This window comes from Schistocerca piceifrons, chromosome 2 (genome assembly GCF_021461385.2).
Source record: "Schistocerca piceifrons isolate TAMUIC-IGC-003096 chromosome 2, iqSchPice1.1, whole genome shotgun sequence".
NCBI classification, from domain to species: Eukaryota; Metazoa; Arthropoda; class Insecta; order Orthoptera; family Acrididae; genus Schistocerca; species Schistocerca piceifrons.
Window position 1 is genome coordinate 427,849,148 of NC_060139.1, and position 72,089 is coordinate 427,921,236.

Here is a 72,089-nt window from a genome sequence, read left to right on the forward strand (position 1 = left end):
CCCTTCATTGAGAGCTGTCGACAGGGGATGTCAAAATGTTTCCATATTTTCAGATTTCCAGAACGCTTTTGATACCGTTGCTCATAAGCGAATTCTGATCAAATTGCGTGCCGATTGACTATCGGCTCAGGTGTGTGACAGAATTTGTGATTTCCATTCTGAAGGGTCACGATGCGTAGTAATTCACTGAAGGTCGTAAAATAAAACAGAAGTAATATCTGGCGTTCCCTAAGGAAGTGTTATAGGCCCTCTGCTGTTCCTGATCTGTATAAGCGACATAGGAAATAATCTGAACCCCTCTTAGATTATTTGCACATGATATTGTCATTTACCGTCTTGCTGTGCCATTATATAATCAAAATCAATCACAAAATATATTGGGCAAGAGGTCTGTATGGTGCGACAATTGGCAAATGTCTCCCAATAAGTCATCCAAATATGTATTGAAAGATCCACCGAATTCAGTTTACAGTATAAATCTCAAAAAAATCGAAAGCTGTATATTCAACTAAAAACTAGCGGATTACAGTTACGAATAACTTAAACTGGAACGAACACATACGAGGACTGTTCCAAAAATTCTGGACTTTTGCACACAAAGTTTTTCTACACTTACCTTTTATTTATTTTGCATGATCTCCTTCGAAATACTATCCTCCACAACTGATACGCTGCTCCCTACACCGTTTCCCCTTCGGGAAGCAGTCTTGGTAAACCTCTTGCTAGATCTCTCGAAGCGCCGTGTGCGAATCTTCTTTTATCTCGTCTATCGTTGTAGATTTTCGTCCTTTCAACGGCGTTTTTGACTTTAGAAATAAAAAGAAAGTGCGCAAGTGCCAGATCTGGAGCATACGGAGGATGTGCTATGGTCACGCATCAACACGGATTAATGTGACGGTGCTATATCGTGATGCAAGTGCCATGAATTTTCTTGACACATCTCAGGCCGTTTCCATCTCAAATTTTCTCGCAGGCGTCACAACAGGTCCAGATAGTACCATCGATTAGCAGTTTGTTCCTGTGTTACTAATTTATGATGAACTAATCCCTCAATGTGAAAGGAAACTATCAGCATGGTTTGATATTTGACCTGACTGGACAAGACTCAGCATAACCAGGAGCACCTCCGAAGATGTCCAACGTAGCTTTGGACGAAACGTCAGGGATAGAAGAGTTCCATGGAGCACAGCCATACAACCCGGAACAATTCTCTGCAGCTGAAACATCCGGTCGTGGAAGCCTTCATTGTATGACTGGCATGTCAAGCTTTTTTTTTTGGCTTGGAGAACCTTTCCCGACCTATTGTGGAGATTGAACCTTGAACTCAACATCATACCCCTAGGCCCATGTGTCATCACCAGTTATGATTGTCTTAAGAAACATCTCGTTCTCATTTGCGCGATCCCGAAGCTCTTCACAGATTGTGAGGCGAAGATATTTCTGGTCTTGACCTATGAAACGGGGGATGAACTTCGTGACAACACGATGCATTCCAAGAAGCTGTGTCAGGATATGATCTAGCTCAAATGTTACATTTTTCAGTATTCTCTCAGGCAGTTAATTTTCGATTGGCACGCACAATTTCGTTGAGTTCCCTACATGAGCGTCGACGGCAGACGTCGAAGGGCGTCCTGAACGACGGACATCTTTAACATCCGTCTGGCCGTTTTTAAATCACGTGAACCATTCATAACACCGTGTGCGGTTTCAGCACTCGTACCCTGGACTTCCTAAATCGTTGGCGTGTCTCTGTAGAGGCTTTCTTGAGTTTCACAACTGAATGAAGCGTATGCACTGTCTCCATTAGGTCTTAACTGTGCGGTGAGAAAATGATACAAGAACAGCACAAACAGTCCTCAAAACTGGCCGACCAATCGCTTTAGGTAGAGGTCAGTGAACTATAAATTGCCTAACATTTTCAGACGATTTAGCAATATTATCTTGCGAAACTTCGCCAGCCCAACAGTAGACTGAACTATTAAAGAAACTGCAGAAAATGTCGATCTCCAGATATCTTTTGAAAAGACAGAGTGCATGACCTACTACTCACAAGTACCGAAAGTAATGGAGACGATTGACGGCAAAATTGAACAAGTTCCACAATTTAAATATCTCGTTGCAACCTTTCAGGAAAGTGAAACGCCAACAAAATCAAACGAAATAGAAAGACAGAAACTGCATTCCGGCCTACCCAAACTACCCACAAAAATAAAAGTATCTCCAAGTTCATAAAAAATCAGAAGTTACAGTAAAGTAGTTAAAAGAGAATGCCCTTATGGATCAGAAACACTAATTTTAAACAGGAAAAAAATATTAAAACACTAAAAAGAAACGATCAAACCTAGTAAAATATATTCTGGGCCTGAATCTTGTCGATGACCTATATCGACTCGGAAGAAATAAGAAAATCAAACAACATATAATACAGATTACAAAACGCAGGTTCAGATTTTATGAACACATTAAACGTAATAACAGAGATAGACTTACAAAACAAAGAGTCTGGCTTCTTGACAATAGGAACTAAGCCAAAATGGATAGAATGAAGTGGATTGACGAGATGAAAAATTAATTTAAAATTGGAAAAAAATACTGAAAAATATGTCCAAAAAAGCGAAATCTTCCGGTCCAAAATTCACAAATGGAAAGTTGGCCAAGAGAGAAAATCAAGAACTCTGAGACAAGTTGATCTGAAGAAAGAAAATCAACCCACTGGAAGAGAATAAAAGAAATATGGAAACAAAGGTAGGAAAATGCCCACTTTGAACTATTTTGCATAATGTTAATGGGGCTGCTCACAGATAATACTGATATTATTGTATCCAAGTTAATGACTAAACTTCCGTTAATTGACGTCTCTAGTTGTTACACTGTCGATTATATATAGAGTGATAGGACAGTTAGTTAGTACAGTAAAGGTCTACAACATACACTGATCATCCAGTACATTATGACCACACCTAATAGCCGGTATCTCCACCTTTGGTACGGATAGGAGCGATGACCCTTTGTGACATGGAAGCAACAGAACCTTAGTAGATCGCTGGAGGGACTGGCACCACATCTGCACATGTAATTTACCTAATTCCCGTAAATTATGAGGAGAGGACAGTGAGCTCTGATTCCACGTTCAGTAAAATCGCACATGTGTTCAATTGGGTTCCGATTTGGCCACCTGAGGGGCCAACACATTAATTGGAGCTCGTCATCGCGTTCCTCGAACCCCTCCATCACAGTGCTGGCCTTGTGACATGGCGCGATATCTTGTAGAAAAATTGCCACTGCCGTCGGAAAACGTAATCGTCATGATGGGATGTATGTGGTCTGCAACCAATGTACGATAGCCCTTGGCCGTCATAGTGCCTTTCACGAGCTCCACAGGACCCATGGTTGCCCACGCGAATGTTCCCCAGAAAATAATGGAGTCGCCGCCAGCTAGTCTCCGTGGCATAAAACAGATGTCAAAGACCTATTCCGCTCGAAGGCTACGGGTTCGCATCCTCCTACGGGCATTATGAAGAAGGTATAGGGTTTCATCAGACTATGAAGCGCTCTGCCACTGCGCCAAAATCCAGTGCCGATGGTCACATGCCCATTTCAATCGTAGTTGTCGATGTCGTAGTGTTAACATAGGCACATTAGTGGGTCGTCGGCTGCAAGACCCATCGTTAGAAGTGTTCGGTGCACTGTGTCTTCAGACACACTTGTACTCTGTCCATCATTAAAGTTTGATGTTAGTTCCACTACAGTTCGCCGCCTGTCCTGTTTTACCAGTCTGTCCAGTTAACGACGTCCGAAATCTGCAGTGAGTGATGGCCGGCAAATCCTATGACAACTGGACGTGGTTTCACCATGGTTTCGCCACGAGTTGAAGACAGTCACCACAGCGCTCCTCGAACAGTCGACAAGTCGTGCAGTTTCAGAAATTCTGGTGCGGAGCCTCGAGACCATCATAATCTGCCCTTGGTCAAACTCAAAGAGGTTAATCGCCTTCCTCATTCTTTAACATGATTTTACTGGCAAGGGATATGAGGGCACGGTCAAGTGGAGTATGTTTCTTGAAAGGTGGTATGATAATGGAATGACACCTCTGATCTGCTAATTTCCGGACAGACAGAGATCTTTTGACATTAAAAATACAGGATGTCGACACTCAAGTTACACATGTTTTTCGGACTTTAACAGTAGTTACATACTAGTCTGGTATCCTCTGACGCCTCAGGTTTTCCAATGTATGTACCACATCTTCTCTAAAGACCTTTGGTTCAGTGTCTGTTAATGCTACGAAAATTGTAGTTCGAGATTTCCGTAATTCGTTAGGAGCAGGTAAACTAGAGGAACTAACATATAAATGAAATTTTAGTAGAGGCCTAAAATCAGGTACAGTAACAGAGGCGAAAAATTGCTGGAACTTCATGATCGAAATGTCACGATGATTACTAATTCTAGATCGACTATATACAAACAACACAGTGATAAACCCGCATGGTGGTAGGGGAGAGTGCTGTACCTGGAGCATAGGCTATACGAGAATAAACAATTCGTTTTCGTCGGTACTTCAGTGTACTGAGTTCTTTTAAAACCACATGAAGTAATGCGCACTAGAGACTGCCATAAGCAATTTGCGCCATATTCTACAGTTGTTGGTGTTGTTGTTGTTCTTCGACAAGAATTTGTGTTTTGAGCAGCAATTGTAAATATTTCGCATTCTAAACATTTAAGTGCTGTACAATATATTAAAGCTATTCGGAATATATTGTCAGTTTTATCCTGAGTGAAATGCAATAAATTTTTAGAACCATGTATGTAACTTGAGGCGAAGAAGCCACAGTTCGTCATTCGCGCACTAGAAACACGAGAATGTCCTTTATCATGGAAGATGCTATACCTGCAAATGCCCCGAGTTTCTTTAAGTTTTTAACAAGTGTACCTGTCATAAAAATTCAAATTTGTGATAGCTTCTAATAGCTTCTGTGTCAAAAGGTATAACATGTAACTGGCTTTGATAATACTTCTGTTTCCTTTTATTTCACTTGGTGGTAAATGGTATGCAATAGAATAATAATGCAGCAAGCAGGCTGTTAAACACAATACTGACAATATTTTCTCGAGTGCACCACATGTAAGCTGTACCAGAATATTTCTTTTGTTATTTATTATTTATTTCCTTATTATTTATTTATTTATTTGTATATTATTTATTTATGTATATATTATTTATTTATAATTTATTAATTTATTATTTATTTAACCGACAGGAAGATTATGCTGTGATATGCAAATGATTAGGTTTTCAGAACATTCAGAACATTCGCCGGTGGCGACATCTACAACGTGCTGACATGAGGAAAGTTTCCAACCGATTTCTCATACACAAGCAGTAGTTGACCGCCGTTGCCTGGTGTAACGTTGTTGTGATGCCTCGTGTAAGGAGGAGAAATGCGTACCATCACGTTTCCGACTTTCATAAATGCCAGATTGTAGCCTATCGCGATTGCGGTTTATCGTATTGCGACATTGCTGCTCGCATTGGTCGAGATCCAATGACTGTAAGCAGAATATGGAATCGGTGGGTTCAGTAGGTTATTACGGAACGCCGTGCTGGATCCCAACGGCCTCGTATCACTAGCAGTCGAGATGACAGGCTTCTTATCCGAATGGCTGTAACGGATCTTGTTGCCAAGTCTCGATCCCTGTGTCAACAGATAGGGACGTTTGCAAGAGAAGAACCATTTGCACGAACAGTTCGACGATTTTTGCAGCACCATGGACTATCAGCTCGGAGACCATGGCTACTGTTACCCTTGACGCTGCTTCACAGACAGGAGCGCCTGCGACGGTGTGCTCGACGACGAACGTGGGTGCACGAATGGCAAAACGTCATTTTTTTGATGAATCCACGTTCTGTTTACAGCATCATGATGGTCGCTTCCCTGTTTGGCGACATCGCGATGAACGCACATTTGAAGCGTGTATTCGTCATCACCATACTGGCGTATCACCCGGCATGATGGTATGGGATGCCATTGGTTACACGTCTCGGTCATCTCTTGTTCGCATTGACGGCACTTTGAACAGTGGACGTTACATTTCAGTTGTGTTACGACCCATGGCTCTACCCTTCATTTCATCCCTGTGAAACCCTAAATTTCAGCAGGATAATGCACGACCGCATGTTGGAGGTCCTGTACGGGGCTTTCTGGAAACAGAAAATGTTGGACTGCTGCCCTGGCCAGCACATTCTCCAGATCTCTCACCAATTGAAAACGTCTGGTCAATGGTGTCCGAGCAACTGGCTCGTCACAATACGCCAGTCACAACTGTTGATGAACTGTGGTATCGTGCTGAAGCTGCTTGGGCAGCTGTATCTGTACACGCCATGCAAGCTCTGTTTGACTCAATGCCTAGGAGTATCAAGGCCAGAGGTAGTTGTTCTGTGTACTGATTCCTCAGGATCTATTGACCCAAATTGCGTGAAAACGTAATCACACGACAGTTCTAGTATAATATATTTGTCCAATGAATACCTCTTTATCATCTGCATTTCTGGGAGACGTGTGTAAACAACCTCCAAAATGGTGTCTCCCGGGCAAGGGGCTGCGTCAGTAGCACGGCAGAAAGTTTACAGAAACGGCGATCGTACTGGACGGAGAGTCCCTCACGGTCAACAGCGGCAAGTGCATCCTCAGAGAAGAAACCGTCTGAGCGCTAAGACAATTAATATCGGACCATCAGTCCATATTATGCAGTTAAACATAGAGGGCATCGCCGCAGTAAATGTGAGCACCTAGGTAGAATGGCTAAGGAACACCAAGTTGATCTAATTGTACTGCAAGAAACACATTTAGCTGAGGAAGCAGATATCTTAAGCAAGGCCAAAATTCAAGGATATACAGTGATGGAAAAAGTATTCTCAGAAACGTATGGGTCAATTATATACGTACGTAATGGATTCAATAATTATGAAATGGTAAAGAAGTCCAACACCTGCAATATTGAAACGAAAACAGTACAACTTCCCAAACTAGACTTGGTGTCAGTATATAAACCACCAAACACAACGTGGCCAAATCCTCCACTGCAAGTTGAAGATAAACCAAGAATCTTCCTTGGGGACTTCAATAGTCGCCACACCAACTGGGGCTACAGTACTAATGACGAGAATGGTGAAGCTTTACAGCAGTGGATCGAAGAACAAAATTTATACCTCAGCTATGACGCTAAAGACCAATAAACCTTCCACTCAGCACGCTGGCAGACAGATACTAATCCTGAGTATTGTGACCACCAACAATGAGGGAATTCCTATGGTCCACACGAGAAAGCTACTGCCCGGTTTTCCAAATACCCAACATCGTCCAACCTTAGTAAATGTGAGCATAGAACTCCTACTGATGGAATCAGTCAAGAAGCCAAGATGGAACTTTACAAAAGCAAATTGGACAACATATAAAAGAGAAATTGATACCAACATACGGTTTAGTCCAGCAAAGAGAGATAATTATGAAAGATTTGCTGGCCTTATAACAGCGACAGCGAAGAGAAACATACCAATGGGATATAGAAAGCAGTACATACCATGCTGGAACTATGAAACTGAAGAACTGTACAGACAATACCAGGAAACAAGTAACCCACAACTAGGAAGCTAATTGCTAGAGTCGCTGAATGAGCAAAGGAAGAAAAGATGGGAAGAAACCACTGCAAATATGAACTTCACGCATTCTAGCCGGAAAAGTTGGTCATTGTTAAGACGTCTGGGGTCAGCTACGCATACACCATCCCAGAAACCACCAATATCACCAAACCAGATTGCCTCACATATAAAGGAGAGAGCTGCAAATGTAATGTTGTGTCAAGAGAATAGAACATCCGTTAAGGTGTCACTCAAAGAAGTAAAGAGCACCCTACAAGAAAACAGACAGTTTTCAAAACCTTTTGCTATCAGGGAGGTAAACAAAGGTATAAAAACCCTCAAACTATGGAAAGCAGCTGGAGCTGATAATATATTTCCTGAAGTTATAAAAAAATCTGGGACCAATAGCAAGAACCTGGCTTAAAGACTACATCAATGACATACTAAAAACTGGAGATATCCCGAAGGAATTTAGAATGTCTCTTACTCTGGCCATCTTTAAACCAGGGAAATCTGTTGAAAACCCTGCAAACTACCGCCCAATAGCATTATTTAGCATTTGCTATAAGTTGCTGGAGAGACTGATCTACAATAGCAATTACCCAACGATAGACAAACACCTGCCTCACGAACAAGCCGGATTCAGAACTAATCGAAGTTTCTGCAAACAAGTATTAGAACCGGGATTCCAAAAAGGATTGAGAACATCAGCAGTCTTTGTCGACCTCAGTGCAGCTTATGATACGGTATGGATAGATGATTTTATCTTGAAATTTGCCAACATGAGTCCATGCTTGAAATTGACAAACGTGTTGGAAAAAATGCTGGAAGTCCGATATTTCAAAGTAAACCTGGGGTCACAAAGCAGCAAGTCAAAAATAAAAAATGACTCCCCCAAGAACCTGTATTGGCTCCACTGCTTTTTAATGCTTACGTCAGTAACATGATAGACACTGAGTCAAGTAAGTTTTGCTACGCCGATGACATGGCTAGAAGATGGTGAAAGAATGGGGCGCCAATGATAACCCAATGTGTGGCTGTGAAACTGATGAGCAAACATTGCAACATGTAGTGCAAGATTGCCCACTGCGAAGATTCTGTGGTGACTGGAGAGACTTCGTGGAGGCCAGCCCTGCTGCCACTAAATGGCTGTCACATTTGGACATAACTTTTTGACGCATTCTAGCTGTGATTATATTTCAACTTTGCTTAGATTTAATAATGATGTGTTTATTCTGTTTATATTATTATGTATGTGTGTATATGTCATGTTATGTAAATTTACGATGTCAATACCGCACTAGCACTGGTAAAGCCATACGATAAATAAATAAATAAATCTGAATTTCTTCTTGCTGTAGCAATTTTAATGGCCAGTAGTGTAAATAAAGGTAGGGGTGACCGGTACTTGGCTAGGTAAACGCCCGGGCAACTCATACACAGTTGGCTACTTTCTCTTGGACTTCTGGGAAAGGGGTGGAGTTGTGAATATAAAGTTCCTGATCATTAAACTTAGTGCCCATGATAAGTATGAATTCCAAACCTCTCTGTAACGTGTCATGGAGAGAGCCATGTCGCGTTGTTAATGGTGATGTGTTCATCGAACAGGGAAGTTAAGCTCGGCGTCCCCGTAGGTCTTATTCAAGGGCTGCTATGTGCTATCACTATGTGCTATGTGCTGTCACTAAGTGCCATCACTGGGTTTCACCTTCTTCCTTCTCATCATAAAATGCGAACATGTGTCAGATACATTTAACAGAAAGATCTTACACATCCTAGGGATATGTCACACAAGCAAGCCATATGACTTTACTTTTGCTACAGAAAACAAACGGTCCAATCAAAATTGTTACTGAAGGGAAAGCATTGGAAGAAGTTCCCTGTTTGAGGTATCTAGGATACGGTATCAATTAAGGGTCGATGACGACATTTTACAAATAATTTCAGCACACATGCGGAACCGTAAATAAAACATTAAAGCACAAGAGCAGGAAAAACACAAATTTATAGTTTCACGAAACTGTTGTTGTGCCTGTCCTACCATATGACAGTGTATCTTCCACTGACACAAAAAAAAGTAGCATACAATCACCTTACTTAGGATGATGATTAGAAATATGTATCCTGGACTATAGAAAATTGGGAGAAACAGAGACAACATCGTAAGTATTAAGGAAGTAGACAGTATTCCAGCCATTGTAAAGAAGCCTCAGGAAAAAGAGACAGCCGGCCGCGGTGGTCTCGTGGTTCTAGGCGCGCAGTCCGGAACTGTTGGACTGCTACGGTCGCAGGTTCGAATCCTGCCTCGGGCATGGATGTGTTTGCTGTCCTTAGGTTAGTTAGGTTTAAGTAGTTCTAAGTTCTAGGGAACTGATAACCACAGCAGTTGAGTCCCATAGTGCTCAGAGCCATTTTTGAAAAAGAGACTTTGGAAGCCGGAGCAGCCAGGTTGCTTAAATACTGAAGTGACGACGACGAAGAAGAATAAGGGCAAATGCTAAATAATAACGCTTACTGTTTTGCAACTTAGTAGGTTTGGCAAGTGAGACAGTTGTGGGAACAGTGTTCCGGTACCATTTCCCCTACTCCACCCCGAGAAAAGTTTCAAGAGCTGTCGGGCTCATATGAAGGGCTTATGGAACATAAACCAAATCCATTTTTCTCTTACGTCATAATATGGTGAAACACCAAAGAAATGAAATAATTCGAAGGATTATGACTGTCAAAAGTCGAGTACCGAGCGAGGAATTCCATCATAGTGCAACAAATTTCACTACGGACGTATAATACGCTAAAGATAATTGAACAATACGAATCTCTCACGTAGTGCTGGGGGCCAGAGATCGAACAGGCAGCTTCTCTCCTTATCTTAAATTTAATCCGAAAATGTGTCTCGTGTGCAGCGATAAATACAGATGAATATGCTAATATGCCGTATGTTGGTCACGCCAAAGTTAGTGGAAAGCTTCAGAGTCACCAATCGTTTATCCCCACTTTCGTAGGAAACAAGAAAGTTACTCTTCACGTGAAACTGAATTCACAGAGTAAAATAATATTTTCTGTCCTGTATCGAAAATAATACAGGATGTTACAAAAAGGCATGGCCAAACTTTCAGGAAACATTCCTCACACACAACGAAAGAAAATATGTTATGTGGACATGTGTCCGAAACGCTTACTTTCCATGTTAGAGCTCCTTTTATTCCTTCTCTTCAAATCACATTAATCATGGAATGGAAATGCACAGCAACAGAACGTACCAGCGTGACTTCTAACACTTTGTAACAGGATATTTTCAAAATGTCCTCTGTTAGCGAGTATACCCTCCGTCGCATGGAATCCCTGATGCGCTGATGCAGCCCTGGAGAATGGCGTATTGCATCACAGCCGTCCACAATACGAGCACTAAGAGTCTCTACATTTGGTACCGGGGTTGCGTAGACAAAATCTTTCAAATGCCCCCATAAATGAAAGTCAAGAGGGTTGAGGTCAGGAGAGCGTGGAGGCCATGGAATTGATCCGCCTCTACCAATCCATCGGTCACCGATCTGTTGTTGAGAAGCGTACGAACACTTCGACTGAAATGTGCAGGAGCTCCATCGTGCATGAACCATATGTTGTGTCGTACTTGTAAAGGCACATGTTCTAGCACCACAGGTAGAGTATCCCGTATGAAATCATGATAACATGCTCCATTGAGCGTAGGTGGAAGAACATGGGGCCCAATCAAGACATCACCAACAATGCCTGCCCAAACGTTCACAGAAAATCTGTGTTGATGACGTGATTGCACAATTGCGTGCGGATTCTCGTCAGCGAACACATGATGATTGTGAAAATTTACAATTTGATCACGTTGGAATGAAGCCTCATCCGTAAAGAGAACATTTGCACTGAAATGAGGATTGACACATTGTTGGATGAACCATTCGCAGAAGTGTACCCGTGGAGGCCAATCAGCTGCTCATAGTGCCTGCACACGCTGTACGTGGTACGGAAACAACTGGTTCTCCCGTAGCACTCTCCATACAGCGACGTGGTCAACGTTACCTTGTACAGCAGCAACTTCTCTGAAGCTGACATTAGGGTTATCGTCAACTGCACGAAGAATTGCCTCGTCCATTGCAGGTGTCCTCGTCGTTCTAGGTCTTCCCCAGTCGCGAGTCATTGGCTGGAATGTTCCGTGCTCCCTAAGACGCCGATCAATTGCTTCGAACGTCTTCCTGTCGGGACATCTTCGTTCTGGAAATCTGTTTCGATACAAACGTACCGCGCCACGGCTATTGCCCCGTGCTAATTCATACATCAAATCGGCATCTGCCAACCCCGCATTTGTAAACATTGCACTGACTTAAAAACCACGTTCGTGATGAACACTAACCTGTTGATGCTACGTACTGATGTGCTTGATGCTAGTACTGTAAAGCAATGAGTCGCATGTCAACACAAGCACCGAAGTCAACATTACCTTCCTTCAATTGGGCCAACTGGCGGTGAAGTACAGTACACACTGACGAAACTAAAATGATCTGTAACATGGAAATTAAGCGTTTCCGGACACTTGTCCACATTATATCTTTTCTTTATTTGTGTGTGAGGAATGTTTCCTGAAAGTTTGGCCGTACCCTGTATAAGCTGAGATGCCATTCCGGCATTTAGTCAGTTGATGTCGGTACTATTTCTCGTAATTCCCACTGGTGAGCAAAACTAGAAATATTTTTAGTAGAATCTGATATTATACTGTAAGACAAAACAAACGGCGCACCACGAAGTAATTATTCAAATTGGTCATAAGCTGGTATTCCAACTGGTATCGATTGAAATTGCAGTACTGTAAATCTTGCTGGCTGATGGATGAATATGTGACTCTGCAGCGCCGTTTCATCGCACAGTTGGAGAGGATAGTAAACTTGGGACATGTACGTACCAGGACTTTATGTCGTTGCGGATTTAATTCCGTGTACTCATACAGTAACTATGCCTCGCAGACAGGCAAGTGAACAATACACGTCGATACATCATTTGAGAGAGGAAACGTAGAAGGGCTCAAGGAGGCCGGTAGGAGTAACCAGCGAATCGCTTGATATATGAATGGGAGCTATACCACTGTACGACGATGTTGGCAGGATTGAGTGAATCATGGCCGAACGCAGTGTCAAGAAGGAAGCAGTAGAGAACAAAGTTTTTTGCGACGGAACTAATGTGTAAAACATTCTCGGCAATCTTGCCGCGTCATTTCTGGATAACATCTCGAGCATCTGTCACTGCTGCTGTGGTAGCCTCTTTATAGCCCGTGGACGGCTTCTGATTGGTCGGCTTATGATTGGTCGGCGATTACGTACTGCTGTCTCAGACGGTGTCACTGTGTGCGCCGGTGCCGCCACCGCTCCCGTTGGAAAGTAAACCTTGGGAGGAACGTCTCTGCTGCTTCTCTGCATCAAGTGCTCGTTTCCACGCACAGCTCAGATGGCATCTGCTATCGCGATTAAAGTTCTTTTGGTTCATTCCTATTTCAACAATCTCCTTAATAACAGAATCCCGGTACGTGGAGGCATGGGACACAATTTTTGTTTCATAGAACAATATTTTATGTTTGTTCGGGAGGCTGTGCTCCGCAATTGCCGATTTCTCCAGTTTTCTATTTTTAATATGGCGTTGGTGTTCTGCACAGCGGTCGGAAACGGTACGAATCGTCTGACCTATGTAATTGCTTCCACACTCACTGGGTATATTATAAACTCCAGGGACCCTGAGGCTGAGATTGACCTTAACAGGGTGCATCATCTCCTTAATTTTCTTAGGAGGACGAAAAATCGACCTCGTCTACGCAGGACTCTTCCTATTTTGCTGTGAATCGCACCACAAAAAGGAAGAACCGCAATCGATGTTTCATTCTGTGAGTGTGCAACATTTTCACGTTTCCCTTTTTTGGAGAACGGTGCCTTTATATCGCGTGCACCATAGCCATTCTTTCGGAACACGTACTTCGGATGGTTAATCTCGGACCTTAAGTGGTCCTCGTCAGAAACAGTTTTCGCTCTGTATACCAACGTGTTGAAAATGGCTCTCTCCTGAGCAGGATGATGGAAGCTCAGTGCATTCAGGTATAAAACGGTATGCGTCGGCTTACGGTATACAGAGTGGCCAAAACACCCGTCCGCCTGTAGTTGTACTAAAACGTCTAAGGAAGGCAGTCTCCCTTCCTTCTCCATCTAGACAGTGAACTGGATGTTCGAATGTATGCTGTTCCTGTGTTCCATGAATTGTTCGAGAGCTTCTGTGCCGTGTGGCTACAACATAAATGTATAATCAACGTTACGATAAACTAAGGATGGAAAGAGTGGAGCCGAATTTAATGCACGTTCCTCAAAATTCTCCATAAAACGGTTATCCAAGAATGGAGACAACGGAGAGACCACTGCCATATTGTCCGTCATTTCATAAAATTTGTTACCATACGAGAAGTAAGTGGTCGTAATCACGTGCCGGAAGAACTTTGTAGTTTCAGGATTTTATATTGTTCGATGAACAAAAATTCTTTCCCATGCATCCACGTACTGGGATTCTGTTATTAAGGAGGCTGTTGAAATAAGAATGAACCAAAAGAACTTTAACCGCGACAGCGGATACCATCTGAGCTGTGCATGGAAACGAGCGCTTGATGCAGAGAAGCAGCAGAGACGTTCCTTCCAAGGTTTACTTTCCAACGGGAGCGGTGGCGCCACCAGCGCACACAGTGACACTATCTGCGATAGTAGTACGTAATCGCCGACCAATCGTAAGCCGACCAATCAGAAGCCGTCCACGGGCTATAAATAGGCTACCACAACAGCAGTGAAGACCGTCAGCACCTGACGATGATGATGGATGTAATATTCGAAAGCTCGTGATTTTATCCAGAATTGACGCGGCAAGAATATCGAGAATGTTTCACATATAGGAAGCGGTCGATCTAAATAGAGAAACGACAGAATGTGGGGACCGATAAATCGTCAGAGAGGGACTCCGAGCACCATCACCATCAATTTGACCGTGCAGCTGGTTCTTCAGTGACCACAAGGACCTTTAATGGGCGGTTTACAGAAAGGGGTCCGAGGTCACGGCGCTACAACAACGGACCTGACTGCATTTGTGTCTAGCGCATTTGGCATGAAATCTCATTGACTGGAGTAAAATTGTCTTCAGTGATGAGTCACACTTCGAATTGAGGTCCGATGATCAGCCAAGACGTGTCTGAAGACACTCTGGACAGCAGTGAAACCCCAGCCTGACTTTTACAGTCCGTACAGGCCAACAACCAGGAGCAATGATGATGCGTGCTGTTTCATTTAGTAACAGGACCCCGTTGGTTCTCATTCACAGCACCCTTACAACACAGCGGTAGGTTGAAAATACTCTGCGTCCCGTGTAGTTACCATCCACGGTAAGCCATGCTTGGCTTACATTTCAGCAAGTTAACGCTTGCCCGCAAACGGCGAGAATTTCTACTGCTTGTCCTCGTGCATACTAAAACCTACTTTGTCCAATAAGGTCGCCGAATCTCTCCCAAACTGAGAGCGTTTGGAGCATTATGGGCAGGCTCCTCCAACTACCTATGGATTTCGATGATTTAATGCATGCTATCCCTCAGGAGTACACCCTACAACTCTATCAGTCAATGCCAAGCCGGGTAACTGCCTGCGTAAAGGCGCGTTGTTGACTTGCTCCGGTTTTGAACCTCTTTCTATTGAATCAATCATTTGTTTCTTTCTGCGCTTGTAATCATTTGCTTGTTCGTACGTGTACATCACTTCTACCGATATTCGTCCCATTCGAATGATTCCTTCCTAGTGCATCGTTTCTTTTCCTCTTGCAGTGAGTTATCATAGTACATCATTCCACCAATAGGAAATCATTTGTTAATATGGAAGAGGTGAAGCACTGGAATTTTTCTGCATGCCATGGATGAATAAAACATTCCAATCGCTATGTCTGCTCCAGTTGTGGGTTGGGATTTGTTGGGAGCAGCCGGCCATGCAGGACACCGGCTATGTGTCAGCATCGTGGCTCCCTGCGGAGTCAACTTTCATCATGGCCTGGCCTCAGGGACACGAAGTGGTCGAACTTGGTGTCGTCAAATATGTATGGAATCCTCCGCCCAGTGCGACCGATACACCACACAGCAATGAGCGGCTGGGGACCCACAACACCATAAAAGCGGGAAGTCCGGCGAGAGTTGCCGCCTACACAGGGCCCTTCTGCTTCACGACACTGCTAATGCAATAGGCTCATCACTACTCTCCCTCTGACGAAAATGACCAGCAAAATCTGTAAGCTAATTGCTGTCAAACATATATCAGTCCAAGAACTACACCACAACTGTTGATTTAAAATACGAAAGTTCTGTAGATACCACAAAGTTCGTTCTAACTTTCCTATGAAATAAATGTGCTGAATTTTAGTTACTTACAGGGAACCAGTACCTTTAGTGGCACAGTTTAAATACAGTTACTACCAAATTGTGACGTGTCACTGTGAGGATATCAAAGTGATAACATCCATCACCATGTATTTTGTTAATTAGATAGCTACATGTTCCCCAGTTGACACATATACACCACTGGCCATTAAAATTGCTACACCACGAAGAGGACGTGCTATAGACGCGAAATTTAACAGACAGGAAGAAGATGCTGTGATACGCAAATGATTAGCTTTTCAGAGCATTGAAACAAGTCTGGCGCAGGTGGCGACACCTACAACTTGCTGACATGAGGAAAGTTTCCAACCGATTTCTCATACACAAACTGCAGTTGGCCGGCGTTGCCTGGTGAGACGTTGTTGTGAAGCCTCGTGTAAGGAGGAGAAATGCGTACCATCACGTTTCCGACTTTGATAAAGGTTGGATTGTAGCCTATCGCGATTGCGGTTTATCGTATCGCGACATTGCTGCTGGCGTTGGTCGAGATCCAATGACTGTTAGCAGAATATAGAATCAGGAGGATAATACGGAACGCTGTGGTGGATCCCAACGGCCTGGTATCACTAGCAGTCTAGATGACAGGCATCTTATCTGCGTGGCTGTAACGGATCGTGCAGCCACGTCTCGATCCGTGAGTCAGCAGTTGGAGACGTTTGCAAGACAACAACCATCTGCACGAAGAGTTCGAAGACATTTGCAGCAGCATGGACTATTAGCTCGTAGACCATGGCTGCGGTTACCTTTGACGCTGCATCACAGACAGGAGCGCCTGCGATGGTGTACTCGATGAATACGGGTTATGTTTACAGCATCAGGATGATTGAATCCGTGTTTGGCGACATCGCGGTGAACGTGTATTTTTTATCGCCATACTGGCGTATCACCCGGCGTGATGGTATGGGGTGCCATTGGTTACCCGTCTCGGTCATCTCTTGTTCGCACTGACGGCACTTTGAACAGTGGACGTTACATTTCAGATGTGTTACGACCCGTGGCTCTACTCTTCATTCGATCCATGTGAAACCCTACATTTCAGCAGGATAATGAACGACCGCATGTTGGAGGTCCTGTACGGGCCTTTATGGATACAGAAAATGTTCGACTGCTGCCCTGGTCAGCACATTCCCCAGATCTCTCACCAATTGAAAACGTCTGGGCAATGGTGGCCGAGCAATTGGCTCGTCACAATACGCCAGTCACTACTCTTGATGGACTGTGGTAATGTGATGAAGCTGCATGGGCAGCTGTACCTGTACACGCCATCCAAGCTCTGTTTGACTCAATGGCCAGGCGTATCAAGGCCGTTATTACGGCCAGAGGTGGTTGTTCTGGGTACTGATTCCTCAGGATCTATGCACCCAAATTTTGTGAAAATGTAATCACATATCAGTTCTAGTAAATATATTTGTCCAATGAATACCGGTTTATTATCTGCATTTCTTCTTGGTGTATCAATTTTAATGGGCAGTAGTGTAGTAACGCAATGAAGTGAATTGAGTCCAATGAAGAAAACATTCCAGAAGTAGTTAAAATGGTTTCTATGGTTGTTGCTGATCATTTACAAGTTTGTAATTTACTACTTATTGTTATACAAGGACCTCTTCAAGGGAGGAGGAGGTGTTAAGTTGTCTGTTCCCTCGAACTACTTTTGAAGCGAGACATTAGGAACAATCTCTTAACCGTTTAGATGGCGTCGTTCTATTGGCATTATTCTGTCTTGATACAACTGGAAATATGGAGTTTCCACCCACAGCAATGGAATGGCGGGAAAAAATTATTCGCTGTATTCTGTAAGTTTTGTGTAAAGCACTCTGACACTATAACCCGTGAGGTCTATAAAAGCATCTGACCAAAATGTTGGATTCAGATTACTTCATATACCGATATGTGGCACATTGTTACTTCATATCTCTTGTTACTGCTTAGTACAAACGACGATAGTTATTGCTTTGTAGTGAAATTTGTGTTGCGTTGCGTAGTCGAGGAAGGCCAGTTTGCAACAGAGGTGTGTGTCACTTGCTATTGTCTAGTTACGAGGCAGATTCAGAAGTATCCTGGAGTTTGCTTTCAGATTCCACCGTGGCAGTAATATTACTTCCATTTCAGTCTGATGACATTAATGAAATTTAAATTTGTTTCTCATTACCCGCAGTTAACAGCAACCGTGTCGATTCTGGGACATCTGATGAATGGCAATGGTATCTTTGAATTTGTCTTGTAAACACTGTACCCTCAACTAATGGATGCACTTGTGGCCTCAACAATAAAGGGTTTTCTTTTTACGGGAGTAGCGTGTTATTTAATCGGTCTGTATGAAGCTGCTTCTGGATTGTGTTAATTCTGGTGGTCACTATGACACAGCAGTGGGAGTGCAATGTAAAAACCACTGCGAACCAGGTAAGGTCAGGTAGGTTTTAACAGGTAGAGGATGTATCGAGGGCCTACCGGTACATATAACCAAATCACTGGTCCCTTTTATCACTGTGTCATGAACCCCTGCTATTATTCCCTTTATGGTGGCCAACAGATAAGTCTAAATTGTGTTGATGTATTCCTCCAATTTGTTCAAAACCACTGCACTAATGTTTAATGAGTGTAGATTTTCAGCTATGAAAGTGGTGTATTTTCTGTGAAATGATATCAAATACTACAACAGAAGTGATTATAGTAATGATTCGGTGGAGATTGCTCAAAACAGATCTGATTTTTGGAGAAAGCCAGACTGAGAGGGCACAACCGGAATTTAGCTCGTCCTTATAAGTCGAAAAAGGAGAACTATGATAGTCCAGTGGCAGACAAGATAACCGTTCTGAGATACATGTTTCGGCATTGTGAGCACGTCTGCAGCTTTTGACATGTAGGAGTTATGCTAGTGTTAGAATGTTGTGCTTCCATAAATACACAGCAGGATAATCACCTGCCATTGCAGTGATGACGAATGATGCACTAGCGAGCAACGGGCTATGATAGACATCATAAAAAAGCTCCTAAATATTATCCAACTGCTCTGTGTGTTTATAAAACTTTAGAACAAACTGGCTGATAAAAAGCATCCTGTATGTTCTACGTCAGAACGTTACAGAGAGGACGCCATTGATACGGACGCCAGTAAAATGGAAGTTATCACTACCGAAATTTCCATAGCAGTTACTTTTTCTTCTCGTGTAGAGTGTGTTGATGAAACTGCTGCAGAATATCCCAATGTTGTTTCAATAGTTCAAGTTAAAACGGAAAGATCTGTATTCGAGCTGAGCAATTTAGTACATAGTGATAATGATGACACTCATGCTGATGGAACCAGTAGGGGATGTACTGTCTACAGTTCTCAGACGAGATGGAGAAAATGTACTGATTTTGTCACTAATCAAGATATTGAGCAATTTGAAATTTGAATTGCGTAAGGACAATAGGAAAATGAATATCAGTATTGCTAGTTCAATTTCGATGTAGGTATTATCTATCGTAGTAAGATTTACTCCAAGCTAAAAAGAAACATTAAAAAAGTAGAAATTCTTGTTCGATTGGAAATTTCTGAAGTGAAGTAGGAGATGAAACAAGGAACTGAAAACTAGATTTCCATTGCTGGGTAAAAACGGAGGACCATGTTAATTCACAGCTAAAAACGATTACTCCAAATGAAAAGTCAGGACTTAGTACAGTGCACAAAAACTGTGAAACAGGCACAAACGAACTGAGCTGTAAATCACTAAGGGTTTGGAGGAAAATGAAAATATCTATTGTGCTTTCAGAGAGCAGGCAGAGCTAAGGCTAGCTATGGAAGTGGAGGATGTGGGGAAAGGATTGTCTAGTAAGATTAATACTGCACTATAATGCGAGATAAGCATACTAATTTCAATAGTCATGGGACAGACACGAATCTCATGCTGGATATTGAGCAAAAAGCACGTTAGTCCTTTCAACAGGAGCAGCTTGAGCATAATAATAATGATTATGAGGAATTACTGAAAACTGCCGAAGGGTTTTTGAAATTGTCCCAAAATGGACAACGGCAGTTTTCTGTTAAATGTGCTGAGGCAGCCTTTATAACAGGTCACAAGTTAAATTATCTTCATCTACAGGTTAATGTACACAAAAATTTGTACATCCAAAGCTAATGGACATGCTGAGAGTACCTCGATCGAAAAAGGAGCAAATTTCATTAGTAGTAAGCTATTTAAACGGGGATGCAGTTCGCTGATCAAATGGGATTACAAATACCTTCGCAAATTCAAAAGATTTTGATGATAAATTTGTTAAGCAAAACGGGTAAGGAAGAATGAAGAGTGAGCTGTTTGCTGATTTCTCACCTGGAGAAAGATAACAATCACATCGTAGAACAATGAAATTATTCTTTTAGTACTGGTGTAAATGTATTGTGTATGTCGGTGCGAGACTGGCTACAGAAATGTTTGCCTTGGATATTGAGGACACGTTACAGTTCTATTTTCGTACTGACTTGTTTGTGGTTCTAAAGCTAAAAGAAAAAAACCTTTTAAAGCTCGTGGAAGGGTGGAATATTTGCAAGGACATGATATCAGGAGTAAGAACAATAGCTTAGACAAGATGGCTGTAAGTCAGTGTCTATGGCGTGCAGCTGTAAGGGCAGGCAAAACTCATCCGATGTGCAGCATAATGGCAGCCATTGTGCAGATGCAGAATATCGCAATCATGATATTCTCCATGATCTGTTGAACTAATTATTGTCTTATCATCTGATCGACTTGAGACAATGAGGTTTTAGGTACCAACATTTAGTGTGAATCTGGCATTAGAAAATACCAGTTTGTGATATGTGGAATACAGCTACCATTATAATACAACTACACAATTGTTTCTTAATAACTGTGGCATGGGGTACTAAGTGTAAATCAGCATCATAGTTACGTTTAAATAATTCTGGCACTTTAAATGAAGTATAATCTTCTTACAGTTCCCAGTCAGAATTTTGTCTATGTCCATGAGCAATGGAAATCTTAAACCTGTTTATATTATTTAATCTGACTGCATTTAAACGAAATCTGACACCATTTCTAAACTGAATTTAACAGTAAACGAAAGCTTCATGTAGTTTCTGTGACATGCGCAATACTTGATAGTCGTCCTCTTCGTCTGGAGAATTCTGTGGTAGCTCTTCTAAAGTACTTATTCAGTTCTTATCTTGTCTTACTATGAAATGACTCTGTGAAGATTTGCATCATTTCAATCTCTATGTAAATTGTTGTCAGTGAACTACATTAACTATAAGAAATATCTATAACCACTTTCTTTTATACTTCTCACTTGAATTCAGTTGCAGTTGTGACACAATCTATTACCAAGCACTTTCTACCAGATTGCAAATTATTTGTTCACTCAGTCAAAATAAACAACATAAATTATAACTACATGTCACTTTTACATTCGTCTTGTACAGCCTTCCCTCTGCCAGTTAACTCAATTGTTCGAATCGACGTAGTCGCTTCTAATCCACAGTTTGTCTTCAACCCTTTTCTGCCACTGTCTCTGGTAGTATCAACCACCGTCTGCTACCGGCTCTGGTCTGCACCCGTCTAGTCTCCATCACATTCTGCCCATGTGTCTCTCTCCTACTATCGGCTCCTGTCGGCCTCTCACCTTATTATATTGCTTTCTTGGTGCATATGTTTCGGGTGCCGCTGCCGGTGTTATCCTGAAGCCTTCCACACCGCTTGTCACTTCTTGAACGATATGTGTTCATATAATCCAACACTGCATGGCGTACGTTTTCCTAGCAATTGTATTTTCAGCTTGGTGTATTAATGAAGATCAGCTTCTACCTTGTCTGTTCAGCCTCATTTCATATCAGTCTGCGCACACTTAAATTTCTACTGTTTCAGAGTGAATAAAAAATATAATGACACGCAGGAGTGTACCGTAGATACTGTCATATTCCTTCCCCTTACAATATGAAATTGAAGGTTCTTTGTCTTTTGACATGACGTAATATCTCAAATAACTTGAAATGTGAATAAATTTTTATTTTGACGAAAAAGATTTTCGTAATATCATAATTACTAATTGTGCTTTACTGAATCATTCTACTGAACAACAGTTGTATGTATTGTAACAAAACCCAGATGCTGGAGAGCTTGAGCTACACAAAATTTATATGCTCCAGCGATGGCTAATTGGCAGGTTTTCACAAGACACACGAAGTCGCCAGTGGCAGCTACCACTATCTGAAATGTAAATCTATATTGCTGGCTGTCACTGTGTTATGAAACAAGTCTACATTCATGTACTTATTTACCTTCACGCACTCGCGCGGGCCATGAAGTGACCGCCTTTTTGCTATTTCCCACCATACTTACTCCACAAAGGTAACGAGGCGGCGGGAGAAACGTGTATTCTCTAGTTGCACCTTTGTCCGATAGATGCTGCTCAAAGTTCGTCCAAGTCGCACCTCTCTGCCTCTCAGGACAAGTTGAAATAGGTCCGAACACGTTCGGCGGTCAGATTACCGCCTTGCGAGCGCTTACGGCACTTACAAAAACGGCCAGTTACCGCCTTGCGACCGCTTACGAGACTTTGTTCTACTCGTCTACTTCTGAATGTAAGTGTTTCTTTTTGTAATTCCTCTATAATTTCTCAATTTTATAGACTCTTCCAATTCTCTAATGAAAGTGCATTACTTTCTATAAATTTTGCCATTCACAAATTCTGTTTTTCTTTCTACTTTAGCACATCGTCATTTTAGGAAACTTCTGTTGGCAAAAGTAACAATCATTTTTATTTTTTAAAGGGAACGACGAAACCTTACGTCTGATGACATATATATAATCTTGGCTGAATTGGAGAGAGAGGAAGTAGAGGGGAAAGGCCATGAGGAATCCCTAGAAGAAGACGTTTTCGTTGACCCAGTTTATGAACCAGAAGTGATTGAAGATGATATACATCAAAGTGAGTCGGAAATTGATTTATAAAACGGGGGAGAATAGGACATCGATCAACAGGAGCTACCAACTAATGAGATCAGATTTTATATAGGTAAGGACATGGAAACTATTTGGGCTAGTAGTGCCAAAATTATGAGCACAAAATCAAAGTCAAAAAATATAATCAAAACTCTACCCGGTCCGAGAGGACAAGCCAGACAATGTGAAACTCGACTGGAAAGTTTTCAGTGTATAAAAACTCCCGAAATGGTAGAAGGGATCGTAAGGTGCACGGATATTTATATTGAAAGGAAAAAATTGGCACATCAAGCACTGGCAGAAGGAAGCAGTGACTCTGAAGTGGTGCTCTGTTTTTGATTGCTGTCAAAAGAGGAAACCGGGAAAATTTCTCTGAATATTTCAATAGCAATGGAACAGGTCTGACAATTTTGCTAGCCAATTTCAGCCTAAATAGATTTAGATTTTTGCTACGAGCTATAAGATTTGATGACTTAAACATGAGATTGGAACCTCAAGCAACTGACAAAATTTCTCCTATAAGAGAAATTTTGTCTTCTTTGATTGCTAACAGCCAAAAATCATTCAGTTTAGGGGAATTTGTCACTGTTGATGAGATGTTGGTTGCGTTTAGAGGACAATGTTCGTTCATACCGTACATTTCTCAAAAAGCAGCCAAATATGGGTTAAAAATGCATACATTGTGTGATTCACACACTTTTTATACATATAATTTAGAAATGTACTGCGGAAAACAAGTGCCAGACTCTAACGTACTCTCCAACAAACCATACGACTAGGCCGCTAGATCGGTTGAATGCACAAAGAAATAGAAATGTAACAACTGATAATTATTTTTCAAGTTACACGTTGGCTGAATACCTCCTTACCAAAGGCCTTACTATTTTAGGTAGAATGAGAATAAATAAAAAAGAAATTCCCCCAGAATTTCTGACAGTAAGTGGAAATGCAGTGGCAGGAGACTACATGTTCGACTGTCAAGATGGCAAAACTTTTATTTCTATGATTACAAAAAAAGGAAAGCTGTAGTAGTGCTCTGCACAATGCATGATACCGACATATTGATGAAGATACCAAAAAACCTGTACAAATCACATACTATAATTCAACCAAAGGTGGAGTTGATACTGTAGACCTCATCTGCTCCAGAAATTCAACATCAAGAAGAACACAAAGGTGGCCTGCATGTATATTTTTCCGCTTACTTGACTTGGCAGGAATGAATTCGTTACGCATTTTTCAATTCAACAAAGGTAATATGAAATAAAACACGAGAAGACAATTCTTACATGCGTTATCTTTGGAACTGATGAGCGAAAACCCGAAAGAAAGAGCTAAATTGAAGCATTTACCAAAAGATTTGGTAGTATTTTTGGAAAATTACTGAGAGAGTGACGTACTTTATCCAGCTGTATCAACCCCCACAAGGAGAGGAGTATGTTACTTGTGTGGCTCAAAAAAGAATATAAAAACAAAGCGAGAATGCGGTGAATGTGGAAGAAACGCCTGTCTATGACATTCAACCACGACAGTTACGTGCAATAATTGTTGTCAGCCTCAAAACGAAAATGAAATGGATACAGACTGATCAGCATTTTTCATCTGACAGAAATGTTTGTGACGTTTTCAATCAAAAATTCTTTTTTCAAAGCCAAACTAGCTTTTCTTGTGACGAGTTAAGACAGTGAATAATTCTAGTCTTAAGTATTACATTATATAGTCCCAAAACATTACAATTACAAAAATGTTCTTATATTTCATTTGGGTATTTGGCTTCCTTTCTGTGTTCCAATTGTATATTTTATTGTTAAATAAATTATTTTGATTACAAATGTGTTTTCAATATTGTGTGAGATAACCTATGTCGATATGTTATGGAAATATGACCTTTAAAAACGGAAAACCTCAAGAGATTGATGGAAACTCTCGGGCGGTCGGCCGACCGCCCGCGCGAGCGCTCATGTGACTATTTCTAGCGCGAGCGCATGAAGGTTAATTCTGCAATAACTCAATTCCTCATCGTAGTGTAGATCCAAATATGTTAGTGTGCTCATGGCACAGGCATATTGCGTGGTTAACATTATAAACATCACAACAGCTGCGGATGTTTGGTGATCTAGGTTAATAAACTCTCTTCCAGTACATAAAAACTGAAGTTGGAGAATGGAAGAAAAGAAAGGAAAGGAAAGAGTTTGGTGACGTCAGCTTCATTGCAACATTACGCGGAATCAGCCGTGACGAGTGGAAATGTGTACGGGACAAGGAACCTCCTGCGTCTAGGCAGGTACGTTCACCACTGCTCCATCTGGGATACAATGTTATCAGAACTGTGTGGACCATCTCGGCATGCCTCACGTCCGACGCTCATTCTTACTGAGCGCCACCTATCCGCAACCCCTCACTATTTTCTCCAAGCTCGCTATACTGAGATTTCCATAACAGGTCGGACATACTTGTGCATGGGCACTGAAGAAGGTGTATCCATTGCCTATCTAGGCGAATCAGGTATATGAATGAGTGGTTTTTGTTCCTTCAGACAAGTCTGAAAGAACAGACAACACGTATTCATGTAGTTCTTATAACAATCATTGAAAATTAATAAGTGATGAATATTTCAAATGATTTTAATAAAAAATGTTCCTCATTTGTGTTGCAATAAAGAAGGTACTGGAAGGTACCTTAGGCCTCTTATATGAATCCGCTGCTGTGAAGGTGGAGGCGGAGAGAGGAAAGGATTTAGTGACGTCAGTTGCATCGTTACATTACACAGAATCAGCGACGACGAGTGAAAATATGTGCCGAATCGGGATTCGAGGTCCAGATCGCCTACTTACCATGCAGGTGCGTTAACCACTGCGCCATCCCAAACATTGCAGCTGGACAAACTATCTCGGCATGCCTCGCAGCCGACCCACATTCCTACTGAGCGCCAGAGACGTCCGAAAGGACAACACGCATTTGTATAATTAATTCTCCTAGATACGCAATGAATCTACCTCCGTAAGTGCAGATACAAAGTGTGTCCGACTTGTCCGGAAATCAGAGTAGCGAGCATGGAGGAAATGGACAAAGTCTGCGGATAGGTGGCGCTGTACTTTTATATACAGAATAATTTGTTTAGCTTCTGTAGAACTGGAAGAAAATAATCGTTTATTTAAATCATACGTCTAATTTGTATCTTTTTGTTATTCAAATAGGGCTCAGTTTTTTATACTTAAATAAACTGTGCATGTTTTGCGGAGGGAGGGTGCTGGTTCTGACTGGCATGAACAGTAAGGTGCTGGGACATTCTGGGTCACGATGTAGTTCGTGGGAGTGAGGGAGCATTCGGGGGAAATTAAGTTGTTAGACATTTGCTTTCGCGCTGGCACAGGATTCAGTAGCATTGGCTGGTGCAGGGAAATCTTCAGGTAACGCGTCATAGAACTGACAGTAGGGTGAGGTGTTCGTATCTGGGCGGTAAGTGTCCAAGTGTATACTTTGGCGTTGGTTCACGCTATAATGATTGGTAAAATATGTGGGACTTAGACTCTGACAGCTGGCTCGATCTTAAAGTTCCGTTAGAACAGCATGTACGAAAAATAAGAGCCATCAATTATGTTCACAAGATCACTTTATTTATTCAAAATAGTCTCGTCCTGAATCAGCACGTAGCTGAAAATTTTTTACAACAGTCACCGTAGTCCTTTTTGAAGTTGCATTGTGTACTGCAGTACAGTCTTCTTGGATGTCCTTAAACCCGTCTTAAGAGTGTCCTTTCATTGCCAAATTCTGCTTGAGGAATTGCCACTAGTTGGTTGGGGCCAAATTCGGTGCATATGGTGGGTGATCCAGCACTGATACCCGTTTGTTGGCCAAATACTCGCGCACAGTCCTCACTTTGTGGGCTGGAACGTAGTCTTGGAGGAGCGACCTATCGTTATTTGGGTTGAATTCGACGAATTAACAGGCTGATGAGCCTCACATAACGCAAAACTTGATGTTACCTCGTAGCTCTAACGACATGTCCCGATCAGTGACAGACACACACTATCACATTCGCAGCCAGGGCGCCTGAACCAGCTATGCAAGCACTTTTACCTACACAGCTGTTGTAACTTCAAGGAGATACAGGGTAGCACTGCAGTTTGTAATTTCACACAAGATGTCCTAATGGAACTGGGACACACTGCGTATGATGTGCAACATTAAACTTTCACAAATTTTGTTTGCACTTATGGAATTGATACTGGATAGAGCATGAGAATCTACTCGTGAATTTGTGTGTATTAATGTGCTGATTGTCAAGAGTGTACTTCAAATGTTTATGAGTTGGCGAACAAATTTTGCATAGTTAACGGAATAATATTTAGAAAGCATTTGGGAGTTCTGTTACAATTGTAATTACGCGGATAAGCAAGCTTAACTGCACTGGCGAGTTATTATTATTTTATTTCATCTTTCAATGAATTGTTACTGGACTGGCATTCTTAAAAATTTCTATGTGACTGAGTGAAAAAATTTGTTCAGTCAATATCAACCTTTTTGTGTCGTCTACTCAATTATAAGAATATTCTACTACGATTTATTATTATTATCCAACTTTCTTGGAATTTGATTGACTTAATAATTCGCATTACAATTGATTGCTTAGATAATTATACTGATGGATCAGAGGTTGTAGTGAGTTTAGCTCCTGGGCACGAAATCAGTCGTGTACATTTCGCCCCTATGATTATGTCAAGCAGCCGTGCATTCACCAAGTATCGCACGTAAAGTTACGTCGCAAGATTCAATATGATCCGTCTAAATAGTCTCCTATTCAATAATAACTATAGAATTGCAAATTGAAAAAAGATATGTTCTTTTATATGGCGATTCATCTTCAAGCTGTTGTTGGCAGCTGTTTTGGTATGGTACCTTACACCCTAGTTATAATAATGTTCTCTTCGATGGGCATTACCTTTTATTCTCCCTTCCGTACAATTTTGGTTTTATGCCTTACTTACTCACAAGTGGATAGAGGTCTTTGCTTTATTACATTGTCTTCAAATTGGTTTATATAAATGTGCATATTGTTTTCACATTCATTTACTGAATGTAGATAAAACGTAAAATTAAATAAGTACAGCTTTCACATTATTCATTGTTATATATCATGTAATGATTACTAATAGTCTGACCTTAGACACTGCACACAAACACATATAGTAGATACCACAGCCGTAGGGCAAAAAATTAAACTTTGAGTATAAAATATAAAATAAAAGTATACCTGTACTGAGATAGTAGCTCCTAGCTATGCGCTAAGCGTGTCTTAAACTGTCTTTCTATCTCTCATAAGACGATGAATGCATCTCTTGAAGCGACCTCTAATTCTCATTCCTCTGCGTCCATTGTGCAGTACATCAGCCATGAACACATTTTGTATAAACTATCAGCTTTGAACAAATTTTGTATAAACTTCTTCTTTTTTGCAATCAGTTGTTCTTTTCCTGTCACCTTACACTGTCAATCATCTTGCTGACATACTATGTAATTACTATTTTGCTCAGCAAGATTCTCGTTATGAATATTTCTCTTGTTCCGTTATTCTACTGTAATCTTGTTTGCTCGTAATTACTGTTCTACATTTGAATATTTCGCTTTCAGACGTTTCCATTGACCATATAATTCTACCACTTCCAACTTTCTCCTTTCATATTTCTTCGTCATATTATGTAACTCAATTTTCAAACTATTATACCCGGAGTTTTAATTCATCTTCCGAAATTGTAGACAAAGTGCATTGATTCCACTTCAGCACCTCCTACGTTTTCCTTATCTTCGCAGATACTCTCCATTTCTTCCCTGCCTCTTTCTACCTTCTCTAAATCACTTATTACTCCCAAAGTTCTTTGAATATTTTGTGTGGTTTCCAAGCGTACTTTTATCAATATAAAACTATTTCCTCAACTGATGCATTACACGTATCTTCCCATTACTCTTCATGGCCTCCTTCAACAATTCTCGAAGGTGCCGATTCCATTGTTTTCTTCCGGTTTTCTTCAATCCATAACGCTAATTTCTTATGCCGATTCCCCAACTCCACATTCCATTACTGAAATTCCTCTGCCTCTATATCTCTCCAAATAATAGACACCTGCTATGACATTGGCATTAAGACCTACGACTACCAAAAAACTTAACTCCATTTCTCTCCCTTGACATTCTATCATTATATTGGCCTTCTCATTTGCTTCAGAACCTTTCTCTCGAAATACGACCTTCAGTTTCGCTTTCGAAATGGGTTTCACATTTCGTCGAGCCATCCTTTGAAATCACCACTGCCTCAGTTGCGGTGCCTACAAATATCCACATCTAAGCTTCACCAAATTTTACAGAAATCTTCACAGAGTGAGCATATTTCTTCTGAGTTTGTACCTCTTCCAATATAGCTCGATGAATGCCTTCTCTATCTGTAGTATTTACAAAATCAAATGTTGGCCGTGAATGTTACATAAACTCTTTCCATTGTATCCACTTCCTCTAGCCGTCTTCAGACTCTAAATGGAACATTTCGTTTCCCATAAAATAATTTGTCATCGGCCACATTTCCAAGTCTATTTGAAACCATTCTGCAACTAATCCTTTACGCACTTCTTTTTTTATCGCTGTGCACCTTTAATTGTTAATGTATTTCCATTAGCAATCAATAGCAAATTCGTTTTATCAATACATTTCCTGTTCCCATATCTGGATCACTACCCTAAATACGGTCACTACTCTTTTTCTGTATGTGAAGACGTCATCTAGAAATCAGTTTCTATTCCCTCTGTCACTTTGCTACAAGTCTGAAACATTTTGGTTGACAATTTTTTCACTTTTGATCAAAACACCTTTCTGGCGTATTTCGTATTTTCATTGTAATTCATTACAGTGATCGTCCATATCATCCAGATTCTGTACGAACTGTTAAGTTGCTCCTCTTCTGCTTTTAATAGCTATTGTTCGTATGTGTTGTGGCAACTTTGGTATCAGTATGCAAATTAAGTTTTATAGTTGCAGTGAATGAGTTTTTCGTGTAGCAGTTATTGAAAATATAATTCGTCGATTTAAATTTGCAACCATTTGAATAATTCTATGCACAGAAAATTTCAGCCTTCTCCTTAGACTGATGACTTTGTGACTAGAAACTTTCTAAAAACTTGCATCTAAGCTGTTCCTCCGTTGTGTCTTCAGTGTTGACTCAGTGGTATCGTCTGAAATACTGTAAATTCATTTATACCGTCTCGTACAAAATCCGTTTTCCTACAAACTCTCCAGCCTGTCCTCTCTTGCGCTAAAATCTTCACCTCAGAGTAGCGCTTGCACCGTAAGTTCTCAATTATTTGTTGTATGCGTTCAAATCCATGTCTTCCCCTATAGACTTACCCTCTGAAGTTCCCATTAGTACCATTCAGGTTTTTCCTTGTTACCTTAATACATGTCCTAACATCATGTTTTCTCCAAATGTTTCTTTCTTCACCGTTTCCGCAGAGAACCTCCTCACCTCTCAACTTATCACCATCTAATTTTTATCATTGTTCCGTAGCAACACATCTCAAGTGCATCTTCTCTCTTATGATCCGGTTTTCCTGCTGTCCATAATTCACTAACAAACTACGTTGTGCTCCAAACGTTCTTTCTCAGAAATTTCTCCCACAATTTAAGGCCAATGTTCGATACCCGTAGGCGTTTCTTGGACAGGAATGCCCTCTTCCCATGCGGTACCGAATATTCTTATGTCTTCCTTGCTTCGTTCGTCATGTGTAATTTTACTTCGAAGGTAGCAGAATTTCATAGCTTCGTCTTCTTCCTCTTCTCCTATTTTGATGATAAGTTTCTCGCTATTCCCATTCTTTAGCTGAACTGCCTACTCTAGTATTTCTATATTAGTATCCACATCTTTAGAGAACTTCAAATCCAATTAGTCTTTCCTCATTACTTCCATATCCCTTATACTTCCATACTGATGCTTGCGGACGATTCTCTTAGACTTCAGTGTACTCCTCATCACTACTTAATTGTGATATAAGTCAGTATCTGCAGCTGGGTCCTCCTTACAACCTAGTATCTGATTTAGGAATCTCTGTCTCACCATGATGTAATCCAACTGGAACCATCCTATGTATCGCGGCCTTCTAGAAGTATACCTCCTCTTCATGTGATTCTTGGACAGAATATTTGCTATTACCATCTAAAATTTATTGCAGAACTCAATTAGTCTTTCTCCTCTCTCTTTTCTACTGGCAAATCCACACTTTCCTGTAACCCTTTCTTATATTCCTTCCCCAACAACCACGTTCCACTTCCCCATGACTGTTAGATTCTCATATCTCTTTGCATACTGAATCATCCATTTAGTATCCTCATATACTTTCGCTGCCTCTTAATCTGCTGCTTGTGACGTTGGAATGCGTATCTGAACTATCATTGTGGGCACTGGTTTGCTGTCGAATCTGATGAGACCAATTCCATCACTGAACTGTTCATAGCAAATGCCAACCCCGTAATACAATTTTCTGTAACTCTTGATGTTACCCTAATTTTATCTGTCCGGAAATCTTTATCTTTTTTCCATTTCATTTCACTGAACTGTTCATAGCAAATGCCAACCCCGTAATACAATTTTCTGTAACTCTTGATGTTACCCTAATTTTATCTGTCCGGAAATCTTTATCTTTTTTCCATTTCATTTCACAAACCCTAATACATTCAGGATGAGCTTTTGCATTTCTCCTTTCAGATATTCTAGCTTCCCTACTACGTTCAAACTTCTGACATTCGAAGCTCCGGCTCATAGAATATTATCCCATTGTTGGTTCTTCCATCTTTTTCTCATGTCTCTATTATACGATTGAACTGAATTGATTTACTCATATTACTGAACTCTTCCATTCCTTTTGTAATGTTTGCAGAATTTGTAATCGCCATTCTGTCCCTCATATTTCTTTACTGACAGTGGACGGTATTCCTTTTCGTCTTGATCTAGGTTTCTTTCTGCGTGAATAGTTGTTGTACGTTTACTTCAGCTCACATGTTGGTATATTTGCTGACCATCATTAGTGTTTCCTCCCTCTACAGCTTCCATATGAGCATATGCTAAATGAAGCTCCCACCAATTTCCTCTAATTAGTTCATCCCAGGCGTCGCTTAATGTCTCCAACTTTCCATTCATGCCATAAACTTGTTCTTTACTACGCTTTTATGCTTACTAATATGTATTTCCAGATCTTGAATTTCATTTTTCATTTTCGTCAATTTCTTACTCTGTTAAGTAACCGAGTAGTGCAGTTTAGACTCTGTAATATGTTCATTGTAACTTTGATGCTGCTTTTCATTATTGTGAAGATTGTCTTTTATGTCATTTACATATTTCTCAATATTTTTCATCACTGTATTTTGCTCTCGCGCAGCTTGTTCCTGTATTTGGATAACTTCTCTTTGTTTCTCACCCTCTTTCGAAATTAATTTATGTGTTAACTATAACCTCTTTAGGCTGAAATTATTTCTACATGTTACATGAACTTTTTATAATGTCTTTATCAAAACTGTAGTATGTATGACCCCAGAAACTTTCACTGGCTCCAGTTGAACCTATATTCGAGAGTGTTGCTATAAATGAGTATCTGATGTGTCGTTTTTAGACTGTTTACGATGGATGATCTCATCCTCCTGGTAAAAATGAAAGTGGGTCTGTGTTAGCAGTCGACACTCTTCGCTCTTTGGCGTGCATTCTGTCTTCCTGTCAGGACGCTTAGTGTGTTGTTGGCTCCCTGTGCACCACCTGTCGACGTCGCCACACTGTGAAATCCGCTTCTGCAGTCACTTCCGGTTCTTCTGCTGCCTATGACGTCATTTTGACAGCCTCCACTGTGTCGAGACTCCCAGGGCTGTTAACGTTCACACCTTTGGCATAGTTTGCCATTCTACGTGAGCCACTCCCTAAGATGATTTCTCGTATTCTAAAGTTTGTTCTGTCATTGATACTGGTTACAAGAGAGCAATGGTCGTCCTCCTGTCGCCTGATGTTCAGATCGCTTCATGTGCATCATTGACTCTTCTAAATCCTTTCTGAGTCATGTGAAACTGTTCACAAATGCGATCGTAACCATTTCATCATTCTCACTGTCTTTCCTCTCACACGATCTAATGTACCTCATTTTCATAATCTTTAACTAAACGGTAACACAAACTATACAAAAGTATCCCTTTCTTTAATTTGTAAATGCACTCTTCTTTATGTACTCTTCCTTCCCTCCAAAAAATCTGCAACACACTGCTTTTAGAGATTACTTGCAATGTAGTTCGTCCAAGTACAACAATGTTCAAATGCAACGTCATTAACTTGATCAGTTAGTGTGGCTTCCCTACGAATTTTTAACACTTCACACTACATATTGTTTGTGCTGATCACTGTCCTACCATCATTAACTGTGCCACTGTTCTAAGTATTTTCGTGCATTGTTTACTCATAATGTTCCCATTCTCAGAATCCTGCCAGGATCGCCAATTATAATATAATTACACATTTGTGTCTTAATAAATTTGGCATGGTGAGCCAATTATAAATCAACATTAAAGTTATATTTACATAGTTTTGGCACTTTTCAACAAGTATAATCTTCTTATGTTTTACTTTCTGAAAAAGATCTGTGTTTGTGTGACACAAAAATTTTGTTGTTATTTATAGAGTGTAACACTAGTGCATCTTTAATGAAATGTGAGTACATTTGCAAACTTAATTTAACTATAAATGAGAACTGCTTGTTGTTTCTGCAATATGCAAACAACCTTGATGTAAAGGCACGTGATTTTGAGTTGTCCTTGTGTTAAAAATCCTTTTACGTTTTGCATCTTTTCCTGTGTAACATTATGACAAACTGGCACTGTGAACAGTTGTATGTTTGTTGTACATTGAATGTAAGAAAGTGTATATTTGCTTCTATTTATTATTCTCTTCTGAATTTCACTGTGGTTGTGACAAAGACTATTAACAAACACTTTTTAACTGACTGCACCCTCTTTGAACATAAGGTCAGAATAAACTTGTTCACACAATTATAATGAGATATAAGTTCTCTCTGACACTGACTTTGTACTGCATTACCTCTCTCAATTAACTTATTCGTTCAAATAGTCTGAACCGCTTCTAACCTGTCATCTGTCTTCAGTCCTTTTCTGCTGTAGTCTCTGCTAGTATCTGGCGCTGCCTGCCGCCTACTCTGGTATGCTGCTTGACATTGGTACAGCTACTAATCCTCAGTTGGCCTCATGGGGTTGAATCTAACAAGGGACATTCAGTGGTGGTACTAGGAATCGAACCAGGGTGCTCTGTGTGGCAGTCAGATACAATGACCACTCAGTTATGGAGGTGGAGAGAAATCTATGTATAGCAGTGATCAATTTTAGAGATATTGTGTGAAACATAAGTTCATGGCAAATTATCAGAGGCTGTTAAGGGATCCATTCTTAAAATTTTTGTTTAATGGACTCACAGTCTGCAGTGAATTGCGGCAGAAACTAATGTAATAATGATTTGCTCGTGTTTTTACTGCACTAGTCCCTGGTTGTGTGAAAATTATTTTAAAAAGTGAATAAGTCTGTAATATGCAATAACCAAAACGTACAACAGACTACACTAAGCACTTTAATGACCCGTAGACGTGAAAGTGTGGAGATGTGGTTCCCATCAGTGTGGAAACATCTTACCGTAGCGTCATTGACTTCCTCTTCCATTGCATTCAGTGAAGCTACACGCTAGATGCACATCGGCCATCTCTTGAACAATAAACCTATCAATAGTATTGCTTCTTAACACTGTTCATGTAACAAACACTACCAGCATCCCTACGCAGAACTGGCCATTACTGAATGGAGGTTTGACAGCAGTGATTTAAAGAGGTCATTTCTAGTGTCTACAGCAGGTATTGGTAGTGAATGGAAACAAGACATGCAAAGCATACTGTCAACATTTGCACTTTTATGCACTGTTTGCAGTGCAATTCAGGTACAAAGGTAACTAGGAAATGAAAGCTAATTAAATGCAGTAACATTTTAAAGAGACATCAGAGACCATGATAACCTCACATCAAATTATTCAGGTGGCCCTGAACAACCTCTGAAACTCTCGGGTGTGATGTTCTGGTTGGCCTCATATAAGAAGAAGAAGTAGAGACAAAGCAGCCTTAAGGCCTAGTGTACGATGATAAATCAGTTTTAAGTGTTGTGGTGAAATTAAAAGGATTAAGCAAACCAGAGCACTGGTGCAGGAGAGTTAATTAATTTCTGGCGTTGTTGTGAGATTAAATGGAATGAGCAGCCAAGAGTACCTGTCTGAACAGTAATTTTTTTATTACATATATTTACTTATCACAGTAAGATAGATGTAAGAGACTGGAATGTGTGATCTTCGTTAAATTAAATGTTTCGTGGAATAGTTTTGAAAGACTATGGTCTACAAGGATTACATTCACTATCATTTCTGTTACAAGTACGGAAATAATCGAGAAACCCTTCCAACATTTTCACGATTCAGCCGAATAGATCTGATACGATATCGTGACAAAGCAGCAAAATAGCTTCGGCTTAGTCTGCAGACAACCGTTGCTACATCGATCGGTAACTGGTGGCGTCAGAGCCACTTTGCATGAATAGTTCTTAGTTCCGTAAACATAGCCAAAGTTGAGAAAGAACAATGAGGAAGGAAGCGACGCCATCGAGCCATTGCATCGACCTGAACAGACCTACCTTGCCCCATACCGTCTGACGTGTTCATCACCGAAGAAGGCATCTTAGACTGACACACTAAAGTCCCTCCGCAGCGGTCTCTAAATGTCGCTTTTGCCTTGAGAACACGCGTCGTGAGTGTGTGCTGTATCTCTGCCTCGTGATGGCTGGGTGTTGTGTGCTGTCCTTAGGTTAGTTAGGTTTAAGTAGTTCTAAGTTCTAGGGGACTGATGACCATAGATGTTAAGTCCCATAGTGCTCAGAGCCATTTGAACCATTTGTGTGCTGTAAATCTGAGAGATGGGTAAAAAGTAAACTACGAAGTGCAGAAAAGGAAAAGAGTATGCTCGAATGCCAAAAGAAGTGTGTAGTCTAAGGAAGCTGTTAACAGTCATTATTTTGGGTTCTAGAGGAAAATTATGTTTTTGCACAATAGTTATTTCTTTTCTTTTCTTATAGCAAAATGATTATAATAATTTTATGTAGTCACAAAGTACCGGAATAACAGAGACGCTAGATGCGAGTCATAATATGAGGGCAGTAGATGTTAATAGAGAGCTTTTATTAAGCAACAAGAGGCTGTATTTAATACACACATTTAAGTCGTCACAGAAAATTGTGTTGCAGGTATCGGTTGTCAAAACTCTAGGACTTTTTAGAACCGTAGAGGTGGGGTGAGACGTTGCAGTGCTATCCCATCTCACAGATCACTCACATTTTCCAACAGAATATAAGTATTCGAGTCAGCAGTGTAAGATACGTGTTGCACTACTAAACTTTCTTAAGTTTTTTGCAGCCAGCGCTAGGCCAAGTCAGACTAGGCCAGTGTGTGTAGCAATCAGTATGACAAACAAGGAGGAAGGCTATGCTGCAAATTATATGGCACCCGCTGGAAGCTATTGCTTAACCTCGCTTGGGAGAGAATTTGGAATCGTTAATTCAACAACACGACCTCACTGAGGAGGAATCATAACTATACTCTGACAGTACAGCATCATATCGGAGGAACGAGTAAATGTTTCATAAGACCAATTGGCCCTCTGACATGGCAGGAAACCACCAAGATTAAGAGCTGAAAGTCAGTGTTGTGACCCTGAGATGCAGCAAGAAGAAAATGAGGACACACGCGCTCATCCTCGGCAAGACATAACGCCGTTACCTGTGATGAACAGCAGTAAATAAGCAAGCTTACAAGCCCATACGCTATTCAGACGCAGTGAGCCAGCTGCGCCACACACACATGCACTGTCTATCATTTGCCAGATGGTTTCTATATTCGAGATTGCTGCTTGCCTGAACTGCCGAACCTGATCATTTTGAGCTACCAACATCTCATCAACTGATGTGAAGGGGAGTACTATCTTCAGCCTGCTATGAGCCGAACTAGTGGTGTTTGGCGCTTCAACAACTTGTCGCTGTATCCAAGAGGTGCGCTGAAGGCTGCTACTGAACTTCCAGCTGCCAGCAGACACTGGATCCAAGGATTACCTCTGGTAGAGTGGCCATGATGGACCTCTACACCACCTTCTACATTCCAAGCAGAGCTACTGAAATTCACTGAGGCACTCGCTTTCCATTCCATGAGAATTCCATAGCAAGAAACAGTCGACATCACTGTATGAGCTACACCTACTGTCCACTGCACTGCACTGTGGTGTTACGTAAGCAGCCATGACGAAGACAACAGCCTCTCAAATCTGCCGAGGAGGATGAGTGATCACATTGCGAATCTCTATACTACATCCACCGCCTTCACCACAACCACGGAGAAGATAATTTAACTGTAACACTTGAACTGAGATATGTGTGTCTGCCTAACGCTATCTCACTAACGCTAAAAGCACCAACTGGCCTTCACCTATGTATTCCATACTTGTCCATCCTGCAACCCTAAGGGTCTCAGCAAAGGTCCTTAAATAAGTAATAGTAAGGGAACATATCTGTAATATATGCTCCGTTTAATTTAATTTTGATAGGCGAAAACCGCTCGTCAATCCGACATTATGATCCGTAGATGAGAATGTTATTTGAGAGTGTGCAACAATTTTTGTTCGAATGTGAACAGCCAGCTCACCATTGTAGCACATAGGGTTGCCAAACGCTCGGGATTAATGAAAGTCATCCTTGGATGGGCGAGAGCGAAGTGTAAGGGGGGGGGGGGGGGGGGTTATGGAGCTGTGGCGCACGGCTACTACTACAAAAAAGAATAATAATTTGCAGTTTTTGGGAGAAAACATCCCTTAAGGACTGATAGTGGGACTCGTTCCAAGCCCTTGAGGGTGGGAGAAGCAAATGTTCTCCACTCTGAAAATGAATGAAAAATTGTTTCAAGCTGTTTAACTAGAGAGTTGTTAATGTAGAAAGCAATTGGCAGTGTAAATAATTGGAAAGGTGAAGAGTGTGACGACACAGTCGACCCAGGAAAATGAGTCTGGTATTAACTGGGGACAGATGAGTCTCGCGTGACTGTTCCACCTCAGTTTCACAGTGAGGTTTCTAATTGCTTATCTTCTGTTAGTAAAGTAAAGAACTGAGCAAACACTTAGGAACTGGGTAAATACGCAAAGCTGATGGGATGTCTGCAAGATCCTCAAGCCGTCTGGTTTAACACCTGGCCGACACGACCGTTACAGTTACGGCATCAGGCCACTCCTCAAGGGCCAGTGCTGATTAATTGTTTTATGCAGCGAAATTTAATAAAACACGATCTGTTGTCAGTCGCTGACAGCTGGCTCTCTCTGAACTCGATGTTACTCCTCCCACCTCTGGATGTGTGATTCGTGGAGAACTGACATATTGAATCCTAATGGTATTAAATATTTACTAAAATCCTCCCGAACAGGCCATGAACGCCCAACGGTACTGACCGACCGCTGTGTCATCCTCAGCTCATAGGCGTCACTGGATGTGGGTATGGAGGGGCATGCGGCCAGCGTACCGCTCCCCTGGAGCATGGTTTCTTCGCAGTTACCTTTTTATACCTATAATTTCTGTACTTCCTACTAAGTTATTCCATATAGCAGTGTCTTTAGTCCCAGAGAACTCGAAGTGTATCTCACCATTCCTTAGTACTTCCGTCTCCCATTTATTTGAGCATTGAGTTTTTCTGACTAGTCTCTTCAGTTTCAGCCTACTCTTCACCACTGCTAAAGTGTGATCTGAGTCAATATCTGCTCTAGGCAAACCTTACAATCGACTATCTGATTTCGGAATTCCTGCCTAACCATGATGTAATCTCCCGACCTTTTCCAAGTATACCTCCTCGTTATGAACTGAGTATTCACTATCACTCACTGAAATTTACTAGTATCGCTCCTTCCTACTACTAAGTCCGTATTCTCCCATAATGCGTTCTTCCATTCCTTCCTCTACAACTGCATTCCTATCCCCCAATGCTATTAGATTTTCATTGCCCTTTTCGTACTGAATTACCCTTCGTGATCCTCATATACATTCCCTATATCTTCATCTTCTGTCTACCCCCTTTACACAATTTCTTGCTGCTGTTGAGTTTGTTCTATACTCATCTGACAAGAGATTCTCGTCTTCTTTCTGTTTCAGTTCACTGACCGTCACTATAGCTAGATTGAGCATTTGCATCTCCATTTTCGATTTTCTAGTTTTCCTACCTTGTTCAGACTTCTGACATTCCACGCCCTGACTTGTAGAACGTTACCCTTTTAGTTGATTAAGCAGTCTGTTTTCATGGTCATCTCCCAATTGGCAGTCACCTCCCAGACATCTGAGAGTGGGCTATGGAGGAGCCACCATAACACGTTTCTATCACAGGCCATATTTCCTGCGGATACGCACTATATGTCTTTAATGCTGAGATTTCCATTGCCGTGTGCATCATGCCGTCGATCATTGTTGATGCCACCGTCTCAAGGAGCAATTTCCCACTCCACTGCGATCGCGCAGTTCCAGACTGTAGATCCTAGAACCACTCGGCCACACCGACCGGCTTTAAACAGAGGTAAAATCCCCAAGATTGGCGATCTTTTACAGTTTCTCGAAATTTAGCTCGGACTTCAATGCCTGTAACAGTTTCCACAACGAAACTTTGTCTCGAAACCTACCAGAAAATCCAAAGAGATACTGGTCGTATGTCAAGTATGTTAGCGGCAAGAAACAATCAATGCCTTCTCTGCGCGATATCAATGGAGATACTATCGAAGACAGTGCTGCCAAAGCAGAGTTACTAAACACAGCCTTCCGAAATACCTTCACAAAAGAACACGAAGTAACTATTCCAGAATTAGATTCGAAAAACAGCTGACAACATGAGTAACGTAGAAGTAAATATCCTCGAAATAGTTAAGCAACTTAGCTCACTTAATAAAAGCAAGTCTACTGGTCCAGACTGTATTCCAATTAGGTTCCTTTCGGAGTATGCTTATGCATTAGCTCCATGCTTAACAATCACATACAACTGTTCGCTAGACGAAAGATCCATACCCAAAGACTGGAAAGTTGCACAGTCACACCAATATTCAAGAAAAGTAGTATGAGTAATCCACTAAATTACAGGCCCATGTCGTTAACATCGATATGCAGCAGGACTTTAGAACATATATTGCGTTCGAACATTATGAATTATCTCGAAGGAAATGGTCCATTGAGACACAGTCAACATGGGTTTATGAAACATCGTTCCTGTGAAACACAACTAGCTCTTTATTCACATGAAGTGTTGAGTGCTATTGACAAGGGATTTCAGATCGATTCCGTATTTCTGGATTTCGGGTAGGCTTTTGACACTGTACCACACAAGCGGCTCGTAATGAAATTGCGAACTTATGAAATATTGTCTCAGTTATGTGACTGGATTTGTAATTTTCTGTCAGAGAGGTTACAGCTCGTAGTAACTGACGGAAAGTCATCGAATAAAAGAGAAGTGATTTCTGGCGTTCCCCAAGGTAGTGCTATAGGCCCTTTTGCTGTTCCTTATCTATATAAACGATATGGGAGTCTATCTGAGCAGTCATCTTCGGTTGTTTGCAGATAACGTTGTCGTTTATCGACTAATAAAGTCATCAGAAGATCAAAACAAACTGCAAATTGATTTAGAAGAAATATCGGAATGGTGCGAAAAGTGCCAGTTGACCCTAAATAACGAAAAGTGTGAGGTCATCCACATGAATACTAAAAAAAACTGCTTAAACTTCCGTTACACGATAAATCAGTCTAATCTAAAGGACGTAAATTAAACTAAGTATCTAGGTATAACAATTACGAACAACTTAAACTGGAAGGAACACACAGAAAATTTTGTACGCTAGGATAACCAACGACTGCGTTTTATTGGCAGGACACTTAGAAAATGCAAAAGATGTATTGAGGAGACTGCCTACACTATGCTTGTCCGTCCTCTTTTAGAATGATGCTGCACGGCGTGGGATTCTTACCAGTTAGGGCTGACGGCGTACATCTAGAAAGTTCAGAGAAAGGCAGCACGTCTTGTATTATCGCGAAATATGGAAGAGAGGGCCACAGAAATGATACAGGATTTGGGCTGGAAATCATTAAAAGAAAGGCGTTTTTCGTTGCGACGGAATCTTCTCACGAAATTCCAATCACCAACTTTCTCCTCCGAATGTGAAAATATTTTGTTGACACCAACCTACATAGGGAGGAACGATCACCACGATAAAAAAAGGGAAATCAGAGCTCGTACGGAAAGATATAGGTTTTCATTCTTTCCGCGCGCTATACGAGATTGGAATAATAGAGAATTGTGAAGGTGGTTCGATGAACCCTCTGCCAGGCACTTAAATGTGATTTGCAGAGTATCCATGTAGATATAGATGTAGATACGACTCATTACAATTCACATTTGGTATTGGTAGCATTAGTACCTTTCTGTTACATATGCTTGCCCAATTAGACCATTTTTTTGGACTTTTTGCCACCTGTGTGGTTTATACAATAACTCAGTTAGTCACATATTAAGATACATATAAATATTTTCACTGAGTGCAGGTCTCCTGAATATGTCTCTGCTTCTGCGATACTTTTAAAATCACTGTACTTGTCAGTCCGGTTCACACATGACGTGAATGTATCTTAATGACGTCCTATACGTCCTATCTTTACAAATTCAGCAGATAAAAGTACCTACTTTCCATCTCTTGAGCTTTAATTTTTTCATTCAGTTGATTCATGGCTTGTACCGTTAAGTTATTATCCTCATGATCATTTAATAAATTCTTTAATGTTATTAAAATTCTACATATACAAATGTAATTGTCATTACATATTTCTAACAAATTCTATCATGACGTTAAATGCATGAATGTTTTACTACATACTAGGATATAACTTTCACCTTGGCTACAAATAAATTGAAAGTATATATTATTAAGCCTAAACTTACAGCTATAACATACATACATATTATTTATAAAATTTCTTTAGATCCTTATATGGGTATAAACCCACTGGTTTCTTATTCTCAGGATTAGTTAGAAAATAGCTACATCCATACGGTATCTTTTCAATCACATTTGCTCCACTATCGTTTGTAACTGCTAGTAACGGGCTACTATAAGGTGACACTGGTGGCTCAATTATTCCCCATTCTAGCATCTTACGTATCTCTTGTTTCACAGCCTCCTTTTTCGACCACGAAACGGAGTAAGTAGCATTACAAAATGTCTTGTGTCGTATCACATCAATATTACACATATAACCTATGATGATCCCTGGTATCTCAGAGAATACCCCTATATGGTACCTCAATATCTGAGATAATTGTAATTGTTGCTCTGGTGTCAGATATGTGGATTCCTCTACTTTATTGTTTATTGATTGACAGGACTGTGGTACTAACATTCTCCCCCCCCCCCCCCCCCCGCCCGACATATTGCTGTATATGCTGTAGTTTTGGCATGTTACACTTCACTTTAACAATCTGACAATACTTGCTATGCATAGCTTTAGTGTGCAGCAATTCCAATTTCACTCTCACATTTCTATTCTCCAAACTGCAAATACCTTGAGAGAGGTCCATCTAGGCATTTCTTTCCCTCAAAAACTCCCAACTCAGAATGAAGGTGACTCTCAATCCCTTTACAACTAGGAACGTGCAACTGAATGCTCCATTTCCCATAAATACGTCCACCTGTACCTGGCTCTTAACTACTTGCTCTTAGGCACCAATAGCCTCCGAGACTCTGCAATTCTGAACTTGCAACACTGGCACTTTATGTAATTGGCACAATATCCTATAGAAATCGTAACTCATCACATTAACCGTAGCTCCTGTATCAATCATGATATTGATCGGTATACTAAGAACTTTAGCCTGAACCACAGCCTGTATCATCTCACTATCTACTTGGTTACATCTCTCGCTCTCCGATAATAGTTCCTCCTTCATTCCAACACCACTATTATATCTTAACATATTCACTACATCATGTTTCTCCTAACTTTCTTGTGTGCGCTCCCTACGTCCCATGGCCGACAACGTAGAGCTAATTATGGCCGTGTTTAGTTTGACGAATCGGTTGATGTAGGACAATTGTCATTCGTTACATAAACTATCTCTCACACTTTGATTCTGATTCTGCCAAGCCGGGTAGTTTGAAGTACCTGCTTCACCATGTTGGTTATTATTGTTACTCCTCTGATATCTTTCTACGTTATCACATCCTGTCTCGGATACCATGGCATTGCAAATCTATCCTTTCACTGTGGCCCTGCGTCTCGCATCTGCTGTTGATTACCACCTCCTGGGCCAAACCCTTCCTCATACCTTCGTTTGCGTCGGTATTGGGGTGAACTGTTTCCCCAAGCCTGTCTATTGTTATTACCTTTGTCATAATTCGGATGGCCGTTAAATGGCTGGTTTCCGTTCACAGGTTTACCATTGTGGTTTCGCCCATTAGATCAAATACGACAATTATTCCAAACCATTTTGTCCATTATTATTCTTTTCCTTATAATGGTAACATTTTCTATTGCGACTTTGCAACTTTTAAGTCATCCTAAATTAGATCTATTGAATCCAAAACAGACAAGAAGTTATCCAGATAATTGTCTGGACCATGGATTAGTTTTTCTCTAATATTTGGTGGAAGTCTGGACTTTAATCGCCTGATCACATTACAATTTGAGATCAGTTCGTCCCAATATCGCGTTTTGTTGATGTACTTGTCAAAATACTTTCTTAGGCTCCCTTGTTTAGGGATATAGGCCTATGGACTATATACTTCTTTTCTACGTCTTTGTTGAATACAAGGCGACCAATTTTTAATTTAGAAATGCCTTCCCAATTTGTTCACAGGTGTAGCTGGTTTCAGCTGCATCTGTCGCCCATGGAGCAGCATCTCCTACTATGTGCGAAACAATAAACTGTATCTTTTGTATCTCTGTCAATGCTCTGGGCAGTACGTTTCGAAAACTCTTTATAAATACAACCGGGTGGATATTTTTCTTGTCGGTGGAGAAGGTTTGGAATTGTCGGTGATTAACTAAATTCTCTTCCACCATTGTTGAAGATTCAGTGGGCACTGCCCCCGCACCGTTCAACGGTTCACTGTTAGGACTACACGTTCCTGCCTATACCGCAAAAATTGTATTATAGGTGGCAGAGAACGGCGGATTTTCTTGTGAAACATGCCACGTACAGGTACACAATTGTCCTCCATTCTCATGATATTTACTCTTTCAAGTTCTTTCTGATTGATCTGACTGGGCGAGTGAACTGCGCGAATTGTGCGTGTCACTTCTGTTTATATTTTATCGTCTATGTGTTTCTCTTTGTTTTTCATTCATTTTTATACTTTTTCTTTGACTTTATTAGTATGTTCCGCGAAGCTATTCTGTATTCTTTCCTCATAGCCTATCTCTATATTTTCTGCCCCTCGGTTATGTTCTGAATGTCTTCCTTCATGCTATTCTGCTCTAGTTGCAGATTTTGTACGTCTTTTGTTAAACTAGCTACCAAATTTGGCAATTCCTGGTACGCTTGTTTCAAACTGGCTATGTCTGCTTTCATGACCTCTAAACTTTTAAGCTGTTTATATATTCTGTTTTCCCTCTCTTTATCCCTTTCTCTTTTCCTCTGGCTTCTGGAATTGATCTAACGTTATTAGAATTGCAGCTACGGCCTCGTAACCAGGCGCGGCGCACATAAGTGTTTTTTCAGTTGCGGGAGCGTGTGTCTCACCCGCAACAGTTCACAAGACGCTACTATCAACGCTACGCTCAAATTCTGCGTCCTGATTTGCAGTTTCTACTTCATGATCCGTAATATTTTCCTGTACATTTCTATTTGATGTAGACCCTATAGGGATTTCCTCCAATTCGTTGTCACTAACCTCTCATGAATCTGCTTTCATATCAGCTTCTCTCCTAGTCTTACTACGTAATATCATTGACTCTGTACGAGACATTGTTCTATCACAATTATTTTCACGCGGCAGTCACCATATACAAAATAATAATAATACAATATAAAATTTCTATTTCTACAAAAATTTATAGTAAATATAAATTTTCTTGCCTAATTGAGTTACTGTTTGCAAGACACTACCACACGTTACGAACCATGAATACTGTCAAACAACACGACACACGAAAACAAGAGATATTTTCAGAAGGACTTACCTTCGTTTTTATTGTCGGCTTTATTCTTATACAGATCTGTTGTAGGTTCCAGGTCTTCTTCTTAACATCGAAAATAATAATCCTCGTCCACATGAAACAGATTGCGTATACAAGGATTAATTTTCTTATATTGATAATATATTCTTTCCACATACATAAATTTTCCGGAATTTCGAGCTCCACCGTGGGCTCCAGTTATCGCGTAATTTTCAGTGATAATAAATGATTGAGTGAATAATTCATGCAACGATAACCGTGCCGTTAGTCTTCTTGTATGAAATAGTTTTTATAAATAGAAATAATCAATCTTTTCTATTTTATGTCTGCTAAATGCCACGGCTGATTTTTCTCAGGGTGCTATCACTAACAAAAGCATACATATACCTACGTGAAGACATCAGTCTTATCCACAATGGATTAAAATCCTTCCTAACTAATACGCGATAATACATTTAAACAACTCTTAATTTTTTTCTGAGGAGCTTGATGTTCCAGGATAGCTGCCTATGTGCAATGGCAGCGTAAGCATTTATTGATATTGTTATTAATAAAATCTGTACCTCTGGCCTAATATGAATTGAAAAATATATATTCAGATTATTAAAGTTATTCTTTTTATACCTTTATTATTATATGGCTGTTGGAAGAACTTATATAATTTTTGTCATTAATGGCGCCGCTACAACAAGGAGCCTACACAGAAATGGCCAGGACAACACATAATTATTACATAGTGAATCATATACAGGATAGGTACCAGCTACTCGCAAATATAAGCACTGCAGTTGTTTATCTCACATGTATTCAACAAAATTATATTCCTACTACAAATAATTGTTTCAGTTACAGACCATGAAAATTTAACCTCCGTCAGTGAGGACCGCAGAATCGACAAGACAATGAAACCAAAACCATTCATCCTCCTCCTACAAAAAATCACAGATAATAATATTTGTAATTCTCATAGCACTGATAACCTTTCTCCATTGTTAAGTCTCTGCAATTTATTTCTACTATTTTTTACCGGAGGCAATGCTATATGGGGGAGGGGAAGGTTAAGGGTGTACTATCTCGATCTTTGCTTCTAGCCATGTAAATTTCGTACAAAGTGTATTTTTCTCTCTTACATATCTAAACCATTTCGCCGCTCAACATCACCTGCCCAGACTGCAGCACGAGTAGACGAACTGTCGACGCAGGTAACACACCTAGTTCACAGGTCAAGTTTCAACCCAACATTGTAAAATTAGTTACGATTATGTAGACGAGACGGCCAATGTCTCTTGCTGTTTTCATACCGAGGGGAACATTACTGATTAATTACCTAGACGCATTATTGTCGTGACAAAATGTGAAGTGTGTGTCGTATTGCCATAGTACAACAGTCCGATTTCGCACAGCCTGATCAATGAGTTGTTTTATAACAGACTCAAACGTTTATTAAGCACTGTTTGGTTTCTACCAATCGTTGTGCTGCTATTATTTTACGTTTCGAGGTCGTTTGACGGCAAGTCACTTACTCATCTTCTGGTCATAAAACTGTTTGTTTTCAGTTATTAAGTATGTGCCATTCTCCGCGAACTCAATATATTACTGTATGTATACTATTTCACATATCCTCCTAAAGTGGATATATTTTGTTTCTTCACTCATCGTGTTGAAACACCCATCAAGGTTAAGTTTATTTCAAAATTGTGTGCCCAATGTCAAGTATTTGCATCAGCTGTGAAAAATGAATAGTGTTAATTCAGCTTGACAGCACGACTTAAATCACTCTCTGTCATATAGTGACGATTGTGTAATTTCGTGGCATATTAAAACTATGTGCCGGACGGAGATTCCAACTCGGGAACTTTGCCTTTCGCAACAAAGTTCTCTAAGGACTGTAATATCCAAGCATGACTCATAACCCCTCGTCAGCCGGCCGGAGTGGCCGAGCGGTTCTAGGCCCTTCTGTGTGGAACCGTGTGACCGCTACGGTCGCAGGTTCGAATCCTGCCCCGGGCATGGATGGTCCTCTTGATCTGTTCGAACAGCTTCTTTCCTAGGTTTCTTCGGCAGAGTAGACCAGATATCACGATAAAAATATCCATATTTTCTGAATACCGTCGTCAGATGGTTAATCTCGAAGCCGAGGTGATCCTTGCTCTGTGTACCAAGGTATTCAGCGTTGCTGTCTACTTAGCTGGGTAGTGAAAACTACGTGCGTTTAGATATAAATCTGTTTGCGTCGATTTTCAGTACACAAAAGTCCGAGACGTCCATCTGATTTTCGCTCCACCAGCACATCTAAGAAGGGTAGCTTCCCATCCCATCCTTCTAGCACCCTAGCTAACTTTCTGAAACTGTAATAAATTTCCTGCAGATTTATCTGCATACACTGACCCAGGTTGCTCTTGCATTTCATACGAGAAACATTTCCTAACATATGCCTAGCAGTACTTCTAGGTCTTTCCTTACTCTTTTCGTCGCATTAATAACATGTAAGAGTGACGCTTAACAATATTATGATCGAAATTGTACTAATCACGATAAAGGGATTTAGATGTTTTTGTACAGTGGAAGTAGTTTAAAATTTTATAATTAATTATCAGTAAGTTCCCAAAGAAAATTATCTGCAGAATGTAAGTATATTATGGAAGGAGAGAGACTGTTAACGGAAATCCTGAAAAACATGTTGCAAAACAGTAGAGTCTGTTGTAACACAGTTCAGAACATTTTTTCTTTCATACAACAGCTGTTTTCCTTGTATCACGCAACAGCAAAGCAGTGGGATTTCCCTGTTGGCAAAAGAGAATGCAAAGAAAGCATGCCAGCGGCCTCTGACGTTCAACTTCCGGCACATTTCCCTGCCTGTCTGGCGTAATGGACCGGCCTCCCGCCAGCCACCCCTGCACTCCCTCGTCCCAAGTGGTCAGATTCTCTGGCCGCCAAGTCCTCAGCATTCGCGTTCTGAGAAAGAAAATGTACTTTCCGAGGCCTTCCTGGAATAGATGCTTTACCACAGGGCCATATTCGTCCGGTGAATGGCTTTACTTTGCATGGTAGTTCTTTACTGCTTCTTCACATGTTCTTAGTGTCCAAGCCACTGTTTGCAAGACTTTTATTGTATGTTATATAAGCTACCTGACTTACTTGCATAATACTAAATAAACAGTTAACCCAGTTTTTAAACTATATATTGATACTGACCGTATTTTGTGAAACGATTTCTCTGACAAGCAGCGCTGCGTTAACATAAAATCGCTGATGACTCTTATTGTTAAGTAGAGTGGGCTATTGTTGAGCATTCTGCTTGAAGTTTAGTGCAAACACATTAATGTTATAGGAATAAAAGTAGAAACAAATGACACCTCGACGAATTGTCGAGTTGTCCCTTGCTTTTCTACCATATCCATTCGATTTACTTTTACATACGAGGGCTGTCCAGAAAGTAAGTTACGATTGATCGCGAAATGAAAATCACAGTGAAAATCAGAAATGTTTCATTTGTAACAGTTAGCTACACCTTTCAGCTACTTCTCTACGTACTCGCCGTTCTGGCTCAGATATTCGTCGTAGCGTTGTACCAAGTTTCCAATACCCTCATCATAGAAGGCAGCCGCCAGTGCTTTCCGCCAATTCTCTACGCTGGCCTAAAGCTCGTTGTCTGTGCCAAAATGTTGTCTTCATAGCCAGCGGTTCGTTTGAGCAGAGATGAGACTCAGTGGGAGACAATTACGGGCTGTATTGTTGGTAACCAAACATTTCCAATTGAAACGATGCAGGAACATCTTCATTGCCCCTGCAGAATGAGGCTGAGAACTGTCTTGAAGAAGAAACCGCACGACATATATGTAATGTTGGTTGCATAGCTTCAGGGGGAAATTCTCACTATGCCCACGTACTTGGCGGGAGACACTATTTTCTATAACATCTTTACGCGCTCACTAAGAGCTTAGGAATGAAAAGAGCGACATAATTCTACCTAGAGTTATACTAGAGACACTGCCCAACACATATTTGCAAAGTTTTATCGGATTTTCATAGTCGTTTCCATTTAGCGACCGATCGTAGCTTACTTCCTGAACAGCCCTCGTATTTCGGGACTTATAGTTTAATTTGGAATCAGAGCCTCAATTTCCGATTAGAACTTACAGATACAAAATAAATCAAATTAAGAGTTAGATGGTCTTCAGTCAGAGATTACAAAACTGCATGCAAATTACTATATTACTGTTATTAAGTGTCTGGTGAGATGTCCATGACACTCAAGTGAACTGCCTTTCCCTGGTATTGTGTGACAGTTGAATAACAGCATTAGACTTTAGTATCTGAGTAAGAGTTTTACGAGCTAGTAAGCTGTCTAAAGTGACAATTCAAAACTGTGTTGTATAACAGCAATCGAACCCGGTTTCCTAGAGCCGGCCACGGTGGCCGTGCTGTTCTAGGCACTTCAGTCCGGAACCGCGCGACTGCTACGGTCGCAGGTTCGAATCCTGCCTCGGGCATGGATGTGTGTGATGTCCATAGGTTAGTTAGGTTTAAGTAGGGCACTGATGACCTCAGATGTTGAATCCCATAGTGCTGAGAGCCATTTTGAACCAGTTCCCTAGATCCTATACTTAACATATAATAATTTACCAAAAATATCAACCCATATGTGCATGAATCATTGAGGGGCAATACTAGCAATTAAATCATCTGTAACGTGCTGATAAACCTGATAAGCAATATGGCTCTAGGTTTAACACTTGCAGTATCAACGCATTTTCTATAAAACGCATTATTAGGCGGAGGTGGTGGGGTACTTTATGCCCACCATATAAATATCGTTGTGACTTATATTAACAATAAACGTTTTAAAGGGCTACTATCCGTAAGTAGTGTCTAAAACAACAAAATATCTTGTCCAAACTCAACAATATCAACATACATTGAATAACGTGTACTACCGACTGAGGTGGGAGGGGGGGGGGGGGAAGGGGGGGGGGAAGGTGAGAGAGGGGCGAGGTACTTAATGCCCAAGGAAAATAAACGAATTAAAATTCATGATTTGGAAATATGTAAGTGCTGAATTGTACTCACAACATACTTTTTAAAGTGATATTTATGTGTAAGCAAGGTGCTGATCTTTAAAATACGACATACAATTAGGAAAGTGATTACTACTAAGACTTAAATTTTTTTGTAACGCACAACCAAAAAATTTAAAACATTCACGGAAAAGGTGTGAGCATTAATCAAATGCAATAAATACTGTTTTCAAAATTTAAGAATTTAATGTAACTGACCATGCGACAATATTTTCATTAAGTGGGGAAGAAGTACCGTCCGCCGCCCCCCCCCCCTCCCCCCCCCAATCACCCAAGATGATTTTGCGAGGGTTAATACTCTAATCACCAGGTTCAACAGAGAATGTAACGATTATTCTTTAAGGAATCCGTACTTAGCCGAGATACGCCAAAGTGAGGTCCATCCATCATTAAACATGTAAACAAAACTGTGTATCAATTGCGTGAGTGCAAAATATTTAATTTAGTTTTAAGCCACGGCTATTAGAGCTAACTGATATGTGCACGTACAGACTACATTTCTGCCTTGATTCTACGACCTTTACCATATGGGCTGACAAGCTAACCGTAAATATACAGTACTAAAATCGATGATTTGACAGTGTGCCTACTATGACATGCCTCGTGGCTCCCAAAATATTCCATCGAAATCTATGTGATCTGCCACATGGCTGCTAATATGTAAGCAAGGATGAGAAACTTGAGCAATTACTGAACAAGACGATTACGTAGTCAAGGAATCTACTCTCCATTGATGCTTACGTAATCGCAAATTTCTCTTTTGGGATGTAAAGGCGTAGAGGAACTGAGCGACACATCTGATTTTATTTCTTTACGTACAAGGCAGCTTACATACGAAATATGTCCCGAGTGAAGTTTCGTGTGACAGATACTTTTTCCCCACAAAGATTCGTGCGTGTCTAATAAATCTTCTGGACCAATGAGCGAGGTGAACACTTTTAGCTCGTTTCGCCATTTTTGCGTAGACGCTGTACCTGCCATCTTGCTTCCAAGGTGCTTTATTTTACCTCAGTTGGAGTCTTAGCTCCTTGTTCCCTTGTGCCCTTGTTCCCTTCCTGAGCGCAGGACTTCTGAATAATTCCCTTACACGCCTTTAAGAGAATAAACCCATTTATTACTAAGTTACAGTACTATCTTCAAGTACCCTAAAATCATCGTGACACGATCCAAGGTCTTCTCTGCCGTAATGTATGTAATATATTCTGATTATGTTGCAAATACAAGGTGGGAAAATAAAATCGATCCGGAGGAATGCATACTACTGGAGGAGGATAAGGGTTACGGTTACTTCCAGCAGGACGAGCAACTGCTCATACAGACTGCCGAACCTTGGAGCACATTTACACAAACTTCACGACTGTCAGAGTTGTTGTCCGAGGTCAGTGGGGTTGCGGCCCAAGCTGGCCACCCATGTCACCTGATCTGTCTATGGGCGATTCGTGTGAGGAGCCCTCAAGCCTTCAAGAAGTTCAGGAGAAAATTTTGGATGCCATTGCTGCAATGCCAGCAGTCCAGCATCGATCTGCCTTCAGCAACTTGCTGACCAGGGCCCAGAAGTGCCAAGAGATGAATAGTGGTAATATTCAACATCTGCTGCAGTCAGGTTAGTAACGTCTTGCCTTTCCTCTGCTGTGTTTCTTTTCACCCTATAACTCAGTTCTTCAGGCCACTTTTATTTGCCCCACCCTGTAGTCTGCAACCACAGGATAAAAATCTCACACTGTTGAAATTATAATTTTAAGGTTAGCCTTAACGGTCATTGTGAAATCAAGTAAGTGACTATCAAAAAAGAATGAGAGAAAGGATTTGTAGACCTAAATATCTCAAGTACACGGGTGCGCAAATATGAAGGACGAAAGTAGTTTTCGCAAGATGTTTCACTGCCATGCAGCATACCTGGATGAAACTTGGACCATACATAGAAAGCATTTTTACAAACCAGTACAAGAAGTAACTGAATCAAATACGTCAATGAGACGAACAGATATGACTGTTTAATTCTAAGGCAATAATTACATGGAAGTTACTGTGATTCAAATGTTCCCCTGGACTTCCTAAAGGGCTGAACATGGTTCTTAATGGTGTATGTAATCAATACGAATGGCAATGCATGCTCTGACATATGTATCAGTATTGGCCGCAAAAGGTGGTTAAGAAGTTCTTGTACGACAGTGTCCCAGGAAAACTCGGAAAAATTGAGACAAATAATTTTATTTTAAATTCATTGCAATTGAAACATCAGAGTCTGTCCTGCACAGCTCGATGTTTCGACAGCTAGTTAGGGATGCAAGGCCAGACAGCGGTAATGCAGGCGCCAAAGGAACAATCTCAAACGGAGAGACAAACATTTATCGAGGACACTGTTAGTCATAAATGAGAGTTTTCACAGTGAACAATGAGCCCTTGATTGTGCACGGGGCAGGAGGCGTCAGTTACCTGCATAAAAATCCTGTCTGTGATAGTAGCAGGCTGGATGAATTTATTTTTGTATGGTTGGATGAATGACCGATTCATTGCCAGGTGCATTGATATTTCAAATGACGTTTTCTTCCCGACAGTGTCAGATTTTTATCTTGTAGTTGCAAACTGCAACGTGGAACAAATGGAACAAATATATATATATATATATATATATATATATATATATATATATATATATATGTATATATATATATAACGTCCTGAGGAAATGTTAGTGCGGTGAAGCCTTTGTATTTGATATTATTTAGTTTCGGACTTCCTATTCTTTCATGAGAAGTCTAGCAGGCTGCCGATGTTAGGCACAGATAAATTAATATCGAGCTGCTGACAGCATAAAAGAAGTACGTCACTTACCACTAACAGTAGGCAATAGAGATGCAGTGTTCGACCTGTCCACGCTCCAAGATCTTCGTTATGAGCTGCGACGTAGTGTGGCATTAGAAAATGTGCTAACGCACAGAAACAGTGATTTGATTAATGTTTCGAACAGAGCCTGAGAGAATGGAATAGTAAAATGAAGTGGTGCATCCGTGCCGGGAACACACAGAGTCTGCCGAGCGGGCTGGCCGCGCGACCGCTACGGACGGAGGTTCGAATCCTGCCTCGGACATGGATGTGTGTGATGTCCTTAGATTAGTTAGGTATAAGTAGTTCTAAGTTCTAGGGGACTGGTGACCTCAGAAGGTAAGTCCCATAGTGCACAGAGTCATTTGAACCATTTTTTTGAACAGATAGAGTCATCGTGGCGAACAATATGTTCTGGAGGGGTGCACTTATGCTAAAACAAGCAAATAATATACCGTTCCTTGGACTAAATTCGATTGTTCTTATGTTGGGTCTTCGTTATTCAGTTCATTAAAGCGTCGTCATAGATTTTGCGTCGAGTAATAGCAGGATGAAACTACTGTTCCTCCCTAACACTTATTATTATATTAAAATGTATTTATGTTCTGAGTGTAGCTCTCGATTGATTTCAAATGCGAAAGAAGTATATTAACTACATATAACTAAGTTGGTTACAACATAGAAGCTCAGTGGGAGCAACTTCCACCTTTATCCCAGAAGTGAAACCTCACTAAGTTCTATAATATGTAAAAATAATGGATGTTATTGTGGAAACTTATCATTCCATGAATACAATTGTTATAATCATTGTTATTAAAGAAATTATTACAGTGAGAATCATTAGTGATATTAAATGAATTATTATTATTATTATTGTAAATCAACTTCTTGCGTTCTAGACTGAATCAAAGTATGTCTCGCAGTGTTATTCGTTCCTTGTACAATGGGACATACGAATCGTCTATTATTAAAGTTCCGCTTTCAGAACGCTGTGGAAAGTGAACCACTGCTCAACATGACGTCATATCTGAACAGTGTACGAGTATTACCGACGCTGGGAGAAACATCATAAAGAAAAGATGGTTAATGAAAATAGTGCCAATAGATGGCGCTGTAAACAGCTTAACGCAAATGGGATTGGCCACAAATGACATACGAATCGTAGTACGATTGCTATGGTTGGAGCTGCACATTACGTCAACCGTAGTTTTCAGTATGCATGACTGCACAAGCTCGACAGTCAACAGTTGTGAAACTGTTAATTAGATAAGCTCGTACACCCCGCAGTGTAGTACCTCACAGGGTGGGGAAAATTAGTTTTACTCGTTATGAGGCCAAAAACTTCATAAAAAGCTAAATAATATCGGTTATTAGTTTTCAGAAAACTTTCGCAAGAATGTTCAATATGCTGTCCATCGTTTTCTGCCATAAGTAGAAACCAAGATACAGTGTTTTCCACAACATATCTCAGTGTCTCGGGGGTCACGTTCAGAATGAGTTGTGCAATGATAGCCTTCAGTTCAGCTATGTTCGAAAGTGTCACAGATAAATAAATATCTACCTGCTGAAAGCATATAATATCGCTTAACTGGCAATAGAGTTGCAGTGTTACAGCTGTCCACGCTCCTAGAGCTGCGACGTAGTGTGGAAGTCGTAAAATGTGCTAGCGTATACATACAGTGATTTGATTAACAGTTTGAACACAGCGAGAAGTCATCCGGGTTGAAATGAGTCATATGGAAAGTCACGATATAGGGAAATGTCGGCTTATTGATAATTCTAGCATTCCCAATTGGCTCTGCAGCACGCGCTTCAGTGACTGTGCTGTGTGCAGAAGAGCATCATCCTCCATAAATCTGATCGTACCCACACACCATGCTGTTGAAGGACTTAAAAGACGTTGGTGTGCATAAGACCATGCTCACAGCGTTTTCCAGTGATGGTAGAGGTAACAGGACCCGCAACACTCGTCTTCTAGAAAAAACACGAGTACGGCCGTATGATAAACGATGCAGTCAACCCGCACTACGAAGTCGTCTTTGCAGAATGAAATGGAACCTGTTGATGTGCGTGCGGTATGACTGTTACCCATATTCTAAAATTCTGCGTATTGATATGTCCATGGAAATGGGCTTCATCTGTGCAGGGAAATTTCATGGTCATTCATTGCCGACTTCCACGCCAGCAAGAAATTCCAGGGCGAAAATTAGTCTTGCTGGCGGGTCACCAGGTAACAACTCCTGAATAGAGTTGATTTTTTACCAATAACGATGCAGGATGTTTCCTAGTGTTTTATATCATCAGACACATAATACACTTAAGCCCCAACAATATTCAAGACATCATACATGCAATGTTCAGAGACGAAGATCAATGGACCATGTTAAACACATTCACTAACTATATACCCAAAGCGACCTATAGAGAGTACGTCCGAGCCAGACAACGAGCCTATATGCAAAGGCAGCAAGGAATCCAGCATTGATTCCGATGGAATAAGTTGATGACACTGATAACGAAATGACTGTAAATAAAAATTAAGAAATACCTTAAATGAGCACCACAAAAGCAAAATAAAAAATTAAGTTAAGGTTTAGTTACTAAGAAATCTAGAGTAGATGTCAGATTTAGATAATGATCTGTGATTGGCGGTCGGTGACTTGATGGACAATTCCAAGCCTCTCATCGTCATACATACTTGGTGAAAGAGCATTTTCCACTATCTTCTATCCTATAATCTGTTTTCATTCTTCCTAAAAATATGGTTACGGTTTAAAATTCGATTTTTCCAAAGTGTCGTTGATTTTATAGATGCTTACTATCTTTCGTCTATTAATCTTAAATGTAATATTCCTGTTTATTTTAGAAAAAGAAATCCGAATTCATAATACACACATAAAAAAGTTTTGCGTCACCTCAGTTCCCAGGTATATTCGATAGTGTTCATGTGTGGAGAACATGCTGGCCGCTCTAGTCGAGACATGTCGTTATCCTGAAGGAAGTCATTCAAAAGATGAGCGCGATGAAGGTGCGAATTGTCGTCCATGAAAACGAATGCCTCGCCAATATGGTGCCGATATGGTTGCACTGTCGGTCAGAGGATGGCATTCACGTATAATACAGCCGTTACGGTGCCTTCCATGACCACCAGCGGCGTACGTGGGCTCGACATAATGCCACCCCAAAACAGCAGGGAATCTCCACCTAGCTGCACTCGCTGTACAGTGTGTCTAAGGCGTTCAGACTGACCAGGTTGCCTCCAAACAAGTCTCTAAAAATTGTCTGGTTGAAGGCAAGAGAACGTGACGCCGATCCTGAGCGGTCCATTCGGCATGTCGTTGTGCCCATCTGTACCGCGCTGCATGGTGTCGTGGTTGCAAAGATGTACCTCGCCATGGACGTCGGGAGTGGCGTTGCGCATCATGCAGCCTATTGCGCACAGTTTGAGTCGTAAGGCGACATCCTGTGGCTGGATGAAAATCATTATTCAGCATGGTGGCGTTGCTGTTAGGTGTCCTCCGTGGATAATCTGTAGGTAGCGGTCATGAAGCGTAGTAGTAGCCCTTGGGCGACCTGAGCGAGGTATGTCATCGACAGTTCCTGTCTCTCTGTATCTTCTCCATATCCGAACAACATCGTTTTGTTTCATTCCGACACGCCTGTACATTTCCCTTCCTGGCACAAAGTAACAATGCGGACGCGATCGAACCTCGGTATTGACCCTCTAGGCATAGTTGAACTACAGACAACAAGAGCCGTGTACCTCCTTCCTAGTGGAATGACTGGAACTGATCGGCTGGCGGATCCACTCCGTCTAATAGGCGCTCCTCATACATGTTTGATTACATCTTTGGCGGGTTTAGTGACATCTCTGAACAGTCGAAGGGACTGTGTCCGTGATACATTACCCACAATCAACGTCTATCAGTAGGAGTTCTGGGAACTGCGGTGATGGAAAACTTTTCTTGATATATGTGTGCCTGAAAGTTATAACATGTCATAACTTCTTCTCTGTCTTCATAAATTCCAGTCTTTCATTTATAAATCGTTTCTTAATTACTTTCAAGTTTTATAAGTATTTAAATTTGCAATATCATTAAACCATTTTAAAAATAAGAATTGACAATTAGGTATCGTGTTCTGTAAATGTATTGTGAAAATACGACCTGTCTCAGTAACAAAGTGGCAGTTGATTTATAAATGGCAGAAAATAAATAAATAAATAAGTATCTTACTCTCACTGATCGCAGACATGCCCATCTTCCGGGTAATTTCCCAGGAACTGGATGTTCTGTAATAAATGTCAGTTAGTAGTAACTGATACTCGGTTCAAGAATCACAAGAGGAGGAGATATACTCGGAGAAGGCCGGGAGATTCGTGAAGATATCAGTTAGATTAAATCATTGTCAGGTAGAGATTTCATAATCAGATACTGGATTGAAGCGAATACCCAGGAGCAGATGCAGATTCAGATCACAGTTTAGTAATGATGAAGATCGTGCTGAATGATAAGAGACTAGTCAGGCCGAATGGTCAAGGAAATGGGATAAGTAATGAAGTGGACTGCGATAGTAAATAGTTCAGAGGCACTTCAGTTGAAGAGGAGCGGACATGTCTGAAATGGACAATCCCTGCTCCCGGCGGAGGTTGGAGTCCTCCATCGGGCATGAGTGTGTGTGTTTGTCCTTTGGGTAATTTAGGTTAAGTAGTGTGTAAGCTTAGGGACTGATGACCTTAGCAGTTAAGTCCCGTAAGATTTCACACACTTTTTTTTTACAATCCCTGAAGTTGTAAACAAAACAGTACGAGGCACGCACGTGCGAAGGAACCATGGATAAAAGGAGAAATACTTTAGTTGATCGACGAAAGAAAGAACTACAAAAGTATTTAGGGAACTTCAGGAATACAGGAAGAGAAGTAGCTTAAGAACGAAATAAAAAGTAAGTGCATGGAGGCTAAGGCAAAATGACTGCTCAATAAAATGAAGAAATCAAAAAAGATATGATCGACGGAACGACTGACTCGGCCATTATAAAAGTCAGAAACAACCTTCGAAGAAATTAAAATGCGAGCGGTGACACTAAGTGTGTTATGGGAATTCTATTGTTAAATCCAGAGAAGAGAGAAGATTGAAGATCTCTACGAAGGGGATAACTCATCTGATGACGTGATACAATAAGAAACAGAAGTCGACAGAGAAGAGATAGAGGTTGCAGTATTAGAATTAGAATTTAAAAGAGCTTTGGAAAACTTAAGATCAAATAAGACTGAAAAAATAGGTAATATTCCATCGGAATTTCTGAAATCGTTGGAGGTTGTTTCAGCATGACGACTATTCAAAGTGACGTATAGAATGTATGAGACTGGAGATATTCCATCCAACTTTTGCAGAAACCTTCTTTCACACATTTATTAAGATAATAAGATCCGACAAGTGCGATAACTATTGCACTATCGCACAATCACTTTAACAGTTGTTGACAGGAATAATATGTAGAAGAATGGAAAAGAAAACTGAAGATCTGTTAGATGACGATCAGTTTGGCTTTAGGAAAGGTAAAGGCACCTGAGAGGCAGCTAAGACGTTTCACTTGATAACGCAAGCAAGACTGAAGCAAAATCAATACACAGTATTTTTAGACCTGGAAAAAGCTTTCGACAATGTAAGATTGTGCAAAATGTTCGAAATTCTGAGAAAGATAGGGTTAAGCTATAGGGAGAGGATGAACAGTATGGGCAAAATCCAAGAGGGAATAATAAAAGTGGACTGGGATGTATTGTTCAAGCTGTACATCGAAGAACCAGTGATGGAAATAAAACAAAGATTCAGGAGTAGGTTTAAGGTTCAGGGTAAAAGGATGTCAGTGATAAGCTTCGCTGATGACGTTGCTATCCTCAGTGAGAAAGATGAAAAATTACAAGATCTGCTGAGTGGAATGAACAGTCGAATTAGTACAGAATATGGATTGAGAGTAAACAGAAGAAAAACAAAAGGAATGAAGGGTATCAGAAATGAGAACAGCGGGAAACTTAACATCAGAAATGGTGACCTAGAAATAAACGCAGCCAAAGAATAATTCTACCCCAGGCAGCAAGATAAACCACGACGGAAGGAGAAAAAAGGACATAAAACAAAGACTAGCATTTTTGGCCAAAGGAAATCTACTTGTATGAAAGATATGTCTTAATAGGAGGAAGAAAATTTGATAATGTCCGTTTGGGGTACAATATTGCATGGTGTTGAAACATGGACAGTGTAAAAATCGGAACAGAAGAGATTCGAAGAATTTGAGATGTGGAGCAACAGAATGGTGCTGAAAAAGAGGACTCATAAGATAAGGAATGAGGTGGTTCATCGCAGAATCGGTGAGAAAAGGAACGTACGGGAAACACTGACAATAAGAAGTGGTAAGATGATGGATCTGTTAAGACATCAGGGAATTACTTCCAGTACTAGAGTGAGCTGTGGAAGTTAACAACTGCCGAGGAAGACTGGAATACATTCAGCAAATAATTGAGGACGTTGGCTGTACCTGCTACTAAGTGTGATGAATCAAAAACAATAAATCTTGTATGAATTAAAGAAGCCAAACAAGAAAAGTCAAGAAACCTTCGTAAGATTTTGTGACGACACCGTTTCGTTGGTGCATGCTTTGCATTTGAAATAACTGGCGGCTCCGTCGAGAAACAGCATCGACCAAACAAGAGGGCGCGATTGTGCCTCCTAGACTAGAGGGAGCAGGATACGAGCAGCGATAGTGTCTCTTGGGCCAGGACGAGACAGAACGACATCTAATAGACGGTCGAGCATAAGACTGCAGCCGAGAGGAGTATCTAACTTCTCTGTCAATCAAGTTGGCAGTGTTGGTGGATTCTGTTGGGGCTTCGAGACCGGTTATTGCGAAATAGCTACCAGCTACTTGAGAGGTTGTTTTCTTATCTGGATAGAGTTTCTGACGGCAACTTGTAAGATGGTGAAATACGTATCAATATATATCCTTTGTAATTTGAAGAAAACTGGTTCTGAAGGTTAACTTGGTATTTTTTTAAATTATATTTTGTATGACAGTGGAGCATAGCTTTGTTGTGCTTGTGACTCAGCCGTGTTGCCGGCCGCGGTGGCCGAGCGGTTCTAGGCACTTCAGTCCGGAACCGCGCGATTGCTACGACCGCAGGTTCGAATCCTGCCTCGGGCATAGATGTGTGTCATGTCTTTAGGTTAGTTAGGTTTAAGTAGTTGTAAGTTCTAGGGGACTGATGACCTCAGATGTTGTCCCATAGTGCTCAGAGCCATTTGAACCAATCAGCCGTGTTGTCAGAGAAATATTGCGGAATATTTTTAACAAGTATTGTGATAGATAATCCACGTGATCAACCTATTTCATATGTCGCTCCGCTATAGATTTGTCAACGTGAAAAATGGGCTCTAACTAATACACTGTTAGAAGGTGTTCAAAATTCTCAGAAAAGCAGATATGTGCCTAATCTATAGGGAACGACGGATAATTCATGATATCTTTAAGAATCAGAAGCGAAAACTTTTTGTGATTCCCTTCCGCCAGCATCAGGTGGGTATTCGCCAAAATATCGTGGGACTTCAACGATCACATCCGGGTGGACACCAGAGAGACCTGGAAACAACAATTTGGGTGATGACATCTTGGGTTGTCGGGTGTTCTGCCGGATATCAGCGTCGTACTTGCACGATATTTCGGTCACGTAGCTCGATACCTTCATCAGGTGCGACCTGAGACTGCTCCTCGAGTGGACCTGGTCCAGTATTTATGCCTATGGCCTTCCCACTCCACCAACGGCTGCAGGCGCTTCCTCTGTGGTCCGCGCCCATTCCCTGTGACCTGCTGGAGCGTTGCTGCTCCGTTTTCTGTCCGCTGCGGTTCTAGGTGTTCCCTCTGCGGTCCGCGCCCACCAAACCCGCTCCTGGGGGTTTCATCTACGGTCTGGGGTACCAGGCGTTCCCCCTGCGGTCCGCGCCCGCTCACCACGACCTGTTGGAGCGTTGCCGCTCCGTTTATCGTCTGCTGCGGCTCTGGATGTTCCCTCTGCGGTCCGCGCCTACCAGTCCCACTTTTAGTTGTTCCATCTTCGGTCTGGTGCTCCTGGCAGTCCGTCAGGGGCTCATTTACCATCTCCATGTCTCTGGTTCTTCTGTTTGTGTAGTGTTGCAGCTGGCCCCGTTGTTCCTTTAACAATTCCAGAGCCGGATCCCAGGCTCTGCTTAGCTGGTACCCTGTGTCACGATTCATAAGATCGTCAGCCATTTTAATCTCAATCGATTCTCTTATAACACTGTCCCAAAATCTGGGTGTTTGTGCTAGAATCTTGGTATCCTCATACTTCATGGCATGATCTAGTTCTAGACAGTGTTCAGCAATGGCTGACTTGGTCACCTGTCTTAATCTTGTGTGCCTCTGATGTTCTTTGCACCTGATCTCCACAGTTCTTGTCGTCTGGCCAATGTAGGACATGCCACATTGACAAGGTATATTGTAAATCCCTGGTTTTCGTAACCCCAGGTCGTCTTTGACACTCCTCAGCAGTCCCCCGATCTTGTTGGAGGGACAGAAAACACACTTGATATTGTGTTTACACAGGATCCTACTGATTCTGGCAGAAATAGAGCCAACATAGGGCAGATATGCCACCTTCTTTGCTTCATCTTGGTCTTCTTCAGGAACCTGTGGTATAGTGGCTGGTCGGAGTGCCCTCTCAATTTGTCTGTCCGTGTATCCATTCTTGGAGAAAACTGTTTTGAGACGTTCTATCTCTATGGGTAGATTCTCTTGGTCTGATAGGGCATGTGCTCTGTGGACCAAAGTCTTCAGAACCCCATTCTTCTGTGCAGGGTGGTGACAACTGCTGGCCTGCAGATATAAATCAGTGTGTGTTGGTTTTCGGTACACACTGTGGCCAATTGATCCATCTGCTTTCCTCTGGACTAGTACATCCAGAAATGACAGCTGGCCATTCTTCTCCAGTTCCATGGTGAACTTGATATTAGGGTGGCATGAGTTAAGATGTTCAAGAAACTCATTGAGCCTGTCCATCCCATGTGGCCAGATCATGAAGGTGTCATCCACATACCTAAAGAAGCATGTGGGTTTAAATGTGGCTGTCTCCAATGCCCTCTTCTCAAAACTCTCCATAAACATGTTGGCTACCACAGGGGACAGTGGGCTGCCCATTGCTACACCTTCAGTTTGCTCGTAATATTGGTTTCTGTACAGGAAATACGTGGATGTCAGTATATGACTGAACAGGTCTTCTCTTGTTAAGGAGATTGGGATTGGGTAGACCGTGCCTCCTGGTCTTTAGCTGAGTGTGCTAGAAGGAATGCCTCATCTTGCCAATCTGCAAAGTTTGACCGCATGAGCAAGAAAGCACAGCAGATGGAAGAGACACGCACGGTGACGAATCTGAGTGGCATACAGTTTGATGATACAACCTTAAAGGTACTCAGCAAGGGTCTCAACTTTGCTACGACCCCTAGAAACGTACCCATTTCAGGTTTCGTCAGTGCAGTAGAGCAAGTTGCAGCCACATTTCCACCTAATGTGGCAGAGGAAGTCCGCCGAGAGACCTGCAGGGCCCTCACCAAGGCCAGGCCGCCGAAATCGAACATCACAACCGAGGAGAGGCTTGCACTCAAGAAACTACGGGAAGACAACAGCATTGAGGTACTGCCAGCAGACAAAGGGAACTCCACTGTCATCTTGCAGCGGGTGGATTATGATGAGAAAGTACGCCAACTTCTGGAGGACCCTGCATACAGAATTCTGGAGTGTGACCCCACGGACAAAAAATGGTTCAAATGGCTCTGAGCACTATGGGACTCAACTGCTGAGGTCATTAGTCCCCTAGAACTTAGAACTAGTTAAACCTAACTAACCTAAGGACATCACAAACATCCATGCCCGAGGCAGGATTCGAACCTGCGACCGTAGCGGTCTTGCGGTTCCAGACTGCAGTGCCTTTAACCGCACGGCCACTTTGGCCGGCCACGGACAAGGTGGCCAAGAAGACTAGTGCTCTCTTGAAGGAAACAGGGATGCCCGATAAGATCATCAGACAACTAAGGGAAAAAGCGCCAGTGCCACCTAGACTGTATGGTCTGCCTAAAATACACAAGGAGGGCGTGCCCCTACGTCCTATTGTCAGTAATATTGGGGCACCTACGTACACAACAGCCAAGTACTTGAAAGGTCTCCTGGCTCCATATGTGGGGAAATGTATTCACCACATCCGCAACTCACAAGATTTCCTGCAACGCCTCAAGCAACTGCACATCACAGATTCGGACATCATGGTTAGTTTTGATGTGGTATCGCTGTTCACCAGGGTCCCACTGAAGGACTCACTAGAACTGATTGCAGAGAAATTTGATGGTGCTCTGTTGGACCTGTTCAGTCATACACTGACATCCACGTATTTCCTGTACAGAAACCAATATTACGAGCAAACTGAAGGTGTAGCTATGGGCAGCCCACTGTCCCCTGTGGTTGCCAACATGTTTATGGAGAGTTTTGAGGAGAGGGCATTGGAGACAGCCACATTTAAACCCACATGCTTCTTTAGGTATGTGGATGACACCTTCGTGATCTGGCCACATGGGATGGACAGGCTCAATGAGTTTCTTGAACATCTTAACTCATGCCACCCTAACTGGAGAAGAATGGCCAGCTGTCATTTCTGGATGTACTAGTCCAGAGGAAAGCAGATGGATCAATTGGCCACAATGTGTACCGAAAACCAACACACACTGATTTATATCTGCAGGCCAGTAGTTGTCACCACCCTGCACAGAAGAATGGGGTTCTGAAGACTTTGGTTCACAGAGCACATGCCCTATCAGACCAAGAGAATCTACCCATAGAGATAGAACGTCTCAAAACAGTTTTCTCCAAGAATGGATACACGGACAGACAAATTGAGAGGGCACTCCGACCAGCCACTATACCACAGGTTCCTGAAGAAGACCAAGATGAAGCAAAGAAGGTGGCATATCTGCCCTATGTTGGCTCTATTTCTGCCAGAATCAGTAGGATCCTGCGTAAACACAATATCAAGTGTGTTTTCTGTCCCTCCAACAAGATCGGGGGACTGCTGAGGAGTGTCAAAGACGACCTGGGGTTACGAAAACCAGGTATTTACGATATACCTTGTCAATGTGGCATGTCCTACATTGGCGAGACGACAAGAACTGTGGAGATCAGGTGCAAAGAACATCAGAGGCACACTAGATTAAGACAGGTGACCAAGTCAGCCATTGCTGAACACTGTCTAGAACTAGATCATGCCATGAAGTATGAGGATACCAAGATTCTAGCACAAACACCTAGATTTTGGGACAGTGTTATAAGAGAATCGATTGAGATTAAAATGGCTGACGATCTTATGAACCGTGACACAGGGTACCAGCTAAGCAGAGCCTGGGATCCGGCTCTGGAATTGTTAAAGGAACAACGGGGCCAGCTGCAACACTATACAAACAGAAGAACCAGAGACATGGAGATGGTAAATGAGCCCCTGACGGACTGCCAGGAGCACCAGACCGAAGATGGAACAACCAAAAGAGGGACTGGTAGGCGCGGACCGCAGAGGGAACATCCAGAGCCGCAGCAGACGAAAAACGGAGCGGCAACGCTCCAACAGGTCGTGGTGAGCGGGCGCGGACCGCAGGGGGAACGCCTGGTACCCCAGACCGTATATGAAACCCCCAGGAGCGGGTTTGGTGGGCGCGGACCGCAGAGGGAACACCTAGAACCGCAGCGGACAGAAAACGGAGCAGCAACGCTCCAGCAGGTCACAGGGAATGGGCGCGGACCACAGAGGAAGCGCCTGCAGCCGTTGGTGGAGTGGGAAGGCCATAGGCATAAATACTGGACCAGGTCCACTCGAGGAGCAGTCTCAGGTCGCACCTGATGAAGGTCTGGAGCTACGTGACCGAAATATCGTGCAAGTACGACGCTGATATACGGCAGAACACCCGACAACCCAAGATGTCATTAGATCGCCGGGAAAGCCTGAAGAGTTACGTCAATTTGGGTGATGTTTTCTACTCAGTATATACAAGGAAGAAGCGGTAGCAAAAGCAAGGGAAAGGTTCAGGAGTGGAAATTAGGGAAAGGATATCCATGTTAAGATTCACTAATGACATTGTTATCCTCCTGAAGTAGTGCAACGCCTGTTAAATAGAATGGACCCTCTACTGAGAACAATGCGAAGAAGGAATGAAGAGCAGCTAAAATTGGGTTAGTGATAAACTTAACATTACAACTGAGTACCAAGAAGTAAACGAATTCACGGAATTCTAATAACCTGAAAAAAATATCCCACAACGGACGAAGCACGGAGGGCATAAGAAACAGACTAGCATGTATAAACAAGTCAGTCGTAGCGAAAGGAAGTCGAAAAGCACTGTGCTAAGCTGCCAAAAACAGGTAACGGTGCAGTGTTCAATATTTAAATCATGGTGACACAATTTCATTTTTCCCGGAAACATCTAACATGACGAACGAAATTAATTTCAGGTATAAATCTACATAGGGAGGATAAAATTGCTCCAAAGTGTATCACGGTCCCTCAGAAAATTCGAAAGCAAGAAACTCAAACCGTTTGTGTACGGAGCCAAAGAGAAATGATGAGAATTAAATGGAATGATAAGAAATTAGGATGTTCTCCTTCGACTTGGTGAGTAGAGGAACAGCCAACTGGCTGTGTTTGAACGCCGAACAGCAATCAGGGATCGGTAGACCATCTGTGATCCAGCGTACCGCCCTCTAAACGATCTCAAAGTCGTCCGGTCATCTTCGTCAACAGCCTGTACCTTAGTGGACTACTGAATACTGCTCAGAATTCCGCGTCAGACGGTTGGCTCTGGACCAGCTTATCGTCTGATAGTAGACTGTAAGTAGTCTTTCGAATAGCATGAGTCGAAGCTCGATGCATGTCCAAGCAGAGCAAGAAATCGACTCTGCTTGTCCTACGAAAGTGTGGGAAGCTGTCAGGAAGATTTTTAGTAAGGTGGTCGGTTTACGTGTAGCAGGGGTGCTACATGTAAACCGGCATTGACAAAGCATTTTAGGACGCTTACTACCACTGGGTGCCAGGATCCAGCATTCCGAAGAACCGTGCTACCATGGAGATGAGTTAGTTGGACTGCAAGTCCAAAGGTACTGACTTTCTGCGAGTGAATGATTGGCACTGAGGCACTGCTTCCAATAATGACAAGATCCGATCCAACATGTAGCAAAACTTACAAACAGAGCGTATCTTGGTTTTTCTTTATTCTTTCCTCCATAAGCAACTGGAAGCTCAGAACCGCCTTCAGTGCCTTTACCTTTCCTAAATCCGAAACTGATCGTCATCTAACGTATCCTTATCTTCTTTTCCATTCTTCTGTATATCTTGTAACCTCTCTTATAGTGTTTTAATTCGTTTGAGGGACAGAAAAAAAATCCCAATTTGTGGAGGATACCAATTTTGATACCTCTTGTCAAACCAGCAGGATCGTCATAACAAGCTGTGTAGGAAAGAAGTTGACACGAACGGTCTGCCATAGTCCAGTCTGGATATTAGAGACAGTTGTGAGTATGTATTTCTGAGACCTCGACCTACTTCGGACAACCTCATTCTGCTAGAGGCGGCTGTCCAGTAGCCTTGCACAGGGATATCTGTTGACATCGGTATGGCGTATGACACTACTTGGAGTCGCAGTATATTCGGTCAGCTTCGAAAAAGGGTTTTCGTGGGCACCGGTCAGTATTCACTCTTTTACTATCACAAGGTCTTTTTAGCTACACAGTTGGTAACGTGCTGTCAGAGAGTTTAGAAAAGGCCAACGGTTTTCATCAGGGAAGTGGTTTAAGTGTCGCCCTCTTCGCTGTAGCAGTTACCGGTCAAGAGTGCTGTGAAATACTCCTTATTTGTTAATGATTTTGTAGTTTTCTGTTCCTTCTCTAGCCGGCCGCTGTAGCCGAGCCATTCTAGGTGCTTCAGTCTGAAACCACGCGACCGCTGTGGTCGCAGGTTCGAATCCTGCGTCAGGCATGGATGTGTGTGATGTCCTTAGGTTAGTTAGGTTTAAGTAGTTCTAAGTTCTAGGTGGCGACGGCACGGTAGCTCAGCGTGTTCTGCCAGAGGGTTAGCTGCCCTCTGTAATAAAATAAAATTAAAAAAAACTGAGTTAATCGATTAACAACAAACTTAAACGGATGTCTTACGACGTCCGCCCCGAACAGATGCAACGAACGAAAGCGAAAAAAAAAGGGGGGGGGGGGTGATTGATGACCTCATATGTTAAGTCCCATAGTGCACAGATCCATTTCATTTGTTCCTTCTCTAAAAATACAACAGTGAATCGTCAGTTACAACCTACATTGACGATGCTGGAGGAGGGGAATCAAAAGAAGGGATTTTACATTTCTTTTTCAGGAGACACAGAAATTCAGTATTAATGCACTGTAGACAATCCTGATAAATTTTCTTGACGCCAAGTCAAAGTTTGCTTAGTGAACACGTGGAACTACCCAATATTTTGCAATAAATAACCATAAAACATTACTTAAGTCACATTTAACTGCTAACGTGCACAAAAATCAAAGAAATTATGCCTATTACTCTTCGGAATTGTGCTTCACACGTGGTTCATTCTTTCACACACGATAGCCCATTTTCTACGTCAGCGTAGAAGTTGTGGACGATTTCTCCCTTTGGTGGTAATGGAGGAAATCGCCTCATGTCATACATTCTCTGCTCACTTATAGGCATATGATCTCGATAAGCCGGACTCACAGGGCTTGGTGGAATGACAGATGGATTAGCCAGTTTGATTGTGTGTTCTTTTACTCTACCACTGAATGGTCTAAGTTTCACAACATCAAGACTTTATTGTGAAGAGTAGAACCGTATGAATTGAGTTACATGGAAGATTCAACAGAAATAGCATTCTTTGGGTAGAACTTCGGCTACCATACCTTAACATTAAGTACCTCTTCAATTTTTTTGTATTTTCACTTCAAATTTCACCTTTCTGCTGCACTCTGTTATTATTTCTGCGTACTGTTTCACCAAACAAATCCTATCCATCTTTATAATTACGCTTTTTACCACACTGAAATCTGTTTCACGTGGAATGTTAGAGTGACCTCTTATGGAATGTAATGAACTGTGAACTGATATCTTCGCTGTGGCATAAGCATTAAATATAATCTGAACATTGTGTAATTTTTATTTTGGCCTTCGTAAGAGTCAAGAACAAGTGAAGCCGTTTAGCACGTTGTCCAACATTTTCATTTATATAATAAAAAGGAAGTGAACAGATTTCATCAGTGCCTTTTTGTGCCCTTCGTTCATGAGAGAAATATAACAGCGTTCTTCCACTCCGTTAGTCGTGCACATTAAAGACATTTGCTGATAACTAGCACAAGTAAATCGTGTATTGTATTGGTATCTGAGGCAAGTGCTGGTTCTGTATAAAATCAGGAACCCTACAGCTTCATTATTTTTTTATTATTTCCTAGCATTTGTCACATTCATCGCCACAGTCTGACTTTTAGCATCAGTAACAGTAGAAACTGCTTAAACCAAAGAGTGGGCGGTAATATCTCTTCCCCGTCTTTACAACAGTGCTGACAACGTAAAATTTTGAGAAAGCCCATAGTTTTTGTACATGTAGGGTTCCCTTCAGTTCATGTGATAAAATAGCTTCATTATAATACGGAGATTGCCAATACATATACGGTTACTCTAAATCGAGATCGGCGAATATCTTCAAGGTACCAAAATCGTTGGTAGCTCAAACTTGCAAACGATGAACATATGGGGTTTCTCAGTATTCCCATTCATATAGTTCTCGTCGTAATTTTCATTATCTGACTTGAGTATCATGGACACCATTTTCAAGATTAGGTGAACTAGGGGCCTCATTTTCGGTTCCATATTTTCGTGGTTACCACTAACCACTTTTGCTACACACCCTGGAGAGCGGACATGGCGCGTCTTCTGTAATTTTACAAGCCTGTTGTGCGACTGCGGTTAGGCTGGGTGCTCAATGTACGGATTAGCGAGATCGTTTTACCTGAAGATCACTGATGCTATCTGTCACGTGGGGATCAGTCGGGGTACAGCTGCTTACAGGACCAGCACCGTTCCCAGTCTCTATGCTGAGGCTGGGCAGCCACCACTCACCGTCCGCCGGCTACTCCTCACGGAGTGTCAGGCGTCCAAGTTCCTTGCTACTCCCAGTTCAACAGCATACCACACCGCTGCTCGTCCAGCTAAGGAGCACACATTGAAACCGCCTGATCCGCCATTCTGCCAAGTACTATGAGTCCGCCTTATCGAGATCATGTGCCCGTAAGTCAGAAGAAAATGCATGAGCTAAAGTCATTTTTACCCTTCTTACCAAAAGGAGCAATCATCCTGAACTGAAACTGCTCTTGCCCGCAAAGGAGAAGATGCGATGTGACGCGAATGGCAAATTCCTCGTCGGTTCCGACTCCTTGAGTTCCCTTACTTCTCTACAACACTTGTACTCAGCAGATAAACTAATCTAGATTAGCCTGAAGAAGACTGGGGAAGCAGTTAGGGAGCAGCTTTTAATGTGTTATCAATATGGATGGTTTATGCATAAATTTTGTAAGTGATAAACCAATCACATTTCCTTGTGAACTTATTTTAGCTTTCTTCGTGTATTAATTTCGTTTTAATTACCTTTCTTGGGGGATTTCATTGTTTTTTGGTAATCTTATGAACTGCGAAATAGTATGATTGTGCGTTTGGCCATGAATGAATTTGCGAGAGAGTAAGTGTAATTTTCTCGGACTTCCTTCTCCTCGGTTTATGACGTTTTATCCATGTTGGCCACATTCTTTCCAAGGGCGTTGATAACCTAGCTGTTGAGAGACACACACACGCTTAAAATCAGAGAAAAATGTCAAACTCATTATCAAGAATAGGAGACAGTACGATAAGACGTGTTAAAACGCCAAGGAACAATTCCGTGCTACTTTAGGAAGCTGCGCAAGGTAGAAATGGTAGCCAAGATGCTACTCCGCGATGAAGTAATAGCGCACAAAATGAATGTTTGGTGGGTTACGACATACCATCAGAAGACTATCGAGAAAAGAAAAAAATTTATTATTCATATGATTTTAGGTAATGTGAAAGATTCATATCCCTAATATCTCTCTCTATTGCCCTTCCCCATCTTTCGGTATTTATTTTCTTTACACTCTTAACATTTTAGAACCCGATGTAGTCCCCCCTGCAGTTCCAACTGCACGTAACAAGATATCTGAATGCTGAAAAATTTCCAATTGATCCTAAATAATAAAAAGTGTGAGGTCATTAACATGAGTGTAAAAGGAATTCGTTAAACTTCGGTTACACGATAAATCAGTCAAATCTAAAGGCCGTAAATTCGACAAAATACCTAGGAATTACAGTTACGAACAATTTAAATTGGAAATAACACATGGAAAATGTTGTGGGGAAGGCAAACCAAAGACTGCGTTTTATTGGCAGAACAATTTGAAAACGTAACAGATCTATTACGGTGATTGCCTACACTACGCTTGTCCGTCCTCTTTTTGAGCACTACTGCGCGGTCTGGGTTTCTTACCAGACAGTATTAACGGAGTACGTCGTGAAAGTTAAATGAAGGGCAGCACGTTTTGTATTATCGAGAAATAAGGAAGAGACTGTCATGGACATGATATAGGATTTTGGATGCACACCATTAAAACAAAGGCGTTTTTCGTTGCAGCGGAATCTTCTCACAAAATTTCAATCACCAACTTTCTCCTCCGAATACGAAAATATTTTACTATCACCGATCTACTTAGGAAGAAACGGTCATCATAACAAAATAAGGGAAATCAGAGCTTGCACTGAAAGATATATGTTTTCGTTTTTTCCGCGCGCTGTCCAAGAGTGTAATAATAGAGAGCTTTTTTGAAGGTGGTTAGATGAAGCCTTTGCCAGGCACTTAAGTGTCATTTGCAGAGTATCCATCTAGATGAAGCTGCAGATGTAGTTGTTAACAACGAGCTGTTCTGTCAATGGATCAGCCATGTGGACGGTTCGGACCTTGAATGATGCTACTCGCCTAGGTCGCTGCTTACCACAGAATGTATTGCTATTTTGTAAAGGATGTTTGTGTTCTCTTGCCTACAGTGCCGGGTGAATTGTGCTGCCGCAAGTAACTGCAGAAAATACATTAACTACAGGTGGTGGTGGTGGTGGTTAGTGTTTAACGTCCCGTCGACAACGAGGTCATTAGAGACGGAGCGCAAGCTCGGGTTAGGGAAGGATTGGGAAGGAAATCGGCCGTGCCCTTTTAAAGGAACCATCCCGGCATTTGCCTGAAACGATTTAGGGAAATCACGGAAAACCTAAATCAGGATGGCCGGAGACGGGATTGAACCGTCGTCCTCCCGAATGCGAGTCCAGTGTGCTAACCACAACTACAGGTACGCTCGCAAACTGTGGGACGAATCCTGTGGAGGGGATATGAAGCCACTGTAAAGTTAAATAAGAACGTCGATCCTAAACACAATTATTAGTTGTATCCCGAAGGCTGTAGGTGCATTGTATGCCCTTGTAAAATGGAATCGTTCTTTTGAAAATAATGTTAGTAGTCCTATGCACATGTTAAAATTCATCACAAGTTGCTGTCTTAGTTCTTATGGAAAATATAATATTATGAAATCAGATGAAATTTTAAAAAAACACGTTGTACTATAAAAAGAGCTATGTTCCTCAGCATGTAAGTAGTCTTGCATGTATTCTTAAT